General features: G+C 38.2%; 2 protein-coding genes and 1 non-coding gene across 3 annotated transcripts; all 3 read right to left on the reverse strand.

The window, feature by feature from the left end:
- Window positions 1–16,354: 16,354 nt before the first annotated feature.
- LOC104224617 (uncharacterized) lies at window positions 16,355–34,305 on the reverse strand. Its single transcript, XM_070170451.1, has 11 exons — window positions 34,281–34,305; window positions 34,002–34,193; window positions 30,631–30,906; window positions 21,166–21,276; window positions 20,131–20,204; window positions 19,727–19,829; window positions 18,631–18,681; window positions 17,856–18,006; window positions 17,572–17,710; window positions 16,770–16,875; window positions 16,355–16,677 (listed from the first exon to the last, which is right to left on the reverse strand). The coding sequence occupies exons 1-11, from the start codon at window positions 34,303–34,305 to the stop codon at window positions 16,517–16,519; spliced, it is 1,389 nt and encodes a 462-aa protein (XP_070026552.1). The 3' UTR covers window positions 16,355–16,516.
- On the reverse strand, window positions 23,380–23,486 carry LOC138888803 (small nucleolar RNA R71). Its single transcript, XR_011406382.1, has one exon. It is a non-coding gene; the product is annotated as a small nucleolar RNA R71 (small nucleolar RNA).
- Window positions 34,306–35,636: 1,331 nt separating the features above from the next.
- Window positions 35,637–38,600, reverse strand: LOC104237398 (vacuolar protein sorting-associated protein IST1). The gene is made up of 6 exons (XM_009791549.2): window positions 38,434–38,600; window positions 38,158–38,290; window positions 37,556–37,659; window positions 37,312–37,456; window positions 37,065–37,202; window positions 35,637–36,806 (listed from the first exon to the last, which is right to left on the reverse strand). Exons 1-6 carry the CDS (start codon window positions 38,472–38,474, stop codon window positions 35,886–35,888), a joined length of 1,482 nt encoding a protein of 493 aa, XP_009789851.1. The 5' UTR covers window positions 38,475–38,600; the 3' UTR covers window positions 35,637–35,885.
- Window positions 38,601–68,614: the final 30,014 nt, after the last annotated feature.

The raw sequence follows: 68,614 nt of genomic DNA on the forward strand, positions 1-68,614 counted from the left end.
TTGGACATTGATCGGGAGGTCTTTTGGGCGTTGATGTTGGTTTTGGTGTGGGGTTAAAGAAAGGCTATAAAAATGAAAATAATTTGATGGGTGATGTGCTACAACTTTTGGAATCAGACCTTTGTTGGAACTTAAAACATAACCTCTGCCCCAGTTTTCTTGCTTGGGGAATTTATTTTCCTACACTTACGTTGCGCTATGTGTGTTACGCACACTGTGCCTATTATGCACACTATGTACATTATGCATCCTATATTCATTATGATGCATACTATGACCGAGCCGTGAGGCGCCTACGTATCCTTTTTGAGGAATCAGGTCAAACGTAGTTCCCACGGTTTTGTATTTTATCTTCCCTTTTTTTCTTTTCCTTCTTTTCATTTTTTTTTATGTCTTTCCATTAGTGATTCTAAAAGAGGGGTATGAAAGAATAACTTAAGGCTCAAAGGGGGAAGCAAGGGTTAAAAGTGTTTGGATAGAAGAAAGAATTGTCTCCGTCATCTCATTATCCAATAAATGCCAAATACAAACAAATAAACCAAAAATTACCATAATTAAAGAAATTACGCATAATATCTCTTGACCGCATCTGAATTGATAGCCATGTCGACACATCTACCTTCGACATCTGTCAAACACAAAGCACCGTTGAACAATACTCTGGTTACGATATAAGGCCCTTGCCAATTTGGGGCGAATTTGCCTTTTGCCTCGACCTGATGTGGGAGGATCTTCTTCAATACCTGCTGCCCTACTTCAAACTTCCTGGGGCGCACCTTCTTATTATATGTTCTTGCCATTCTCTTCTGGTACAGCTGACCATGGCACACTGCTGCCAATCTTTTCTCATCTATCAGGCTCAACTGTTCCAATCGAGCTTTGACCCATTCATCATCATTAATCCCGGCTTCAGCGACAATTCGGAGGGATGGAATTTCGACCTCCGCCGGTATTACGGCTTCAGTTCCGTACACCAACAAATAAGGAGTTGTACCTATGGAAGTCCGGACAGTAGTGCGGTAACCCAACAAAGCAAAGGGTAATCTCTCGTGCCATTGTCTTAGATCCTTCCACCATCTTTCGCAGTATCTTTTTGATATTCTTATTGGCTGCTTCGACCGCTCCATTCGCCTTGGGACGATATGGGGTGGAGTTGCGGTGTGTAATCTTGAATTGTTGGCATACCTCTCTCATCAGGCTGCTATTAAGATTCGCACCGTTATCCGTGATGATCACTTTTGGGATCCCAAATCTGTAGATGATATGGGAATGGACAAAGTCCACCACTGCCTTTTTGGTTACTGATTTGAAGGTTTTAGCCTCAACCCATTTGGTGAAGTAATCAATGGTCACTAGAATGAACCTATGACCGTTGGATGCTGCCGGCTCGATGGGCCCAATGACATCCATGCCCCATGCCACAAACGGCCAGGGTGCTGACATCGTATGTAACTCTGTTGGCGGAGAATGAATCAAATCTCCATGTATCTGGCACTGATGGCATTTCCTCACGAAAGTGATACAGTCGTGTTCCATGGTGAGCCAATAACACCCTGTTCGAAGGATCTTTCTTGCCAATACATATCCGCTCATGTGTGGCCCACAAACTCCAGCATGTACCTCTGCCATAACCGTCGTTGCTTGACTGGCATCTATGCATCTCAACAATCCCAAATCCGGGGTTCTTTTGTACAATATTCCTCCGCTGAGGAAGAAACCATTCGACAAATGCCGAAGGGCTCTTTTTTGGTCTCCAGAGGCATGTTCTGGATATATCCCCATTCTAAGGTATTCCTTGATATCATGAAACCAAGGTTCGCCATCTGCTTCTTCTTCTACTGCATTGCAGTAGGCGTGCTGATCACGGACCTAGATGTGCAGAGGGTCAACATACATTTTGTCAGGGTGGTGCAGCATTGATGCTAAGGTGGCCAAGGCATCCGCAACCTCATTGTGAACTCTCGGGATGTGTTTGAATTTCACCGATCGAAATTGCTTGCTCAGATCATGCAAGCATTGTCGGTATGGTATGAGTTTTAGATCTCGTGTTTCCCATTCTCCCTGAATTTGATGTATCAAGAGGTCCGAGTCTCCCAAGACCAAGACGTCTTGGACATCCATGTCGGCAGCCAAGCGCAGTCCCAGAATGCAAGCCTCATACTCGGCCATATTGTTGGTGCAATAGAAGCGTAGTTGAGCCGTAACAGGATAATGCCGTCCTGTTTCAGAAATGAGTACTGCCCCTATTCCAACCCCTTTCGCGTTTGTAGCTCCATCGAAGAAAAGCTTCCAACCCGGCTCCTCAGGCAATTCCAACTCATTTGTATGCATTACCTCCTCGTCAGGAAAATACGTTCTTAAGGGCTCGTATTTTTCATCAACGGGATTCTCTGCCAAATGGTCTGCCAGCGCCTGGGCTTTCATGGTCGTCCTCGTTACATAGACGATATCAAACTCTGTGAGCAGAATTTGCCATTTTGCCAACCTTCCCGTGGGCATAGGTTTCTGAAAGATATACTTCAATGGGTCCAAACGGGATATGAGATAAGTAGTATACGAAGACAGGTAGTGCTTCAACTTCTGAGCTACCCAAGTTAAGGCACAACATGTTTTCTCGAGTTGAGTGTACTTGACCTCATGTACTGTGAATTTCTTGCTAAGATAGTAGATGGCCTGCTCCTTCCTTCCTGTGTCATCATGTTGCCCCAATACACAACCAAATGAATTTTCCAAGACCGTTAGGTAAAGAATTAAGGGCTTCCCAGGCTTCGGCGGGACCAATACGGGTGGATTAGACAGATACCCTTTGATTTGGTCGAAGGCCTCCTGACATTCTGCCGTCCAACCTACCGCAACATCCTTTCTCAACAACCAAAATATGGGCTCACAAGTTGCTGTGAGTTGGGCGATGAACCTGCTGATGTAATTGAGTCTACCCAGCAAACTCATTACCTCTGTTTTGTTCCTTGGCGGTGGCAAATCTCGGATGGATTCAATTTTGGATGGGTCTAACTCAATTCCCCGTCGACTGACGATGAATCCTAGCAGCTTTCCTGATGGAACCCCGAATGCGCATTTGGTCGGGTTGAGCTTGATATCATACCTTCGGAGTCTTTGGAAGAATCTCCTTAGGTCTGCTACATGGTCTTCCTGACGCCAAGATTTGATGATCACATCATCGACGTACACCTCGATTTCTTTATGTATCATGTCATGAAACACAACAGTCATTGCTCGCATGTACGTTGCCCCAGCGTTCTTTAAACCGAACGGCATTACCCGATAGCAGTAGGTTCCCCATGGCGTAATAAATGCTGTCTTCTCAGCATCCTCCTCATCCATTAGGATCTGATGATAACCCGCATAGCAATCCACAAAGGATCCGATCTCGCGCCCAGCGCAATTATCGATCAGGATATGAATGTTGGGTAACGGGAAATTGTCCTTGGGACTTGCTTTGTTGAGGTTGCGGTAGTCGACGCACACCCTGATTTTTCCATCCTTCTTTGGGACTGGTACCACATTGGCCAGCCACTCGGGATATCGAGTGACCCGAATGACCTTCGATTGCAACTGCTTGATCACTTCTTCTTTGATTTTTACACTCATTTCTGTTTTAAATTTCCTTAGTTTTTGCTTGACCGGAGGGTATGCCGGGTCAGTGGGTAGTTTGTGAACCACTAAATTGGTGCTCAATCCAGGCATATCATCATATGACCATGCAAAAACATCTTTGAATTCCCTGAGAGTTTCGATCAATTCTGCTTTGACATTCGGCTCAATGTGGATGCTAATTTTGGTCTCTTGGACGTTATCAACGTCTCCTAGATTCACAGCCTCAGTGTCATTTAGGTTAGGCTTGGGTTTCTCTTCAAATTGGCACAGTTCTCGGTTTATCTCTTCGAAGGCTTCACCTTCGTCACATTCAGATTCATCATCACAAACGACCTCTTGCATCATTGAGTCGGATTCAGATTGATTTATTAGACTAGGTCGAAGATCCGCTGTGCATGCCATGTCATTAGAACCAGTAAAAAGAGAACTGTTCAGAAAGAAAAAGAACAAAACAAAATTAAAATGGGACAAAAGAAAAGAACTTTATTAAACTTGCGGGATAAAAGGGTTCACACTTTTACAAAAACGAAAGTAAAATTTGGATTACACCCTTGAATAATCCGGACAAAACAAAACACACAAAACATAAATCAAAGCCTACTACCAAGACTCCCCTCGGACAGGAAGAGGAGTAACTGTCCAATTGTTGGTCTTGGCCTCAGGCCCCACAAACTGTATCTCTGCTCTGCTGGAACCTTCTCCAGCTTCCACCATACTGACATCCGCGAATAGCCTCTCAAAACTCTGATTCAGGTCTTCATTTATACCGATCAAAGGTCCTAGAATCTTTGGGACCGGTGACCCCTTGGCACTTGCTTTAACAAAAGACCTTGAGAGGCGTGGCACTGGTTTAGGCAGAAACCAGACCCTCTTCTTCATTTTTCGCGCTTGCTTACTATCTGCTGCGGTTGGTTTGAACCCCAATCCGAAAGTTTCCAGATTTTTCGGAAGGGAGACAGGTTGGACAATCCCTTGAAGCTCGACTCCTAGGCCTTTTCCCGGCACAAATCCATTACCCAGCATTTCTGAGACCATCATGACTGTTGCGGCAGCTACCCTAGGGTGCGGGATGATTTCTCCTTCAGGAATTTTGTTGGCCGACCCTGTATCGAAAATCTGGTAGACCCAAGGACCTTTGTCATCAGCGGTCTCTATGAAAGGTACAATGGTTCCGCCCATGGTGCACGTTGTATCCTCGCCGTGTAACACGACCTCTTGTCTTTCCCACTCGAACTTCACCATCTGATGTAGGGTGGAAGGCACCGCTTTGGCTGCATGAATCCAGGGTCGTCCCAACAGCAGGTTATAAGATACTGTGGCGTCCAACACCTGGAATTCCATGGTAAACAGGACTGGACCGATGGTCAGTTCAAGTACAACATCCCCCACAGTGGCTGTTCCGTTTCCGTCAAACCCTCGTACATAGATACTGTTCTTGTGGATCCTTCCGTGGTCGATCTTTAACTGGTTCAAGGTAGATAGTGGGCAAATATTGGCGCTTGAGCCATTATCCACCAATACTCGAGTTACCACCGAGTCTTCACATTTGACAGCTAGGTATAGAGCTTTGTTATGCTCCGTACCTTCCACCGGCAGGTCATCATCTGAGAATGTTACCCTGTTCACCTCGAAAATCTTGTTGGCAATGGTTTCCAGGTGGTTTACAGAAATCTCACTGGGTACATGAGCTTCGTTCAATATCTTCAACAGGGCCCGACGATGCTCCTCAGAATGGATCAGTAACGACAACAGTGAGATCTGGGCCGGTGTTTTCCTCAGCTGTTCGACCACAGAATAGTCTTGTACTTTCATCTTCCTCAGGAACTCTTCAGCCTCTTCTTCGGACACAGGTTTCTTGGTTGCAACTGGGTTGGCTCTTCTTAGCTCCGCCGGAGCAAAACATCGACCTGATCGAGTCAACCCTTGCGCTTCACAACTGACTTCTTCCACCTGTTTTCCCTTGTACATCACCACCGCCTTTTTATATTTCCAAGGCACAGCCCTGCTGTCAATCATCGGCAGTTGGACCACAGGTTTTATGGTCACCAGTTCTCTACATACCCCTTTTAACACGACTGTCGGTGTGGGCGGGATCCCTGATACTACCAACTTGCTTGGCTCGGGTTTGCTTGTTATGGCGGACGGGCTCTTTCCCAATATCACTACCGGCTTGACGCCTTCTCCCTGCGACTGTACACTCGTTCCTCCACTGGTTGAGACTTCTTTCGGGGCGGCTTGGATCATCATCACTGTTTGTGAGGGTTTTCTCAATTCTCCTCCCTCACACACCAACTCAATCATGTGAGTTTCGTGGTGCGCTGGCAGTGGGTTTTGGTTGATGTTAGGAGCTTCTGGTGTCTGGACCTCGATCTTATTGGTGTCGATAAGATCCTGTATGGCATGCCTTAACTTCCAACACTTCTCGGTGTCATGCCCGAGCATCCCTGAGCAGTATTCACAACTTATTGATCGATCCAAATTCTGAGGTGGGGGATTTGGTTCTCGAGTCTGGACAGGACTAACCAAACCCAATTGCCTCAGCTTGTGGAACAAAGCGGTGTAGGTTTCTCCCAGCTCCGTGAAGGTTCTCTGCTTTCGCAACCTGTCATTCCTAGCATCTGGATTTCCCCGAAAACCTGCCCCTGAGGGGTTTCTATACGCCCTTGGTGGAGGGTAGGTGTTTTGTGGTGGTGCATATATGTTCTGGGGAGCCGGTGCACGCCATTGTGGGCGAACCGGAGGCTGAGTGTATGCCTGGGCTTGGTGTACGGAACAATGTGGTTCTCGAGGTGGATAGAAATTTTGTGGTGGGTTGTATGGGTATTCTGACCTGTGAGGTCTGGGTTGGTTGTAGTGTGGCCTGCCAGCCCTGGACCAACTGCCTGCCTCGATCGTGGCAACCTCTTCTTTCTTTCTTCTCAACGCACCTCCCGTGCCGTTTTGAATAGCCTGGGTTGTGGCCTTGAGTGCCGAATAGTTCAAGATCTTGTCAGACCTCAAACCCTCTTCTATCATGACCCCTATCTTGACCACCTCGTTGAAAGATTTTCCAACCGTTGTCACCAAGTGACCAAAGTAGGTTGGATCCAATGTCTGCAAAAAATAGTCCACCATCTCTCCCTCTCTCATGGGAGGATCGACTCTAGCTGCTTGTTCTCTCCAGCGGAACCCGAACTCGCGAAAACTTTCCCCGGGTTTCTTCCCAGTTCTCAATAATGTGAGACGGTCAGGGACTATCTCGAGATTGTACTGGAAATGACCTGCAAAAGCCTGCGCCAGATCATCCCACGTGTACCACCTGCTGGAATCCTGCCTGGTATACCATTCTAGTGCAGATCCGCTCAGACTTTGGCCGAAATAAGCTATCAACAGCTCATCCTTGCCGCCTGCCCCTCTCATTTTGCTACAGAATCCCCGCAAATGTGCCATGGGATCACCGTGCCCTTCATATAAATCAAACTTAGGCATCTTGAACCCAGCCGGGAGTTGGACGTCTGGGAAAGGGGCACAGATCTTTGTATGCTACGCTGACTTGATTGCCCAATCCGTGCAAGTTCCTGAAGGACTGCTCCAGGCTTTTGAACTTTCTCAACACTTCATCCTGTTCAGGGGCCTTAACCGGCTTCTCAACCTCTGCCGGTACTTCCAAATGTGGATTGTAAGTCTGTGGTTCGGGGGCATGAAACGTAGGCTCGGGGGGATAGTATTGTGTATCGTGAGCCTGAAACAATGGCTCACTGGTCGTCCTTTGCAAAGGGGCCGATGTTGGTCCCACAAAAATGGGAATATTGGGTGTTGGGAGAGGTTGATGGGGTGGTGGAGCTTGGGAATCATGAGGGCTTCTTTCTTGATGATAAAGGGGATTTGGACGGCTTGTGGAAGGGCCAGAGTGAGGGTATTCCGGCATGTGTCCCAGTGTTTCAGGGCTCTTTTGTGTTTTGGCTAGGGCTAGCTGCATTGCATTCATCTCTAGTCCCATCCTTTCAATCTTTTCCATTGCTTCTTTTAGCAACTGGCTCATTGGCCTTTCTTCCTCATTACTATTCTCTGAAGTAGTCATGCTTGTTGCTACCGGTCCTTTGGATCTGGTTTGGTAGGAGTGTGTTGCCAGAGTTCTTTAACAACTAACTTGTCTGGATCAGACAACAACAAACTTTGTTAGCGTTAGATTTTAACAGATTTGATCGCAACACATAGAGGATGCAATGCACCTAGGCAGTTAACCGTTTCTACATGCTTTGCTTCAAACAACATGCATCATCCCGGTTTGCTCATTCGTCCCTTTAAAGTATTTTGGGAAACCCTGCGTTTTATTTTATTTGTATTTTCTTTTCTTTATTTTATTAAAAGCGGTCGAATCTTTATGGGGATTGCCTACGTATCACGTCCCCGCGTGAATCAGACCAGGCGTAGTTCTGCCATGAGGCTAACATTTATATAAAAAGATGAACAAACATTACATTTGAAAAACTTTGTAAAAACAATGTCTTGAAATACACACATTCAAATTGAAATAAACAGATACAATTCTTAACATCTCATAACGTGCCCCACTTTCCACTTGTGTTGTAAATTATTAGATCATTTGCTCAAGGCGGGGCTTGACCCGGATGACCTCCCAATGTTCGATACATCCTTTCCAACTCCACTGCTAGATGACGGGCAAAGGTGGGTGCATGCTCTGTAAACCTTTCATAATCCATTCCTTGGCAGTTTACATAACTTTGAGAGGTGTAGACCGCCAGGTCGTGGATCTGTGCCCTGAAATCTTGGAGATGTTGGCCTTGATTCTGCAACTGCTGCTGGCGAGTGGTGGCTATATCTCGGATACGGCCTTCACGATCTAGGGCTGACTCTAATAGAGCTCGGAGTCTGGCCTGCTCTAATCTCATCTGCGCTCTTTCTCTATCAGTGTCCGCTTGTTGATGCTCTCTGTACCTTCTTGCCTCTTCTAGTTGTGCACGAAGTTGGTCTTCTGATCGTATCCAATGGTCTTTTTCCTTCTTGAATTGTGCCCTGTCTTTCTCGGATTGCCTATCTTGGCGTTCCTTATCAGATCTGGCTTCTTCGTTTAATTGTTGGATCCTTTCTTTTGCTTTGCTCAACGCCGTTTCTTTTGCAGCAAGAACGGAATCATAATCTTGCATTCTTTCAAAAAGATTGGCGATGGTTTTTTGATCCTTCCAATTCCTCGCTGGCATTTCAGAAGCCTTTTTCATTCTCAGAAATCGAGCATGAAGACTTTCATTCTCGTAGGCTAGACTCTTCTTCTCGCCTTCAGCTTCTTGTGCTTGCAAATCCTTCTCCAGACTGAGGTTCCTTAGATTTTCCTTTAGGGCATGGATAGTTGCTTTGTACCCCTTCTCTTTTTCTCCCCAGATCAACCGCTCTTGGATTTTATCATTAAAGTTTTGAATATGGGGTCTTTTAGTTGGCCTTCTTAGCTCAGGTTCTGGTACATCATCCACGCGAGACCGTTTCTCGAACCACCTTGCATATCCAGGATTTATCTCACCCTTTGTAGTGTCTGGGACTTGAGTATCGCTTTTCAAGTATCGACATCCATTCCACATCTGCTGAAGTAACGCCTCAGGAATAGTGGCCTCTGGGTGTAATTCGATTTCTTGCGTACTCAAATCTTCATCATCAGGAACTACTTGATATCTTCCTAGTTGTCTTAGGACTCTCAATGGCGCATACGGCTGGATGCTTCTCAATCCCAATAGTAGCAGATAACTATTTGAGTTTGACATATGTATCACTTCCCTCATCGGGAGCCATCCCAGAGTCCATTCAATTTGATTTGCCGTTAGAGCCCTTAGCCGAGATACCCATGCTTCTATCCCTTCTGGAACCTGATAATTTTTCACTCTTTCCTCATAACCCTCGATGTAATTATCGTTGCTTGGCCCATACTGTATGATCTTGGGCTGTTGTTGGAGATGTTCAATCAGCCACATTTGCAACAAAATTTTGCATCCTTCGAAGACTTTCGCTCCTGCTTTACATAAAGTCAAAGCCCGATAAATGTCTGAGAGAATGATGGGGACAAGGGTGTGGTTTTCCTTGGTGGTGAGGATTTGCACAACTTTTGCGGTGCGAATATCGATTGTTCGCTCTTTGTTCGGGAAGACCATGATTCCTAGAAAAGCCACCATGAAGGCGAAGCGACGGTGAACCTGCCATGCGTCTTTGTCTTGTTTGTTAGTAAGGCCTTTCTCATGAATTTCGAACCCATCTGACTTTCCGAACCTTGAATACAAAAAGTTGAAAGAACAACATCCGTTGACGACATTGCTTTTCCTGATTTGACTGCTGATGTTCAGAAGACCGAAGAATCGATGTACCGAGGGAGCCTTTGTGAATATCAAGCTTTGATTCCTTAAACTTTCGTCAAAACCAGCATATCCAGCTACCTCCTCTAATGTAGGAGTGAGCTCGAAGTCAGAGAAACGAAAGACATTGTGAACAGGGTCCCAAAAAGTTACTAATGCCGCAATCAGATCATCACGGGGTTTAACTTTCATAATATCCGGGAGATTTCCCAAATGCTTGATGACCCACTTTTGACCATCTTCGCCTAATTCACACCACCACATTTGAAGCTGGAATAGAAACTCTTCTGTATTTGTGGATGAGGGGTTTTGTGTGGTGCTCATTTTGTATCTGAAATTTAATTTAATAAAGTCAAGACTCATTTTGAAAACATACTCTAATCATTTTCAGTCAAAACTATTTTCAAGATTTAAACTATTTTTGGGAATTTTCAAACAATTTTCAAGATTAAATACCTTTATTTCAAGATTTGAAAACTATATTTTACCTTTTTATTTTTAATTTTTATTATTTTTTCATTTTTTTATTATTTTTATTATATTTTTTTTATTTTTCATATTATTATTATTATTTTAAAAAACAACCCATTTTATTCCTCAGTTCTTACCATGATTTCATTTAAGCCGGTCAGCAAGCATGTTCGAGGCAACTGAATGCACATATAGCAAGTAGGATGCATCAGGATGGTCTTTTTATTTCGGGTTCACCTGTCCTAGACAGACCCAACCCCTGTGTTGAGTCCCCTAAGTCAAATGCACATGATGCAAATAAACGTTCCTACTAGGGATCCGGTACATGGCTGAGTTATTCTAAGTGTAAAACCTGAGGTTGATTGTTCTAAACCTGGCTTACCCAAACGGACAGTTTGAGCCGAAGCGGGGGCAACGTACCGGGAGCACGAAAGTCTGTCCGGCCTAGTTACTTGTCCCAACTCCGTCTTATTTGGTATGACTTTAACAGAAAGGTGGGTCACGCGCACGTGTACACCATAAATTCAGAAGACTCAGAAAGAAGGGGGTTTCGTAACAGTTGTATATATTCACAATTCAAATAATATTAAAGCGGTAAAAAGCAACATTTAGCATATTAGCATATAAACAGTTGAAAATCATATAGTAAATAAAGCCAATTAACACAGATATTTTAAGCTCGAATTCTTTAAACCCTGAACCAATGGTTCTGGGTGTAAATTTCAATCCCCAGCGGAGTCGCCAGAGCTGTCACACCTCCTTTTTCCGCACCCACGAGGGCGCAGGGGCAGTTTTTCCAATTAAAGGACAATCGAAACGGGATTGGTTTGTTTATTACAGAGTCGCCACTTGGGAGATTTAGGGTGTCCCAAGTCACCAATTTTAATCCCGAATCGAGGAAAAGAATGACTCCATATTACAGTCTGCGTATCAGAAATCCGGATAAGGAATTCTGTTAACCCGGGAGAAGGTGTTAGGCATTCCCGAGTTCCGTGGTTCTAGCACGGTCGCTCAACTGTTATATTCGGCTTATTTATCTGATTTTAAATACAATTATGAACCATGTGCAAATTTTATCTTTTAACCGCTTTTATCATTCACTGTAATTTTTATAGGACTTGCAACGTCGTGAAAACATATCTCGAACCACGTTACATCAATGCACCCGTGGTTATTGACATATCTCGACTCGGTTGAGATTTGGATTTGGGTCACATAAATGTGCACCCGAGTTTAAGGAGATAACATTATTAAGTACGCGCTTAAAGAGACTATCGCGTTATTATTCTGGGAGGGTCGTGAGATTTGCTAAACGACCCATCCTGGAAACTGAATGCTTCGATAATATACATTTAACGAGGGCCCTGCAGCTCGTGCGTTTTTATTTATTTTTGTCGAGGCTCACCTCGTTCTTATTTTAAAAAGATATCCTATAGCAACTACGTTTCTTGTCGCGTTTGTCTCTACTAATTGAAAACAGTAGATAGTCCTAATTAATTACGTGCTTGCAAGTTATCTATAACAACATTCAGAAATGCTTAAAAATCAGAAACGAGGCTGCGTGCACAGTCAGCCGAACAAATAATCACGGGCCCAAATCCAGCCCATGCGTGATGGGCCAGACCTGGGCCACTGCTTGTTCGATGCGGGCCTGCTTGGTCTGTTTTGACCTGGGCTCGACCTTCATGAGGTTGAGATTGCAAGTTTTGTGTTCTTTGTCTTAACAGGTGGTTTACTAGTTATATGAGACCATTAATCAGAAAAGGAAGAACTTAGCCAATGATGTACAGTTTTCATGCTTGGCATACATTACAGCATATATTACAAAGTAAACTAAGTCTGAGATGCAACCTATTTCATTGAGAATATTTTCACCTATCAGCATACATATGTAAGCTACCATTTAGCTAATCTATATTGATATACACTGGGCATACAGGCTGCTTCTATTGTCAACACAGGAATGAAAATTATCATACAGTACATGACATCTAATATAACAATCTATGTATGAAAATCAACTTCAGGTCTTTTCTTTTTGCATTCATGCTCAATGTTCCAATTACATTTGATAGTGCATTGGTTGTGTACCTGGTATAGAGGACAAAGAAGAAAGGACTGATCAGCTGGGCAGTATGCAGTAAACACAGCAACAGTAGATACACAGCAACAACACAGCAACAAACCAACAATCACAAGTGTTTTCCACAGTCCACAGACAACCAGCAACAATTCCCAGAACAAAGAAAACCAGCAGATGGTCGAGCACCAAACAAGTAATCCCAGAAAAGAGTAATGAAACAACAGAAGTAACAGAGTGTTCAATGCAGCAACACCAGCAGTTCAACAATCACAAGCAGCTCAATCAGTGCAAACAACAGAACTTGGCCAAGACAGCTTGGCCAATATGAACTCTTAGGTAGCTTTCAGACAGTGTTTGGTTACAGTGTTTACTGGAAATTTCCTTATGTTTTCAATTTTCTTTAAACTCACAAGACCTCTCTCAAGACTAAAAATTCCAGCCCTTTTTAAGTTCTGAAATGGCCTATTTATAAGCCAAACGACCAGTGCAGCTAAGCTGCCTGCATCCTCCCACTTGCAGACTGCCCATACCCTTTAAACTCATCCTCAAGCATCTTTTGATGCCAACCCTTTTTGTTCCCCACACCTGGTTTTTCTTTAATCAAGAGTTATGGGTTCATTTAAGTATTCATTTTTAAACCCCATACTCTTGTGTCTTGTTCCCCATTGGTATTAGTTTAATCCCAAATTTAGTACCCTACTTGTCAGCTTATTTAAACTAAGCCTTTTCTGTTCTTTTCAAACCCCAGACTACCCCTGTTAAACCCTGCTTATTACTGCCCTGCCCCTTGCAGCATCAGGGCATTCTGAACTCATGAAAGTTCAAATTCAGGACTGCCCTGGACTGAACCTTTTCAGTCATTTTTGCAATGCAAACAAACTCATTTCAGACAATGCTGGGGCATTCAGTCAGTGACAAGGTTCAATTAGTCACGTGAAATTATTAGCTCATTCGATCCATTAGTTATAGAAAACTAATCGACGACGTTTATCGAGTCGACTATACTAATTATAACAGGTAATAATCAGTCGTTCAAATAAACAAACACATACAGGGACCTAAAGGCATCAAACAACTTTTGTTCAATTATTGGGAACCTATATGAATTATTTATGCGACGACTAATCTAATCGAACATGTATATCACAGAATACGTTCAAAACATACACAGAAGACAATCGACCAAATAAAAGGTCTTTACAAGGACGGAAGAAATTAAGAAAAGTATCAGAAAATACCGAACAAACGCAACAGAACATGCTAACAGACTCATCCACACAAAAACAGAAAAGGAAAACTTACTAGAAAATGTTCAAAACAGGCCGACCCCAGTCCGAATTAGATTTGACCATTTGAGGCCAAACAAACTCTAACCAGGGTGTTCTCAACCGAGAACACCTTGGTTAAGGTCTATTAGACCTCAAACCCTCTATGAAGCAGGTCGGATTCCTCAGGCTCTTGTGTTCTAAGGTTCAGATTCTCAGATTTGATTTTTTAGAAGTTGTGGGTAGATTTGGACCAAACCAAGCTTGGTTTGGTCACGAGGAGGGTCAGGGGAGTGTCTGGTATGAAGTTGGGGTGGTTTGGCATAGATCGAGTTTTGTCTCGAATCTTCAAATCCAGATTCGAGACGATGGGAGGTGATTTGAGGCTAGGGAGTAACGGATCCATGTTCAGGAGAGCGAGGGGGTCTTAGGGTGTTCAGGAGGTGGTCACCGGCGTTCATGCCGTCGGGTTCTGGTGAAAGGGAACCTAGGGCGGCTGATAGGGTTTGGGGTTTCAGGGCTTGGGGAAGGAGACGAGTGAAGGGTGGGGTTCGGATAGGGGCGTGGGGTGTGAGGGAAAGCTTATATACGGAGTGGGGGATTGGACCTGAGCCGTTAGATCAGATGATCTCAACGGCTTGGATCTGATGGTGAGAAATGAGACGGGGTCGTTTGATATTTAAACGGGGTCGTTTGGTTTAAGTGAGGGGCTGGGCTGAACCGGTTATTGGGTCAGGTTATGTTAAATGGATCTGGGGTTGTAATCCTGGTCGTCGATCCACTCGAGATCAACGGCCCAGCTTAGACGGGACAGAACGACGCCGTTTGGACCGTGTCCGGGCAGCCTGTGTTTGGGCTGTTTTTGGGCATTAAAATTTTGAAACAAATAGGCCCAATCCGATTTTCTAAATAATTTGCACTATTTTTCTTTGTTTTCTAATTTTAAAATTCAACTAAATTAAAATGAGTTTAAAACACACGCTAATCAACACTTAACACAATCATCACACACGTATTACAAATTCTTTAAATGATTAAATCACAGCCTAAAATAAAAGACGCATATTTTGTGAATTTTCTTTTAATGACTGAATTATGGCTTAATTAACATGACATACATATTTTGTATTTTACTTGATAAGATAAAAATGAAAAATGGACAGAACCAACGAGCGACTGCCAGCATATATCACGTAAAATCAAAAATTGTACAATGAGGAATCAATGATTGTATTTTGGAGTGATTGTCCGTGGAGCAAAATCACGTGCTTACAACAAGCATAAGATAATCATACATTCTTACATTTCATTACTTACCATATGTAGTTTCTCTTTACATTTAACCATGTGATGATATGTATGGCTTCTAATTGTAATCTTTCCGGATGCAGGAAAATTTTTGTAGATATATATATACAATTGGTTAGAGACTCGTGCTGATAACGTGTTATGAAATATAACTCAAAGTAGCAATATGGAACAAGGAAATAAAAGCAATTTAGTAAAACATGAACAAGAAATGGAGATAGAGAGAAGGAAGAGATTTTCTTCTTCAAATTGTGTGTATTTTCCTATCTATTACAAAGCCTTTATATAGGCATGAAAAGTGAAGAAAATATGTCATTGAATATGTCATTAACCATTTGAGAGAAAGATCATGGAGGAAGAGTAGACATCCACCGTATTTTGATTTTTATCGTAACATAAACGAGTTTTTTGTTTAGATTATTACTTAAGGAAGGTTAGAACCTAGAACTCACTAAAACGGCTGTTGGAATAATATAATGGATTTTCAGCTCCAGTTGTTCAACAAACGTAGGAGCAACACTTTATCATTCGACAACATGCATTGGCACATATTTTCTTCTTTGGCTTCCCTCTTTCCTTTATTTATTTATTATTTATTTGTGTATTGGAGGTAGAGACAGACTAGGATGTTAACGGAACGGGAACAATCAATACTCTGCTCAACCAGTGCCATGCAAAGGTTTTTAGTATTTAAGGGTGTCAAGTTATTTAAATTAATCATTTTCAAGATATATATATACATATATATATATATATATATACAATATTTTTGCCAAAGTTTATCAAGGCCGGTGCCCTTCAATATTATACATAGGTCCGCCTCCGGGAAGAGGAAGCTTTCAGGACAAGTTTGGATAGGGAATGATTAATGAATCATGGTGCACTTAGTAAAAGCAGATATTTCAGCGTTAGCGTCAAGTTGTTTTATTTAGGCCTTTTATTTCTATAGTTGAAAACTTGGAATTAACTTCCCTTAAGCTTAGAGACTAACGACAACACCCCAAAAAGGAAAAAAGATGACTGGAAAACCTTTTTCCTAGCTTTTGCACTAGCTAAAGGTATAAAGTGGGTTCTCAAATGGAAACAACACCATTCAAAGATTCTAATATTGCATGTGACGCCTCTTCAGATGCCTAAATCGGTAATACTTTGCGAAAAGTCAGAACCACATTTCTGTAACCTCTACTATTCTTAGAGTTATTTATCACTGCAAATTGCTTGTTTGCTGCCTCTTTTTTTTTCCACATGAACAAACCACATGCACGTCTACGAATCTGTTTTGCAAAAGTAACAGTTGATGCTTATAGAGCATGAAGATGAATTTGAAGTTCATAGCAATGCAATCACAAGGCCTATTTAGTACTGACTTTTACTCTCAAAAACGAATCTTAAGGTAAGTCGCTGAAGATAAATGTTACCAATAAGTGTGTTTCCGAAATTCAGAAGAGTGCTCTATGATTTAACTTAATTTTCCAAATTTCAACGTCATTCCCTCTATTATAATCCCTCACGTAACATGGAATGCATCTCAAATCAATCTGCTCGCCAACAAAGAAGGGCTCGGATGCACTATCAAGCTGCTTACATCCTGCATCATCTGCTGCATAGTAGCATGTCATAAACGTATAGTCGTGACGAACTACCAATAAGAAGTGAAAAGAACCTTTTATCTAATTGCAGCTTCCTGCTTACCTTCCTCAGTGATCAGGTAACTGCGGAAGTGTGAATATCCATTTGCAACAACATCAAGATCATCAAGAGCGAAGTTGTAACGCTTTTCAAGAGCCAAGTATAGCACCTGAAATGAAGGGCAATACCAAAACCAATCAATCACTATGCTTTTATGATCTTTCACTCTTAAAGGTGCCAACAACATAATGCTTTAAAGCTTTTAGAGAATCAATACGAAAACAAAAAATGTGGCAATTTCTTAGGCAAGTGACTAGCTGGAAGTACCAAAAGCAACACAGGACCCAACATGCAGAACCAAAATGGCAAAATGGCAAGACAAAACATTTTGTTGCCTCAACGCCGCCACTAAGGATACTTTACGCTTTTCTTTATGCATATTCAACGCCTTACAATGTTTCAAAATTCCCGAACCATCAGAGAAATATGAACCGGTTCATTTCGTTTGATTTCATATAATGACCTACTAACCATATCTAAATATCATGCTATCAAGCTAACTTCATAAATTGATGTCCAACTTCTTGGTTGGTTTTCATCATCATTTGAAGCAACAAGGTGAGCTTTCATTTTACAGCACACTTTCTTATTGATTTAATTTCAATTTTCTGCCAAAGATCTTTATTTCTTGGTTATAATCTTAGGGCGCAAAATGAAGAAGAAAACATATCAAAATTTGTCGTGATGCTTGTGGGTTGTAGTAGGAACGCCCGATGGATTACTTGAGGCACGTGCAAGTTGGACCCAGTACCACTGTCATCAAAACAAAAGAAAGTACAGAGTACTCCAGCTTCATTCAAGGTACCTTCTCCGGGTTGTCTGACATTAATTTCTCTAAGATGCTGAAAAATGCATCAGTCAGGTCATCGCTGTAAATGACATCAGCAGCTAGAAGCAAAGAAGTTTTCTTGAGTTCTTCGATTTCTGATTGGGTCCAGCTGTACCTGGACAAATATGGCTAACCTGCTTTAGTACTTAATTCAAATGTTTATCACCGTTCAAACCAACCAAAAAAGGTCAGCAAAAGGTGGTTAAAGATTTGTCGAGATGCAATTCTAGCTGTCTCTTATAGTAAAGACCAATCATTACCTTCCTTTGGATGGTGAAGTTTTCGCCTCTTGAGGAGGCCATGAATCTTTCCAATCAAGTTCACGTACGTGAACAGAAGCCTTGCCAAGGAATATTTCAGCATTAAGATTCACATTTTTCTCACAGTTCTCGAGTACTTTGTCACCATGGTCTGACACATACAAATTAGGGCTTAAACAGATAATTTGATAAAAGCATGCCAACCTTAGTGCTCTAACTTAAGGATAGACGGTTCATAGCAACAGCCACAGCAACAAAGACAACACTAAAACTGATGGTGACTGGTTTAAACTCCAAAATGTGTTAAATGAAGCATTGATAATACTAAGCAGCTCGCCTAACATTAAGGGCCTACATTAACAAAATAACATTTCTAGGCATTGAGCTCTCACCACCTAAATATATGGCATGGGAAGTGCTGATTGGTAGATTAAGTGCAGTCTTACTTAAATACTTGCAGAAAAAGAAGTAATAATAAGCAGCCACCTAAAGCAGCATTAAGATCCACTTTCCACAGTTGTCAAGTACTTCATCACCATGGTCGACCGTATACAAGTTAGGCTTAAGCAAATAGACGTGACAAAAGCATGCCAAACTTGGATTTTAACTTAATGATAGACAACTGACATAATCACAGCAACAGCTTCAGAGACAAGGAAGGCAAAAGCATAACATTGATGGTGACTAATGCAAGACTTTAATATATGCCAAACAAAGCACTGGTAATACTAAGCAGGTGAAAAGGTTAGAACTTATGCATTTCAATCTTGTATACCTGTTATGAAGACGGTTTTAGCAACACGGGCAAGCAAAATACCAACTAACCCTGATAAAAACATTGAAAGAATATCTTGTCATATAGGAGATACTAATTCTTCAAATTTGAGCTCATTCTGCAAATTATTCAATTACAAGCAAAGAAAACCTTAAGACTCTGCATGGTTGAAATCTACAATTTCAATTATTCAGTGGTAGGGATGAAAGTGGGGCAGGTTTAACCAAATACCATATGACTCTAAATCCAAAAGGATACCTGAGCTGATCCAAATGCTTATGGACCCAATAGGATATCGCTATTTATCCTGATAGGGCTTCCTATAAGAGGTACCCGATAGGCTCTGGGCCCTTACATCTGGGTCCTGCAACTGAACCCACATAGGTATCCCTTTTTTTTTATAAAGACCCACATACGTACTTCTTATTTATAACATAATAAATAAACATTTAACCATGGATGTGTTGTTGATAATTGTTTAATAAACATGGTGACACACAATATGATTAGGTGTTCATTAATTAATAAATGCAAATATGACTAAGAAATGAAATGGGTCTACATGGAGCAAAATTGGATACTGAGATACATAATACCCACCTCAACTAGTTAGGATTGAGTGTGGTAGTTGTTATTGTTGTAAGGTTAAGAAAAAAGGGCTGCCTAGCCCAAGGCTTTGGTTCAGAAACAGAGGGAGTACAACACGTGTATAGTAGGTGCATGCAACGTAAGCAAAAGCGTCAAGCTAGGGATCATAGTGGAGAAAGGTAGAAGGCTAGGCCAATTTTCCTCAAGTTTCAAAGTTGAAATAGCAGAATTCTGGTCATCAAAATATAAGAAAAGCTATAGAAATAAAATATGACAAGAAAATTTCATTTTCTTTTTTCTCCTTGAGTTTAAAAGCAATATTGATAATTCATTTTTGTCTTTTTCATTTTAATTTTTAAATTACTTATTATCGTTTAAGGTAACCTTTATCAGGCAAGTACCCGATCTTGGAATCACCATTCGGTTAATGGGGAAATTTGCAACGATTAGAGGTACCAAAGCTGATACTACAAACAGAAGAGAGTAAATCAAAGCTGATGAAACTCACCTGTACCAGCCCCAAGCTCCAACGCAACAACTTCATCAAAATCAGATGACATAGACATCACATGCAACACAAAATCAGCAAGTACTAGTTCAGCTCTCCAGACCTGATCAGGAAAAAAACAACTAAATGAATAGCATAAAACACTCAAAACTTGAGATAGCCTAATGAGGACAATAGTGATTACTGACATTTACGCTAAAGGAAAAGAGAAGACGTGCTCATAGCCTCATACAGTTTTCAGTTAATTCCCTCATACAAATTGAGGAGAAAAGCCATCAACAGGAAATGCCATAGGCTCATAACGTACTCTCTTTAAATGGGGGAGAGAGAAGCTGAATGGAGAAATTATAGATGAAGACAAGACAAGATATAAGGACCAACTTAGGCGGAGATTTTTGGATTACCTGCAAACCAACTCTAGGAATCGATGAAGTGATATTGTGCTGGATGGTCAAAACAAGATGATGGCTAGGTGATTCTGCAAGTAAAAGGAAAATGACGCATTACGTCTACGGCTATTTAATTTGAAATGGTTGGTGGAGGGAGCGATGAGGAGCTTGGGTTCATAATCAGTGACTCCATCTAACTATTCAAGCCAAGTAAACGTGCATCTTTCTTAAAAGCATTCATCTGAAGGTTAATTTAGGAAACTCAACCAATATTCCCTATTTTATTATTATACCACAAAGAGAAATGCACTTCTTATCTAGGTAATCTTTGTGCTTTCTCGGAACTTTTTCTCCTGAATTAACTGAGCTAGGTTGACTACTGAGGAGATCAAGAGAAGAAAGTGTGTGCTGTGGTATTAGAGTTAGTTGGTGATATTTTGAAGTAAGGATGGAATACGTGAAAGCAGTGTAATGGCGCTCAATTAAATTGGAAGAGTAACATTAACACATCAAACTCTATCCAGATTGTACATTTTGAGATTGAGCAAAGAGGTCATTCTTTTTGAGATGGACTAAATTAAAGAGTAGGTATGCGATGGAGGGAGTATTTTCTCATGAAATTCCAATGTGATATGATTTTTGTTCTTGTTCGCTCTTCTCTGAAGAGGGGAAAATAGAAACAGGCTGAATCAGCTTAAGTTCACATTAAACACAAATTTTCATGTTTTTGTATACTTCCATTGGTATACCATCTCTAATTAGTAACACTAATTAGATCTCAAAAGCGGATGAAAGAACGTCAAAGTGTATGCACCTAGATGAAAAGCTCATAAACCAACACATGTTGACATTGAAAAAAACTGGTACTCCGTAAAATAGATGAAAGGACTGCCAAAAATTAAGGTGAAACCCAATTACTTAAAAAGTACAAAAGCAAATGAAAGTGCTGAAAAGAAGGATTCATTATATTATTGGGTATGGTGGACAAATATGCACACGCAAAGGAGAGTTCTTGATGAAAGCCTTAATTTTGAGGTGCAGATAACTTACTTTTGCGTCGTGTTAGAATAAGATCACCATCTTCATCCAAGTCAAACTTGGTAGATGTTGAAATTGATATATCTTCAACTGCATCAGTATGTCGTCTCGATGTGGAATTATCTACAAAGTTGAAAAGAACACTAACTCTTTGAATAATGTTTTCATGAGGAATCGAGATCCTACTTCATCCTGTCATGTGTTACAAAGAGAAGTCCCAATATGTACATCCACTAAAGCAAGTGATAATAGGTGAATTGGACTATAATTAGGCCCTAAAGAACCACCTTCTTGTATAGTTTTTATGGTAAAAAGTGATAACAAAATGCTCTGATTAGTGTTTTTCATGCTATGCAGGCTATATACAATAAAAGCAGTCTATGGAGTACTTTGGGATCAATTACGGAGAAAAAGAGGCCAATCTTACAATATCCGCTAAGTGCACCACGCGAAGGCAGCAAAACCAGAACTGGAGAAGGACTACCGCGGTCCCGGCGTAACCGCGGTCGGACCGCGGCAGAAGGCTGTTGCGGATTCTGAGAGGCTAGTTGGCCGCGGTCCTTGCGTAACCGCGGTAGGACAGCGATAGGAAGCGGAAAATTGAGGGACTGAAGTGCAAAACACGAGATTTTTAGCCCAAAACCCTATATTAAACAATAGAACTCGCCCAAGGGAGGCATGGAATGTTTTTAGAGTACTTTGGCAAGAAAAACAAGTGTGAGAGATCACCCAAAACATCATATTTTCTTCTTTTCTTTATTTTTCTGGCAATTTTGATCATGAATATTTTCATAGTTTATTTACCCATTGTCATGAGTAGCTAAATCCTTTGTCTGGGGTTTTGATGGAACCTATTGAAGGATGAACTTCTTGATTATGTTAATATAGTTTGCCAGTTTAATCTCTATTTGTTCAACTACGTGTTTGTTGTAGTTAATTGACAGGATCCTCAATTAGTTGTGCCTATTTAGTATGCATAACTCGGGAGAGAGTGCATATTTAGGTAATTGTTGAACAACATCACTCCCAAAGTATAAGAGGGATCTATAACTGCGGGTTTAAAGGCGGGATTAGGGATAACGAAGTCTTGGGTGCAATCTAAAGTGAACTGTAATAAACAAAGCCAGCTAGCGTATCTCGGGAGAGTGCGTCTAGTAAATTATCGTGATTACTCGGGAGAGATTCACGGTAAAAAGAGTGTTCATGGTTGATAGAGATGTGTTGGTAAATCTATATGAAACATAAACAGAAGGGATTCCATCAATAGGGGAAATCACTACCTTAGAACCTTCTCATTATTGTTCACAACTTAAGCATATTTAGTTTACAACTGTTTATTGACTTTCAATCTTAGTTATTAAATATACCATCAACTGTTATTCACAACGTTTGGGGAAGTTGATTCTAAAGAATTTAGTAAGTCCAACGAAAGTAATTGATAGGTTAATTCTCTGTGGATTCGACTCTGGGCATAAATACTCAGGTTATATTTGCAACGTCCGCATTGTCCTTTTATAAGGCATAGTTGCGCGTGATCAAATTTTTAGCGCCGTTGCCGGGGAATTAACGGTGTTATCAATTACAATTGAAAGAAGTACAAAAATTCTTATTGTAGTCATTTTTTCTCTATACCCAATTTTTACATTGAAATTTTAACGTTTGTTGACTTGGTTGCACAGGTGCATGCCTAGAAACTCATCGAGATCTGGTGAAGTATTTGAAGCATTATCAGATCCCGAGAAAGTTTTCAAGGCCTTGAATCGGGCTAATCGGAAAAACAACCAACAACCAACAACTGCACAATTCGAAACAGTCATGGGGGATCACGAGGAAAACCCAGCGGTACCAATAGTGCCAGAGGCTGCTCTCTATGACTGGGCACAACCCACAGCTGAAAATCTGTCCACAGCCATTGTAGTTCCGCAGATACAGGCTGAGTCATTCCAAATTACGAATAACATGTTGCACTTGTTGCAGAACAAGGGACTATTTTCGGGGTCGCAAGTCGAAGATCCTCAGCAGCACTTGAAGAACTTCCTCTCTATCTGCAAAACCCAAAGGCAACCCAACGTAACTCCTGAAGCAATCAAGCTGTTATTGTTTCCATTCTCAGTGACAGGAGCTGCCCAGACTTGGCTAAACTCACTTCCCATAAATTCTATAACAACTTGGGATGAGTTAGTCAGGCAATTCCATAACAAGTTCCACCCACCCAATAAGACTGCTCAACAAATTGATGAAATTTTGAGTTTTAAACAGAGACCAATGGAGACACTGCATGAAACATGGGAGCGCTTTAAAGGGATGCTGGTTATATGCCCGCACCATGGTATTCCAGATCTGATGTTGGGGCAGCGGTTTTACATGGGATTGTCAGATAGCGTGAAGAACATTGTTGATGCTTCAGCTGGTGGAGCATTTTTGAGCAAAACATGGAGAGAAGGCCAGAGTCTGCTTGACAAGATGGCACAAAATTCGGGATGGACAACCAGGAATGCACCTATCACTCCAGTGGTTCACTCAGTGCCCTTAGATCCATCCAACTCTATGGCTGAAAATATGGCCACCTTATTGACACAGATGAGTATACTCACCAAAAAGGTGGAAGAGTCATGGCAGAAGCAGCAGGTACACATCGTAGATACTACCAATGGGGGTTTGTGCGCATCTTGCATTAGTCAGCCAATCAGTAACCAATGGAATGCAAAACATAATCATCACCACTACCCTGAAGACATGAATTATGTGTCTAATTATGGAGGCCAGAGACAGGGTGGTCAGAATTGGGGCCAGCAATACAGGCCAGTCCATCCACAGTTCAACAATGGAAACATGGGAGGTATGAGACCCCCTAACAATATGGCACCTTACCCAAGGCCACAGGGATATAATAATCAGAATCAGCAGCAGGGGTATCACCCTCCTCAGCAGCAGCATGGTGGAAGGCAGGAAGATGGGTTTGCTAGACTTGAGGCAATGATGCAGCAGGTTATTGGGTCTAATGCAAATATTAATGAGAGAGTGGATGCACATGATGCAGCAATCAAGAATATTGAAGTGCAGGCGGGCCAAATTTCTATGTCTCTGAACAATCGTCCTCATGGGACACTACCTGCAGACACCCAGATAAATCCAAAAGATCAAGGCCCAAAGCACCTGATGGCGGTAAGTCTACGTAATGGCAGATATCTGGATGTAGAGCAAAAGAGGGCTCGAGAAACTAGACAAGCTGAGACACTTATACCAGTGCCCATTGAGCTGGATGAGTCAACGAAACTGACGGAGGTGCCAGTCCAGCCTGCCCGGGAAGAAAATAGCATTCAGAATGCGACCGAGAAAGAAGCTGAGACAGTCCAGGAACCAGTAGTTGATGTAGCAGCTGATAAGGATCAATATTAGTTGATTGGGAAGAAGAGACCTCCTGCACCTTTCCCTCAGAGGCTGGCTAAGTACCAAAAGGAGGAACAATACAAGAAGTTCTTCGAAATGCTGTAACAAATCCAGGTAAACATACCATTGATTGAAGCTTTGAAGGAGATGCCTGGGTATGCAAAAATGATGAAGGACTTGATGTCCCGAAAGTTTGATTTCCAAGACTTGGCCACAGTTACTCTTACTCAGACATGTAGTGCAGTGGTGACTAGACCAATTGCAGAAAAGCTGCCTGACCCAGGGAGCTTTACAATTCCATGCACTATTGGTAATTTTGCTTTTGCTAAAGCACTGTGTGATCTAGGGGCCAGCATCAATCTTATGCCCCTGGCGATTTACAAGAGGCTGGGCATTGGAAGAGCTAGACCCACCTCTATGTTGTTGCAGCTGGCTGACAGGACAGTGAAACGACCCTCTGGTATACTGGATGATGTGCTAATTCAGGTAGGAAAATTTGTGTTCCCTGCAGATTTTGTGATCTTAGACTGCAGAGTGGATGAAGAGATTCCCATAATTTTGGGAAGACCATTCTTGGCCACAGGGAGAGCTCTCATTGATTGTGAAACCGGGGAGCTCAAGATGAGATTGAACGATGAGGAGATAACATTCAATGTGCAGAAATCTATGAGGCGACCAAGTGAATTCGCCAATTGTTCTCTTATTAATGTCGTGGATGTAATCGTAGAGACTGATGATGAGGTGCTAACCATTGAGGACCCCCTTGCTGCATGTTTAATAAATTTGGATGAGGTGAATGGAGAGGAACTGGCGGAATGGGTGTTGGCATTAGAGGGTAGAGGGTTCTGGGATAGAACTCTAGAATTTGAGCCCTTGCACTTGGAAAATCGAGAGACTCCTCCAGCCAAGCCATCTATCGAAGAACCACCAAAGCTGGAGTTAAAGCCATTGCCCAACCATCTCAGGTATGAATTCCTTGGACCTAACTCCACATTACCTGTTATTATCTCATCTAGTTTGTTAGATGTGCAGGCGCAACAACTCTTGCAGGTACTTAAGGAGTGCAAGACTGCCATTGGGTGGACCATGACAGACATAAAGGGGATCAGCCCCGCCTACTGTATGCACAAAATTCTACTGGAAGAGGGACACAAACCTTCCAGGGAACACCAAAGAAGGCTGAACCCTAACATGAAGGAAGTGGTGAAGAAGGAAGTAATAAAGTGGTTAGACGCGAGAATTATCTTCCCAATCTCTGATAGCAGCTGGGTTAGCCCAGTTCAATGTGTACCTAAAAAGGGTGGCATGACGGTAGTTAAGAATGATAACAATGAATTGATCTCTACAAGAATAGTCACGGGCTGGAGAATTTGCATGGATTATAGAAAGCTAAATCTAGCCACCCGGAAAGACCACTTCCCACTTCCCTTCATTGATCAGATGTTAGATAGACTGGCAGGGAGGTCACACTTCTATTTTCTGGAAGGGTACTCAGGATACAACCAGATCTCCATTGCACCGGAGGACAGAGAGAAGACCTCTTTCACTTGCCCTTATGGCATTTATGCCTTTTGGAGGATACCCTTTGGCCTATGCAACGCACCCGCCACATTCCAACGGTGCATGATGACCATATTCACTGACATGGTAGAGGACATAATGGAGGTGTTCATGGATGACTTCTCAGTGGTGGGGAATTCATTTGATGAGTGCCTGATAAATCTGACACGTTTGCTGAAACGGTGTATCGAGACTAACTTGGTTCTGAACTGGGAGAAGTGCCACTTCATGGTACAAGAAGGCATAGCCTTGGGGCACCGGGTGTCAAGCAAAGGAATTGAGGTGGATCGTGCTAAAGTGGATGTAATAGCAAAGCTACCTCCTCCAACTTCAGTCAAAGCAATCAGAAGCTTCCTTGGGCATGCCGGTTTCTACCGGAGATTCATAAAAGACTTCTCAAAATTACCAACCCTCTCTGTAAGTTGTTAGAAAAAGATCACCCTTTCTTGTTTTCTGATGATTGCAGGGTAGCATTCGAGGAGCTGAAAAAGAGACTGGTCACAACACCTATCATTGTTGCCCCCAACTGGGAGCAACCATTCGAACTCATGTGTGATGCCAGTGACTACGCAGTGGGGGCAGTGCTGGGACAGCGGAAGGACAAGCTGATGCATCCAATCTACTATGCTAGTAGAACGCTGAGTGGAGCCCAGCTGAACTATACTGTGACTGAGAAGGAGATGTTGGCTGTGGTGTTTGCTTTCGACAAGTTCAGATCATATCTGATTGGTTCTAAGGTAATTGTATACACTGATCGTGCAGCTCTCAGGTACTTGATTGAGAAGAAGGAGTCTAAGCCGCGCCTGATTCGTTGGGTGTTGCTGCTGCAAGAATTCGACCTTGAAATTCGTGACCGTAAGGGCACAGAGAACCAAGTCGTTGATCATCTATCACGACTTGAGGGAGCTGAAAATGCAGTTGAGGTTGAAGATATTCTGGAAACCTTTCCAGACGAGCAGCTGCTCGCTACTAATCTTGAGGAAGCGCCATGGTATGCAGACTTTGCAAATTACCTGGCCTGCGGTATAGTTCCCTATGACCTTTTATCTGTACAAAAGAAAAAGTCTTATCGTGACTGCCGCATGTATTATTGGGATGAGCCTTACCTGTTTAGAATTTGTGTTGACAATATGATCCGGAGGTGTGTCCCCGAGATAGAACAATCTTCTGTTTTGCAGGCTTGTCACGCATCGGCTTATGGAGGACATTTTGGAGGGGTCAAGACAGCTGCGAAAGTGCTTGAGGCAGGGTTCTTTTGGCCAACAGTGTTTAAAGATGCGCACCAATGGGTGAAGGGCTGCAATGAATGTCAGCGGACCGGGAACATTTCCCGTCGCCATGAGATGCCCATGAACCCAATTCAAGAGGTGGAAGTGTTTGATGTCTGGGGGATTGACTTCATGGGTCCCTTCATCAGCTCCTATGGCAATAAGTACATACTTGTTGTTGTGGATTACATGTCCAAATGGGTAGAAGCTGCAGCGTTGCCCACTAATGATGCAAGAGTGGTGGTGGGTTTTTTGAAGAAGAACATATTCACCAGATTTGGGACACCAAGAGCGATTATCAGTGACGGAGGCACTCACTTCTGTAATAGAGCTTTCGAGAAGTTGCTTGCAAAGTATGATGTACGCCACAAGGTGGCTACCCCTTATCTCCCGCAAACTAGTGGGCGGGTTGAAGTGTCCAACAGAGAGATAAAGAGTGTGCTAACCAAGACTGTGAACGCCACAAGAACTGATTGGGCGAAAAAGTTAGATGATGCACTTTGGGCCTATAGAACTGCTTTTAAAACACCGATTGGTATGCCACCATATAAGTTGGTGTTCGGGAAGGCCTGCCATTTGCCAGTGGAACTTGAACATAGAGCGTGGTGGGCACTGAAACAGCTGAATCTAGACATCGAGGCTGCGGGCACAACGAGAATCACAGAATTGCATGAGCTCGACGAGTTCAGACATCTTGCTTTTGAGAGCACAAGGTTGTACAAGGAAAGAATGAAGAGGTTGCACGACAAGAACATTGTGGAGCGAAATTTCAATCCTGGAGATATGGTGTTGCTTTATAACTCACGATTAAGGCTATTTCCGGGTAAACTCAGGTCACGATGGTCTTGACCATTTAGAGTGGTCGAAGTTTTCCCTTCAATCTCTGCCCATTGACTCTAAATGTACGAGAGTCTTTCTCTGTGGCAATCTCGACAGCACCTGAAGGGAAAACTTCGACCACTCTAAAAGGTCCAGACCATCATGACCTGAGTTTACCCGGAAATAGCCTTAATCGTGAGTTATAAAGCAACACCATATCTCCAGGATTGAAATTTCGCTCCACAATGTTCTTGTCGTGCAACCTCTTCATTCTTTCCTTGTACAACCTTGTGCTCTCAAAAGCAAGATGTCTGAACTCGTCGAGCTCATGCAATTCTGTGATTCTCGTTGTGCCCGCAGCCTCGATGTCTAGATTCAGCTGTTTCAGTGCCCACCACGCTCTATGTTCAAGTTCCACTGGCAAATGGCAGGCCTTCCCGAACACCAACTTATATGGTGGCATACCAATCGGTGTTTTAAAAGCAGTTCTATAGGCCCAGAGTGCATCATCTAACTTTTTCGCCCAATCAGTTCTTGTGGCGTTCACAGTCTTGGTTAGCACACTCTTTATATCTCTGTTGGACACTTCAACCCGCCCACTAGTTTGCGGGTGATAAGGGGTAGCCACCTTGTGGCGTACATCATACTTTGCAAGCAACTTCTCGAAAGCTCTATTACAGAAGTGAGTGCCTCCGTCACTGATAATCGCTCTTGGTGTCCCAAATCTGGTGAATATGTTCTTCTTCAAAAATCCCACCACCACTCTTGCATCATTAATGGGCAACGCTGCAGCTTCTACCCATTTGGACATGTAATCCACAACAACAAGTATGTACTTATTGCCATAGGAGCTGATGAAGGGACCCATGAAGTCAATCCCCCAGACATCAAACACTTCCACCTCTTGAATTGGGTTCATGGGCATCTCATGGCGACAGGAAATGTTCCCGGTCCGCTGACATTCATTGCAGCCCTTCACCCATTGGTGCACATCTTTAAACACTGTTGGCCAAAAGAATCCGGCCTCAAGCACTTTCGCAGCTGTCCTGACCCCTCCAAAATGTCCTCCATAAGCCGATGCGTGACAAGCCTGCAAAATAGAAGATTGTTCTATCTCGTGGACACACCTCTGGATCATATTGTCAACACAAATTCTAAACAGGTAAGGCTCATCCCAATAATACATGCGGCAGTCACGATAAAACTTTTTCTTTTGTACAGATGAAAGGTCATAGGGAACTATACCGCAGGCCAGGTAATTTGCAAAGTCTGCATACCATGGCGCTTCCTCAAGATTACCGCCATCAGCTGCTTTGGGCCTTGATCTTTTGGATTTATCTGGGTGTCTGCAGGTAGTGTCCCATGAGGACGATTGTTCAGAGACATAGAAATTTGGCCCGCCTGCACTTCAATATTCTTGATTGCTGCATCATGTGCATCCACTCTCTCATTAATATTTGCATTAGACCCAATAACCTACTGCATCATTGCCTCAAGTCTAGCAAACCCATCTTCCTGCCTTCCACCATGCTGCTGCTGAGGAGGGTGATACCCCTGCTGCTGATTCTGATTATTATATCCCTGTGGCCTTGGGTAAGGTGTCATATTGTTAGGGGGTCTCATACCTCCCATGTTTCCATTGTTGAACTGTGGATGGACTGGCCTGTATTGTTGATTTTGCTGGCCCCAATTCTGACCACCTTGTCTCCGGCCTCCATAATTAGACACATAATTCATGTCTTCAGGGTAGTGGTGATGATCATGTTCTGCATTCCATTGGTTACCGATTGGCTGACTAATGCAAGATGCACACAAACCCCCATTGGTAGTATCTACGTGTGTACCTGCTGCTTCTGCCCTGACTCTTCCACCTTTTTGGTGAGTATACTCATCTGTATCAATAAGGTGGCCATATTTTCAGCCATAGAGTTGGATGGATCTAAGGGCACTTGAATCGTTTGGGGAAGTTGATTTTAAAGAATTTAGTAAGTCCAACGAAAGTAATTGATAGGTTAATTCTCTGTGGATTCGACTCTGGGCATAAATACTCAGGTTATATTTGCAACATCCGCATTGTCCTTTTATAAGGCATAGTTGGGCGTGATCAGCAAGCTTCTGTAAGCACTTCAGACATTTTAGGCGTATTCTAACAACAAACAAATAGTGTTTCAGTTCCTATAAGAGGCCAGCAGGCGAGTTAATTTCATCACTTGTTACTGTACTGCTTGTTAGGATCAGAAAATCCACCTAGCTGAAAAGTATCTTTAACTTGCAGCAGACACACAACATCTATGATATATTATATCAAATATTTATATTAAAAAAACTCAGCAGGTATTATATTATCGTAAAAACAAGTAGAAATAAATCAATTTCATAATTCTGCTAGAACATAGTATGAAATTTGAATTGAAGAAGTAAAAGAGGAAATTCGAATTACCGTCGTGAGGTGGTAACGAGATGGTAAAATGGGAGACATGGGGACCGGAGTGATTAGGAGGGCAGCCCAGGTGAACTTCGCTCATCACTTGCTCCTCCACCCAACAGCTGACTACCGGTGACGAGGATGGTGACGGTGGAAACGACGATGTACGCTGCTGCTGCCCACCTTCTTCGCGCTCCATTGAATCACACTGCAAAACTGATGTAAACGCCGCAGCCACTCTTTGTAGCTCCGTTAGTTCTCTCCGGCTACGCTGTTCCTCGTAAGTTAAAACTAAAACCCCAATGTAAGAAAAAGAGTTCAAATTTGTATTTGGAATAAAAATATTTACACAACTAGATCATTTAAAAAAGTAATAGTAGCAACTGTCTCAATTATATTCATGGATAATCTAGAATAACTAGTAAGAAAATTACATAATTAAATTATATTGATCGTAAAACAAATAATTATATTGCAGTATATATAAATAACTCTGCATTTCAAAAATAAGTTATTCATAACGACAAAATTATGCAAATTATTAATAGCTTATGATTTACATGAAATAGGGTGATTAAGCGGGCGTTTGGACATAAGAATTGTAAAATTTCAACAAAAAAAAAAAGTGAAAATGATATTTGAAAATTAGAGTTATGTTTGGACATGAATATAATTTTGGGTTGTTTTTGAAATTTTGTGAGTGATCTGAGTAAAAGTTTTGAAAAACAGTTTTTTTGTAATTTTTTAAATTTTCGAAAAAGTCCAAAATTTATCTACAAGTGAAAATTGAAAATTTTATGGTCAAATACTGATTTCGAAAAAAAGGTGAAAATATTTCGAAAAAAAAAAGTTAAAAAATTCTTATGTCCAAATGGGCTCTAAGTGTCTCATTTTAAAATACAAGGGGTACATTTGTAATTTACTAGTATTAAAGAGGTGTTACTCTGATTTATATTTGTAAATTTAACAATAACTTGTTTTTTTAAATCAGAAAACTTGTTATATAAAATTTCAGTTGCAAGTGCCATCCAAAGCAAATTTCCAAGAACATTGGCAAAATTTCAAAATACATTTATAATTATCCACACATTTTGTTTTTAGCAAACTTTTCCTTGAAAACGTTTCTCAGAAAAAAAAAACAGTTTCAAATCTTTAAAGCCACCAAGTTCCTCTCTGCACTTGGTATCCAAACCTTGTTGCGCATAACTTTAAACTTCCATATCTCTCCTCAATGCAGAAATTAGTTTGTGCAGTTTGCAAGTTTACTCCAATAACAGTTGTTCAAGATGTAGGTAAAACTAAGGGTGTCAAGGGGCGGGGCCGGGCTAAAGGAAAAGGAGACCGGACGGTCTCGGTATCGATTCGGTTACCGGTTTCAAAATACCGATTTTATCGGGTACAGACCTTGCCGATAGAAATTAAAGAGAAATTTTCAAAAATCACTATGTTTTAGTAATTATTAGCTTGTTATAGCTATCATTTACTAAATTACTTCTTATAGCTATGTTTTCAGTTGTTATAGACTGTATTGTATTCGATGTATTTTTGCTACTGTATTCATGAATACAATAGCAAAACTCCACGAAAAACAGGGGAGTCTAGCTAAGCAGAGAATGTATTCAACTGTATTCGCGAGCTGTATTCGTGAATACAGTAATGGAATTTGGAGAAAAAAAGTTCTTCATCTGTTTAAAAATGGTAAGTGAATCAATTAACACGATAGGCTTCTAATATAACTCAACAAACTCAATTATAACACAAAATTTGTATTTCTAGTTATAGAAAAAATTCTCAACCGAAAAACACCCCAAAAACAGATGAATCTTCGGAGATTCAATCCATCCTTTTTTTTAGTGGTATCTTTAATAAAATATTTTTTAGTTGTATCTTTACAAATAGATTTATATATTAAAATTATATAATTACATTGAATACTAATAAATAAAAATACATTGAATACATGAAGTATAGCATGTCATCTATAGTGAAAAAACATATGAATACATACTAGAGATACATTTAAATACATATATACATCCGAATAGATAAATTATATTAATTAAAAAAACATATGAATCCATTCATGGAATACAGTGAGACAGTGAATACAATGAAATACATGGATTGAAATACAATAAAAAAAAAGACAGTGAATACAATGAAAAACATGGAATACATCGAGATACATTGAAATACAATGAAAAAAAAGTAACAGACTCTTCAAGTTCCTCAGCCCCAAACTCCATCCCCGATCCACCGATATCTAGGCCGCCGCCATGTGGGGCCTCGCCGCTGGTGAAATGAAGACAGTTGTTGAAGAAGCACCAATTTAAAGGATCAAACGGAAACTAGAGATAGAACTTCTTCAGATCTCACACAAGGCAAACATGAACAATCAATTCAAAATCTAAGAAAAATTTAGAATGTGTAACACAATCGTGTGAAAGAAATCGCCGACCAGAGGAGGGGGTTAGGGGTGACACAACAAGGAAAGGGGAAATGGTTGCCGGCCGGATCTGTCGTTGGCTGAACACAGCCCTTGCTATGGTCTCTAAAAGCAGTGGAGGAAAAAATCGGGGGAAAAAGAGAAGAAAGAGGAAAGAGAAAGGAGGAGAGAGGGAAGAGAGAGGGAGAGAGAAAAATAATACACAGTGTATTTAATAGCTTAAAGATAGGAAGTGTCCATAAATACATATTTTGCTATAAAAATTAAAAGGCAGCTATAGGAGATATTTTTTAAAAGGGTATTTATTTATAATAAATAAGGTATCAACCTTTGTTATAGGAGGTAAAATTTTCAAAATTAAACCGAAACGGTTCCGGGCCTAATGGGCCGGCCCGGGCCTTTTTTGTGTGTGTATTTTGTATAACTATCGTAATTTATATTAAGATAAAGTAAAAATGTAAAACATAAAAATAATCTTATAAAAAGAATGTTTGAATAAATTTTAAAGGCTTTAAAAGCCTTATATTTGAAATTTTGAATAAAAACTTCAAAGGCTTTAAAAGTCTTATATTTGAATATTTCATTAAGAATTTAAGATAATACAATGAAGGTGGAAAAAAAATTAACTTATAATTTGTAATTTCTTTTTTTAATTCAAATTTACAAATTAAAGTTACATTTTACAACAGCTAAATTAAAGAAAAAAGAGTAAATTCAAATCTGATTTATTAAATATAATCTTCAAACTTCAAAGGTTTGGCATTGCCCTAATAAGTTCTTCATAATCAATATGAACTTTTTGGCCATCTTCTGGAGTGTTAAATTCAGATGGGTTACCATGTGTTAATATCTCCAAGTTCCTTGTCTTCTGGTTTATCAACATCTTCACGTCCTTGATTTTTTCATTCCGATCTAATCCAATCTTTGAAACATACTAAACCTTCCAAAGCATTGCTTCCTAATGAGTGACAGGTGTCTCCTAGTTGTTGTCTTGCTTGACTAAATGCGCTCTCTGATTCAACAGATGAAATTGACACATTTAGCACGTCCCAAGCCATTGCAGAAAGAACAGAAAATTGCTTTTCATTTTCATGCCACCATGCCAGTGGTGAAAATTCCTTTGTGCAAGGCTCTGTTTGCTTTTGCAAGTAGAATTAAAGTTCATCAATGTTCCTGCTACTAGTTTGAGCGGAAGGAAATGTAGACCAAATATTAAAACCATCAAGGCCTTCATCTCCATCCATAGCAGCAGATGTAGTAGAAGTACTTATAAAAAGAAAGAATTACAAGAAAATACACGTGACTTCACACCATAACAAAAAATGGCCCATATTTTTAAGTTTTACCCGACTTAGCCCATATTGTACATATTTTGAAAGCACTAGCAAATTCAAAACCTGTGTTCTTACAACCATTGCTTCTAAAAGCTATAGAGTTAAATCTGTGTTTTATAGGATGAGTAATTCTTAGATGTCTACTAAGCGTCCTAGTACCCCCAAAACTTCCTCCAATCTTATGTTTAAAATTATCTTTACAAAATTTGCATCTAACTCTATCAGTATTCTCTATTTCCTCAAAATATTTCCAAACTTTACTTCTCCTTCTCCGGTGACTAGTAGTCGGGGCCATAGGTGGTCTACTACTAGCGCCACGACCACCACCTCTGCTACCAACTCTAACACTACTACGTGTAGGTGGTGTCTCATCTTCAATTTTTAATTCATTATCTTATATACCGTAATCTTTCTGTAATTGTTCATAATCTATATTATTATCAGGTGATGTTTCAGAAACATGTGTAAAGTCATTTAAATTACTATCAGAAGTTGAAGTAGCACCTCTTTTTCTATTTTTCCGATTATCCCGATTAGCAACCTTATTATAAACCCGTTTTCAGCATTAAACATATTGAAAAATTAAATATGCAAATAAAATATTAAATAAGAGAAATAGTTGGAACGAGTGCACTGAATTCCGCAATAAATTGAATACTTAGATGATTTTTAAAGTCTTGAAATTGAATTTCGCAACTCCAGCATTACCACGAAGAAACTTCAATTGTTCAAAGTTCAAATAATACCATAAATAAAATTTCAAAAAAAAGAAAAACGAAAGCCAAATAGTTGATTGAAATTTAGGTGAACAATGAGAGAATTGACAATTGAGAATTTGGGTTTGAGAATGGAGAGATGAGTGAAGAAATAAAGAAGAGGGAGGGGTCTACTTATATTTTTTCAAAGGGCTAAATTAGTAAATAATAAAAGTGTTATTTTTGAAAAAAATGCCCCCAAAAAAGGCTATTCTTAAAAAGAAAATTGAACTAGCCGTTGAACCGGTCTGATTAAGTGGTTCACAAGTGACAAGACCTTACCGGGTTGGATCGGTCCAGTTACCCGGTATTCAAATTTTCCCCGGCACAAGCCGGTTCCCATCCCAACCCAGCCCTGCCCGGCCCTTTACCACCGGGCCAATCCGGTCCGGTCTAAAACCGGTCAAGGCCGGTCCAGAACAGGCTAACCCGGCCTGTATGACACCCTTAGGTAAAACCAAGCTCCAGATAATTAAAACAATGGGATTTGAATAATCAATAAGACTTCAATATATGGGATTTGAATAATCGATAAGACTTCAATATAAGGACAATACACACGTATACTTTATCCAGCTAGTGTATTTACAACAGAATGTGATGAGCTATTTCTATACTGCTTGCAGATAACAGTCCTATCATGTAAACAAAGAATATGATAAGATAACCAATCCAGTAACTAGTAATATGATGGACTACATACTGAAGGGATATATGTTCATCTAACTAAACGTTTTATTCTTTTGATTTCTCTCTGAGAGATGCTAGTCGAGCCACAAAGTCATCGTAATCTGGTAGCTTAGGATGGACATGTCTATTTGGACCCAACATATCAGGTTGAAATGAATTTGCTCGATTGTGCCCTTGACTTAGCTCCCTTGGACTTGTTTGTTCCAGTTCAACTGGAAGGGATGCTGCTCTATTCCCCATACGTCTCCTTCTCGACACTTCATTATCTCTGTCAACTCCAGCTTGATTAGTAGGTGCCTTAACTGATTCTGGTTTCTTGATGTCCTTTTGGAACCTTTTCCTGCTGAAGTGCATCAATAGCCTATCCATCAGTTTTTCCTCTTCATCTCCATTTTCCTTATCGTCACCAATTGTGACTTTTGTGCCACGCCTCGTCCTAGCTGATCTTGGTTTGTCCTTGGCTTTTTCAGCTGTATCACCCTTGCAATTTTCTTCTTCATTGGCCACTTCTCCAGTGGAACTAGTAGTAGAGGAATCCGAACTGTTTTTTGTTAAGCTCAGTCTTGATTTGATATAAGGAGGGATAATTGACCTATAATTGAATGGCTTCTTGTCATCAGGTTCTTCTTCAGGAACAATCTCAATCTCTGGTTTATTTTGTTGCTGCCTTTCAGTGCCTGTGCTATCCACTTCAATATCTTTGATTGGAGACGAGTTGTCTAATCTTCTGCTAAGACTATCTCTTTCACTTCTGTAACTCTCCCTTCTCATAGGCAACTTTTGTTCTTCATCAGGGACTACCTTTCTGCCATAAGATGAATTTTGCTCTAATTTATCCTTGGAAGTGGTAAGTTGCCTCGCGTTCTCGAGATTAAACCTAGCAGCTTCAGAATCTCTCTTCTGAGCTGATTCATCCATCTTATTCTGCATGTTGTGTTTCTGATCATTCTGACTCTTGGTCCAGTCCTGCAAAAGAATCAGACAATACAAATAGTGTGCTTATTAGGCAGGGAAAATATATGTAAAATGTGCATAGGCCAGACACAGAGAAAACAGAATGGTACACTTCTTACTACTGGAAACTCCAGACAGAAAGGATAACAGAATCTTAAAAAATAACAACTGCTATCAATTCGTTACACGCCAAGTTTACTTTTAAACAGAAATTCAAGTTGGCTTAAATGCAACAAAAGAGGAGATTATGAAGTCCTATCGAAGGCTTACTTGTTCTGATACAAGTGGATTATATAGCTTCTGCTCTAAAGCCTTTGAATTCCATTCAATACCAGATTCTGATGCTATATCTTTCATCAACTGAAGCTTCATCTCCTTTGTAGCTAATGACTTTAAGTTTTGAACAAACTGTCAAGAAAGAAAATTTTGTTATGTTTTTTAGAGCTAGAAGGAAAAAATAAAGTTGCATTTGTAAGTTTAAGCACAAATATTATGACAGTGAAAGATGAGCGAGTACCTCTTTACTGACATAACATTCAACGGAATTTTCATATCTCTCAGTAAATACACTTCTTAGTTGGCGTAATTCTGGCACGTCGGCGAATCTTGCTGCTGCAAAAATCAAAGATGATACAGCTTCTCTGCACTCCTCAGGGCATTCCCTATGAACAAAAATTACCCAGAAATTGAGGAAACTACTCGTGATGTTTTATGGCGCCTCACGACTATACATAGTATAAATAAATAAAAAAGAAGAATACCTCTGTTTATACATGGTTAAAAGATTATTTGAGATGTGTTCACAATATTGATCCAAGAGATCATAACAGCGGGAGCGATTGAGCTCAACCAGAAGGCCTTCAGCCTGTTGCAATCAACCGAAAGTCCAAATTAGAATAAATTGAGCTATGCACAGTTTAGGGAAGAGGGAGAAATTTAATAATTACTAGCCACTTAAATATTAACATAATATTATAGATTCCTATGGGAGTTCTCATTGCATTGCCGGATCTTTCAAAATCTAAAATCTCCATTGACAATTGAAATCAAGTTAATTATGTTACGAATGCATCATTTTTCACATTTGATGAGATATCAAAATCTAACTGCCTCTTCATGAAACCTTGAAATTGGCCAGCAAAATCGATTACACCAAAAGAATGAAAGCGAAAATGTTACGTCGATATTGGAACATTTTATAATCCATTTTATTATATAACATACCCGCAAATAAATCTCAAACAAAAAAAGACTAACAAAAAGGAACCGCAGATTTGGGATGATTTCTCATTGAAACAAGACGAAACTTTTTTAAATCCCAGAAATTCCAAAAAAAAAAAAAAAAGTAAGGAAAGAAAATTACCCTGCTGTAGGCGTTGACATCCAATCCAGTTTTAAGGAGATCCGCTATGTCATTCTTCAAATATTTCAGCATTGCATTCCTCTTCCTCTTTACCATCTCGATTCGAGTCTTTGTCAAGTTGATGTTAGCCTTGCTGTACCAGAAAGACCCACAAAAACATGAGCAGAGTTAATAGGCTTATAGCAAAAGAATTGAAATCCCCATTAAGAAAATTTACGGAAAAAGAAAAGAGATAAATAAGAAAAACAGAGAGCTCTGCAGAATTATCGTTATTACCATCTGGCGTAGAACTTGCTTTTCAGCCATGCGTCTAACATCTTGAATTTCTTGAAGTTAAAAACCAGGGATCACCAATTTAAACAAGCAGATATTGAAAAATGCGGTTGAAGTCACGACAGGAATCAACTTGACAAGAAAAAGTAAAGAAAAGAAGCAGCTGCTTTGTTTTGATACAGAGGAAAAGAAAACTTTATGATGGACACAATAACTGAAGCGAACCTTTCTAACAGAAGCTAACGCTTATCCAAAATCTAAAAGTTGGAATAGAAAGGAATTTAGCTATTAGCTTTAATACAAAGCGAACGAGAATCACATGAAGTTGATGGCTGGAATGTACACAAAAGAATGCCTCTATTTATGGGAGAGGAGAAATAATAGAGTTAGTAGCTGACTACTGAGAATCTCTTTGGTGCCACGTTGGACTCCCACTCACAGTAATTTTTGGGTCTGATAACTGTAAAAGCTGTAGTTTTACTGTCTCACCATATGTTTTAGGACGGGTAAATTAACGGGTTTGGCGCAAAAAAATAAGGGTAAAATGGGATGCGGGGAAACGTTGAGGCCATAACATACGCTTATCGATTACGAAGTTGGCGGGTCTATTATGGAATAATGGGAGTAAAAACCGCGACAGACAATGTCGAGGATCCAGCTCTTTATTTCTCACCTTTTTTTTTTAATAAGTAAAACACTTTTCTGGGGTTTTTTATTCGCAATTACAGTTTGATTATTGACTAATTCTCTAGGGTCAGCTAGTGCATTTTCAGCGTTCAAGGTTTAGTTTTTGTCTGTGACATGATTCGAACTTGTGTATGATGCTCTTTTACTACTAGACTAGAATTGTTGTGTTCCTACTAATAGACCAAAGTCCCACAGCCAATTAATAACATTGAAGTTGCAAATAAAAATAATAAAATTTATATCGTATTGTTATTTTAAATGCAGTGTTAGTTTTAATTGTTACTTAAATTTTATTGTATAGTATTGTTAAATCTGTTGTTATGTAATGATCAAAAGTGTCACGTTATGTAATGACTGATTTGGTGTGGTAGTGTCGTTACCTTATTTTTTTCCTCTCATTTTGCCCCTCCTTCTTATTAAATATATCATATTTTATCCTTTATCCTATATTTTTATATAATAATTTTACTTCGTACCCTACTTTTTCTTTGTAACATTACAGGTTTATTCTTCAAAATATTGGTACATGACATTATGAAACGATGTTAAACGGTACAATTCATCCAAATATTATATTTATCGAACAATACAATATAATACAAATACAATACATTATGAAATGATACGTAACAACCATCCAAACAAGCTATATTAGAGTAGGGGGAGGAATTACCGAAGAACTGGTGAAGTAAAATACGACGACTGTTTCGGGGTATGATGTCTATTGAGGAAAGAACTAGAGAAAGAAAGAGTCTTAGGTGCCTCAGATATGTAGGGGTTTTAATTTAGTTGTAAAAGATTGTCTATTCTTTTAGGAGAAAATAAAGATGTTCCTTGTTTTTGAGGTGCAAATTTGTGGAAGAAAGTGGTTTTTGCTGTCTAAGCTTTTGCTGGCTTAAGTCCTAAGCTTTATCACTAAATCAAGATGGCAATGTTTGTCCTCCTAAAACACCTAATGATGAGCTGGTTTGAAAATTGAAATATCTAGAATTATTTATCATCTCAATCAAAATAGCTAAGGTTGTTACCAAATGTAAGTTCACTACTATCATATTTGGTTATTTTAATCCTTTCAGAAAAAGATTTACTACTTTTCTTGAATTCTTGTTTCCATATTTTATCAACTTTTCAAACTGACTCTAATAAAAATTTATGAGTATATGAAATGTCATCGCATAATTTCAGAATCAATTATGGTATTAGAAGCAGAGAATAGAAAGCACCATAGACAGATGGACTAGACATTTAATAGTACAACTGAATCCGTCGTGATGTTTTATCTTCTAATCACGGAGCGTAAAATATATACTCCATGTATAAAGATAATAAAATATTACTGAATTTAATTACAGTACTATACTTTTGAAAATGTAATGAATTCAAACATAAAAAAAAACATTAGATTCATCAAATTGAATTCTGAAATTCTTTACATGATAAAAGTTTATCCGAACTGAATGTTTACATAAAATTATATTAACCGTTTGTGGTTAAGTTATTTAATAATGTGATAATATCTAATAATAATCATAATTTAGCGAAAAAAGTGTACTTACAAATACATATTATGCATATAGTATAAACACTCAGAATAAATTTTAACCTCAAATAGGCTGGGTTTTTGTGGGCGCTTAGAAAAAGCAACGAACAAAAGGCATCAGCGGCGGCAACAAATTAAACGCAGAATATGGATTATTTCCTTTACTTAGTCACTGACTAACTAATATTCAGCCAAATAGAAAGGTGCTGATTGCTTGTTAAAACACAGCTGTGATTCATTGAGTTGTCCCTAGACAGTTGTTTCCCGTGTTAGATTTCCTTCAACTTTACAAAACAAAAAGTGTGACCCTTTTTTCGCATTATAAAAAGGCACAAATAGAAATTGTTTTCCATCCATATCTATATCTATCTATTTATATTATTATAAAAGTACGAATAATTTATGTTAAATGTTGAACGACTAAAATATTCTTAAAATATTGATCAACTTTTATGCCCTTAAATATTTGTATAATTTAGGGATATAATTGTAAATCACCTACGACTAGAATTCTATTCCAATTTAAATTATACATACGTCGAGCAAAAAAAGGAAAACGTAGGAAGGTGAAATACTCCTATCCAAATTAATTTTGGATTCATCCTCCAGCACCAACCCGCTGATACCCCATCTCCAATATTTTTACAATAATAAAACAAACCAAAAGAAAACACAATAATATGATATACAAACTACACCAAGTTAGCAAAGAACTGGTTAAAAATCAATAATTAAGAATACGAAAAAATAGATGAGCGCCAAACGGCAATATCCACTTTACATAGTTTTTTACTTAGTCTTTTTTTTCTACGATAATTAAGTAAATAAAATTAATTGGTTAGAATTTTATGATAAAATATAATTCAAATAAAGAGAGATTTAGTCTTCAAAATTTTAGTTAATATCAAAGTTCTAAACATTTAATTCGTTAGACTTTTATGATTATACTAATTCAAATCGAGAGAGATTTAGTCTTTAAAGTTTTAATTAATGTCAAAGTTTTAAATATTACAAAAATAATTAAATGACTCAAATTTTGAAAGCGTAAATTTTTTTGAACTTTCGATGAACATGATTAAACAAAATTTAAAAACATAAGTATTGCATATGAAGGTAAAATTTTGGTATATGTTTTAAAACTCAAGATTTTGTATCCAATTTAATATTCACGTCATCTTTGATAGTTTGTCGTGCGTTTATCAATTTATTTCAATTCTTTTAAAATCTTTAATTATTGACCAATTGCATTTATTGTTATCGAGTTTATCTATTAGTTCAAATAATAAAATAATTTATATAAGATAAAATTCAATTGATTTTAAGGTCCTAAACATTAAGACTTCATATATTGTAGTTCAAATAAATAAAGATTTAGTAAGCAAAATTTTAGTTGATTTCAAATTCCTAAATTAAGTAAATAATTTAATTACTATTTTATCCAAAGTGAATTCAATTTTTAAAGCGTAAAAGTGGCGAACAAAATTTCGCTAAGGGACTTCGTGCTTTTAATATAATATAGATTTATAAAAAGGATTCATGTCTTTAGATCCAGTGAATAAAGGTAATACATATAAATCCTTTACTGGAAATTAATTTTATACTTTCTTAGTATTTCAAATTGCATTCATTAACTTTTGTTATATTTTGTCGGTCTTTTTTAAGATTATGTATTCCAAAAGTTTCATGTTGATAAATCACCGGAGTATCCGGTGACTACTTTTGCTTACCATTGAAACGACTCGAAGTGCCCCTATCTATATATATAACTTTTGGTTTGAGTTTTTTTTATTCTGAATGTTATTCAAATTGTATTTTAAATTTAATAGTGTAAATCCTTTTTACACTTTAATTTAATATTGTGTAGCAGGATATTGTATATTTTATGGGTTAAAAGCTTATTACTTGTGCTTGGCTTTTGAACGAACTAATATTGTCAAGAAAAGTCTCACTGTTTGTGTATTACTGTTAGACTCAAATATAACAGTATTTTCTTGTAAGTATAGCAGGTTCATATATTTAAGATTACCAGTTTAATTTAGATTACAGAAGAAGAATTAATCGCTATATGTATATGGTGGGTTTGAGAATAACATGATAGATTTTAAAAGGTAATTATTTTTAAAAAGATAATTATTTGTTAATAAAATTGTCATATTTAGAACTTTTCCTAATTTGAAAACTTTGAATTCAATTCATATTTTATATTTGAAAACTTTTGAGTAACTTTTAACTATGGGTAGATTATCGCATGGATTAAAAAGCAAAAGTGAAACTTTATTGGGTTTAAGAGTCTTTCCTTGTAATAAAGTCTGCGTTAAAAGTAATACATAAATATATTTTATCTGCTATATAAACTTTTGGCTAAAGAATCCTTACATGAAAGGGAAAGACGTCTCAGTTAGAAAAGGAATGACCTGCATTTTACCATAAATTTACAATAGTACAAAAAAAAAAAAAAATTACGTCCTACAATCATGATGGTTTTTTTGTTAATATTTCTTTTAAGTCATGTCGTAAGAAGATATTTGGACATATATAAAGAATTAAAATCCAAGTAACAAACATTCTCTCACTATCTATTAAGATTCAAGTTATGTTGGTTAATTGTTTTATCGTTCTCTTTTTAGTTATAAGGCCCCACGTGCGAGGCACGTGAAATAGAGACTAGTATCTATATTATACTAGTATTAGTACCCGCATGATGCGCGAATACAAATTATGTCAAATTGTAATCTAGGTTATTTGAATTATGTGCAAATAACCTTAAAATATCAACCTTTCATATAAAAATTATATAACATTAGATATTAATTTTGAAGCAAGATATGAAATTATTATTCAAATCTCATAGTAGACAACCTTTATTTTATTTGTAGCAACCTAATCCCTTGATTTTAGTACTTGTATTTCGTTTCAGTGTCAATATTAAAAAATACTAAATATGTCATGTTGTGATCGTGTTGTTTGAGCACATTATATCATATCATTTTAAGAAAATTCTTATTATCACTTTGTTTTTGACTGAAAGTCAAATATGTCTTATTCATCACATCATTTTATGCAAATTCTTTTTTATTTTTGTTCTTTTCTTATAGTTATTGTATTATTTATTATTTAATATTATTATACTTGTCATATAATTTTTTATTAGCTTAATAATTTAATTAATATCTTGCTTATTATCTTTTTAATAGTCTTTAATAAATATAAATATTTTATTCTTGAAATTTGGTATATTTTTATGCTTGTATCCTCTTATTCGAAATTTTTTAATCATTTAAATTTATCGGTAATATTTTAAATATAATTTAATTATTTAATTTATTTATTTTTCAATTAATTTAAATTATAAATCACACTACCTTTATTTTTTTATACATCTCTTCCCTTCTATATTTTAAGTCGTTTTTATATTAATATTTTACCTATAGCCAAAATAATATCATATTTTATTTTAAATTGTAACTTTGAATTAGTCTAAAATATTAATACATAAGTTATTTGATATTTACGTTCCAAATATATTGAGTTCTCTTATAATTATTTTTGTATTAGATGCAGTTAAATTTTCTTTTCTTTTTAGCTTTAAAATACAAATTTAATTTTTAATTTTCATTAGTACAATTACCTATATTAGAAATTAATTTATATTTTTAAAATTTTAATTTAATCATAGAAAAATATTTCTTAATTGTTTGAACACATTATATCTAAATATTGTAGTAATATTTTTACTGTTTTATTTCTTTACATGATATTTTCAAAAATAAAAAAATTCTCATCTTAAATTTAAATAATTCTTATAATTCTATGTTGTAAATTGGACCGCATTTTCAAAATATTATGCTATGCTTTCAAACTTAAACTAACTGCACTCAATTCAGATATTAATCATAGAAAAATATTTTTTTTAATTGTTTGAACACATTATATCTAAATGTTGTAGTAATATTTTCACTGTCATTTTATTTCTTTACGTAAATTTTTTTCTCTTTTAGTTTTAAGATTCAAATTTAATTTTTAATTTTCATTAGTACCTATATTATGTATTTTGAAATATGTATTTGTTTTTTTATTTTTCATAAATAAGACTTCAATTTCGTGGTATTCTCCATAGTTTGAGCATTCTCAACATAGTTTTAAGAACTTTCTAATCTCAAATTCAAATAATCTTTCCCTTTCTTTCTAATAGTAAATTTTTAATAATTTAATATAGTTTTGCTATTTTTAATTTAATATATAGTTTTACAATATTTTATGTGGCTTTTCATTAATTTGTAACTTTATTTAATATCATTATCAACTACTATTCTTATATAATATAGATAAATATATATAAATTTTTGTAATCATAAAATAAATATTATTTTGTTTTAAAAATATTTCTCAAAAATTTTAAAAAAATAAATTTTGATAATATTTTTAAGTATTGTATATTTACATTTATTTTATTTTCTAAACTTATGATTTACAAATTTCCTCACATTATCTCTAATTTATTTTTATTATTCAATATTTTAGTTTTTGATTTTATCTATTAGACTTGAGTTATGTGGACTTATCCATATTATGATTTTTCTTATCATAATATAAAAAACTTTCTCATTTCAAATTTAAATAAGTTTAAGTTTTAATAATATTTTTAAGTATTGTATATTTACATTTATTTTATTTTCTAAACTTATGATTTATAAATTTCCACACACACACACACACACACACATATATATATATAATTTGTAATCATAAAATAAATATTTATTTTGTTTTAAACAAAATTCTCGAAAATTTTAAATTTTTAAGTTTTAATAATATTTTTAAGTATTGTATATTTACATTTATTTTATTTTCTAAACTTATGATTTACAAATTTTCTCACATTATCTCTAATTTATTTTTATTATTCAATATTTTAGTTTTTGAATTTATCTATTAGACTTGAGTTATGTGGACTTATCCATATTATGATTTTTCTTATCATACTATAAAAAACTTTCTCATCTCAAATTTAAATAAATTTTACCCTTTTCTCTATGATAAAAAATTTGAATTTTTATTTTTCTCTATTTATTAATATATATAAATTTTTGTAATGATAAAATAAATATTTATTTTGTTTTTAAAATATTTCTCGAAATTTTTAATTTTTTTTTGTATTGTATATTTACATTTATTTTATTTTCTAAACTTATGATTTACAAATTTCCTCACATTATCTCTAATTTATTTTTATTATTCAATATTTTAGTTTTTGATTTTATATATTAGACTTGAGTTATGTGGACTTATCCACATTATGACTTTTCTTATCATAATATAAAAAAATTCTCATCTCAAATTTAAATAAGTTTTACTCTTTTCTCTATGATAAAAAATCTGAATTTTAAGTTTTTTCTCTATTTATTCTTTATTTTTAATATTATATTATTCAATAACTAATATTATTACATTGTCGTGTGAATTTTTATTAGTTTGTATGAATTTAATATCTATTTCTACCACACTCATTCTAATATAATATTGATAAAAATTTTAAAACTTTCTCATCTCAAATTCAAATAATTTTTATCATTCTATTTTCTAGTTTGGACCGCATTTTAAAAAATATGTTATGCTTTCAAATTTAAACTAACTGCACTCAATTCAAATATTAATCATAGAAAAATATTTTCTTAATTATATGTAAATATTGTAGTAATATTTACGTATAAAATATTCGTTTGCATGATTTATCGATATTAATATGACTTTGTTATTCTTGTTATTAAAATATTTTTTCTTGATTATTTAATTATTTTTACCTTATAAATAATTTGTATACTTTATGTAAGATCTTAATTTGCTGCTTGAATTTATTTAATTTTTAAACTCAATAAATTTTTAATATCGTAAGTAAATTTTAGTTTTATTTTATAGCTCAAAGCACAAATGGTCATAGCTTATCTCAATTTATGTCTTTCTATATTTTTTATTTTTTTATTCTAGTTTTTTAATTCATTTTTACCTCCATACTTCTAGCTAATATAGAAGAAAATCTATGAGTGAATCAATATATATATATATATATATATATATATATATATATATACACACACACACAAATATACATATAAATATAAATATAGATATAAAGATTGGATTTGTCTAAGATCTATTTGGATAATGTATAAGATTTATTAAACTACTTTCATTAATTATGTTTCCATTTATAATTTTTAATTATTAATATTGTCCTAAAATTGCCAAGTGGCTTCATTTTAGTTTGTCACTTGGCTTAACCACAATGCATAGTACTCTCTTTTTAATATAATATAGATTAAAAGGAGAGTAGTATGCATTGTGATTAAGCCAAGTGGCAAGCTAAAATGAAGCTACTTGACAATTATAAGTCAATATTAATTATTAGAAATTATAGACGGAATGTAATTAAGAGAAGTAGTTTAATGAATCTTATACATAATCTAAATATATCTTAGACAAATATAATCTCTCTCTCTCTCTCTCTTTATATATATATATATATATATATATATATATATATATATATATATATATATATATATATATATATTGATTCACTCATAGATTTTCTTCTAAATTAGCTAGAAATATGGAGGTAAAAATTAATTGAAAAACTATAATTGGAAAAAATAAAAAATATAGAAAAACGTAAATTGAGATAACATATGACTATTTATACTTTGAAGTAAGTTAAAATATAAAATAAAACTAAAATTTACTTATGATATTAAAGATTTATTGACTTCAAAAATTAAAATATTCAAGCAGTAAAATAAGATCTTACATAAAGTATACAATTATTTATAAGATAATAAAAAACAGTGACGACCCAAAGGGTCATCACCTGTTTTTAATTGCATTTTGTGCTTCCGAGGCCTTGAAAACCTTATTTAGAGTCGCCTCGATTTGCGTGTGTAGTCCGGGCGCGTAGCTGGAAAGCTTAAATATGAAATTTTGTGAAAAATGATGAAATTTGAGTTTAAAATAAATAAATTTGACTTTGGTCAATATTTTGGGTAAACGGACACGGACCCGTGATTTGACGGTCTCGGAGGGTCCGTAGGAAAATATGGGACTCGGGCGTATGCCCGGAATCGAATTCCGAGGTCCCAAGCCCGAGAAATAAATTTTTAAGTAAAATTGTTTTCTGAAAATGTTTAAGGAATTTTGAAATGAAATCTGATTAGAAAGCGATGGTATCGGGCCCGTATTTTGGTTCCAGTGCCCGGTACAAGTCTTATATATGTTTTAAGTCATTTCTGTAAAATTTGGTTGAAAACGGAGTCCGTTTGACGTGATTCGGACCTAAATTGCTAAAGTTGATGTTTTATGAAGTTTGAGAAAAGTCCTTTGATTTTGAGGTTTGATTCATTGTTTTTGAGGTTATTTTGGCAATTTGATCGCAACAATAAGTTCGTATGAAGTTTTTGAGTTAGTACGTGTGTTTGGTTAAGAGCCCCGAGGGCTCGGGTGTGATTCGGATGTGTTTCGGAGGGTTTCGGACTTAGAAAATGTTGCAGGTTTCTCATTTGTTGGGTTTTTGGTACTTCCTTCTTCGCGTTCGCGGGAGTACCCACGCGAACGCGATGGGTTAATTGTTGCTGAAGGAATTTCCTTCTACGCGAACGCGTAGCTCAGGTCGCGAACGCGAGGCTTTAGGGGGGGAGGGGGGTAACCCTTCACGAACGCGGTCCTGGCCACGCGAAGGCCAAATGGGCCTGGGCAGGGGGTGGGGTAGTTGTCTTACGCGAACGCGAACCCTTGGACGCGAACGCGGGGGCTCGAGAAGATTACTCTCCATAAACGCAAGCCCGTGTATGCGAATGCGAAGGCTCACCCAGCCTGACCATCACGAACGCGAAGGGTCAGCCGCGAATGCGAATGGCATTTTCGCCCACTGATTTTAAAAAGGCCAAAAACAAAACACTTTTGGGATTTTATAATAATTTCACAAACCTCTTCTTCTCCAAAGCTCTTAGGCGATTTTTGAAGCTTCTCTTCACAATAATCTCTTGGGTAAGTAATCTTTAACTTGTTTTCTTCATTTCCCATCAACACCCACTAGATTTTTAGGCCTAAAACATGTAATTAAGGGTAGAAATTAGGGATTTGGATAGAGTTAGGGTTTTTTGATTATTTGTGATTTAAACCTCATTTTGGGGTCGGATTTGAAAACAAATTATATATTCGGGTTTGTGGGCGAATGGGTGATCAGGTTTTAGTCCGAACCTCGTGTTTTGACCAAGCGGGTCCGGGGTCGATTTTTGGGATTTTGGGAAGAATGATTGGAAAGTTATAATTGAACACTGGAATTGGATTGTTTAGCACTTATTGATGATATTGAGTCAATTATATATATATTCGATTGGGTTGGAGCCGAATTTGAGAGGAAAAGCGGTGTTCGAGGCTTGAGTTGGCCGTGAAAGTTCGAGGTAAGTGTTCGGTCTAACCTCAGCTTGAGGGATTAGGAGTTGAGTCCTATTTGCTACTTGCTTCTTGTTGAGTGCAACGTATAGGCATGGTGACGAGTATCTATGCGTTGCTGTCGAGCATGACCGTGAGTCTTAAATTTGAATGTTGTTGTGCTCTTAGATGGCACTTCGGATGCTTTAATTAATGATCTCCTATATTGAGTAAAGATTGATTTTATCCTCGTAGATCTTAGTTATGATTGAGTATTGTCATTAATTGAGCTGAGTACAAAATGAATTAGGATTTGGTTATAGCTGATTCACCCTTGCCGGGATGACTGTTTCGATATGGTTGTTCCCTTGCCGGGAAGTTATTATATTATTTTTGTTCCCTTGCCGGGATTTTTTGTAATTTTGTGATGACTTATAAATGGGAGCGGGTGGTACGCCTACCACAAGATCGATGAAATGAGAGCGGGTGGTATTGCTACCACAAGATATGATGAAATGGGAGCGGGTGGTACGCCTACCACAAGATCGATGAAATGGGAGCGGGTGGTATGCCTACCATGAGATATAATGAAATGGGATCGGGTGGTATGCCTACCACGAGATATAATGAAAAGGGAGCGGGTGGTATGCCTACCACAAGATATTAGGAAATAGGAGCGGGTGGTATGCCTACCACAAGATATGAGAAATGGGATCGGGTTGCACGCCTGCAACAAGATGAAACTGAAAGTGAAAGTTGCCTTATTATTTTTATCAGTGTTAGAAGTTAAATTGTAGTTTCCTTATTATTCTTTGATATTCTGTTTTATCTGCTACCCTTGAAGCATGTTCCCCTTCCCCAGCTTTGATTTCTTATTATCTATTTACTTTTTTCGACATATATTATATAACTGCACATGTTTATCTGGAGTTTGGTCCTAGCCTCGTCACTACCTCGCTGGGGTTAGGCCAGACACTTACCAGCACATGGGGTCGGTTGTGCTAATGCTACACTCTGCACTCTGTGCAGATACCGGAGTAGCCTTTGGTCAGCAGCAGTAGCTCGGGAGCTAGCCTTCAGTCCACCGAGACACCGAGGTAGCCTTGCAGGCGTCCGCAGGCCCGACGTCTCCTCTATCTTATTTCATATTCTGTTATCTCATGTATTCGAGACAAACAATGCTATATTCCTTTCAAACGGTTGTATTTAGTACTCTTAGTAGTCCGTAGATGTTGTGACACCAGGTTCTGGTTAGAGGTAGTTGATGGTCTTTAACACATTTTCGTTTTCTATTTATTTAAGACTTCCGCTAAATTTCATATTCTGCTGTCATTTAACGGTTTATTTTCTTGTTATTATAACTGGTAAGAAGTTTTAAAATAAAGGAGTTAATGATTTCTAAGTTCATGGCTTGCCTAGCTTCTACAAGTAAGCACCATCACGACTCCCGAGGGTAGGAAATTCGGGTCATGACAAGTTGGTATCAGAGCTCTAGGTTACATAGGTCTAACAATTCACGGACAAGCTCAGTAGAGTCTGAGGGATCGGTACGGAGACGTTTGTATTTATCCCCCAAAAACTACAGAGTTAGGAAAATTTCACATTTGTTCTTTCCTGTTGTGCGGTTTTGTTTCTCAAAACTGATTGCCTTCCTACTCTGTTCTTTCATAGATGGCGAGAACGCGTGCTTCCTCATCAACCGTTCAGCAGCCCGAGCCCCCAGCAGCAGCTCCTACGAGGGGCAGAGGGCGAGTCCGAGACCGTGCTAGAGGCCGAGGTAGGGGCATAGCTCAACCCCGAGCAGCAGCACCAGTGGCGGAGCCTCAGGTTGATTTTGACGAGGAGGTTCCAACCACAGCGGTTCCGGTGGGCCCAGCTCAGGTCCCTAGAAGGGTTTATTGCTACCCCAGTTCTTCAGGATGCTCTGGTACGATTAGTGGGCCTCATGGAGAGTGTCACCCGAGCAGGTTTGCTTCCTGTAGCACCAACCGTCTCTCAGGCTGGAGGAGGGGCTTAAACTCCTGCTACTTGCACTCTAGAGTAGGTGGCTCCTCAGATTCAGACTCCAACGGTTCAGCCAGTTGGGGCAGTCCAGCCGGGTGTAGTAGCTCAGACCGGCAATGGAGCAGCCATGTCTGCCGATGCTTTGTGGAGGCTGGATAGGTTTACCAAGCTCTTCACTACTACTTTCAGCGGTGTTTCTTTGAGGATCCCCGGGATTTTCTATACAGTTGCCACGAGGTTCTCAGGAACATGGGTATTGTTGAGACCAATGTGGTCGATTTTGCTACATTTCGTTTGTCTGGATCCGCCAAGACTTGGTGGAGGGATTATTGCTTATCTAGACCAGCCAATTCGCCAGCCTTGACTTGGGAGCAGTTTTCAGTGTTGTTTCTGGAGAGGTTTCTCCCCATTACTCAGATAGAGGCCTATCAGAGGCAGTTTGAGAGCCTCTAACAGGGTTCTATGACTGTTACCCAGTATGAGACCAAGTTCATCGACTTAGCTCGCCATGTTCTTGTCATACTTCCTATCGAGATAGAGAGGGTGAAGAGGTTTATTGATGGTCTAATTCAGCCGAGTCGTCTTCAGATAGCTAGGGAGACTGGGAGTGAGATCACCTTTCAGGAGGCGACCAATGTGGCCCGTAGAGTTGAGATAGTTCTGTCACAGAGAGGTGGTCATGGGCCGGATAAGAGGCCCTGTCATTCAGGCAGATTCAGTGGTACCTCGTCTGGAGGTAGAGATTCGTATGGTAGAGGCCATCCTCTTAGGCCCTTTCAGTCAGCTCTTCAGGTTTCTTACAGTGCTTCAGGTAGCTGTGGTCCTCCAATGCAGTATTCTGATCAACAGTCCTTCAGTGTACCATCAGCACCTATCAGTGCACCACTGCCTTAGATTTTCCAGGGTTGTCAGCCCCAGTAGCCAAGGGCTTGTTTTACTTATGGCGACACGAGGCACATTTCTAGGTATTGCCCTCGATCTTTGAGCAGTTCTCCGCATCAGGGTTCTCGTGCTATAGTTCAGGCCCCAGGTGTTCCACAGGCCACCCAACCAGCTAGGGGTGGGGATAGAGGTGGAGGTAGAGGTCCTAGAGGTGGAGCTCAGGCCACCAGAGGTGGAGGCCAACCAGTAGCAGGCCGTCCTAGAGAGGTAGTTCAGGGTGGTGGGGCCCAGCCCCAATGTTATGCCCTTCCATCCAGGCCCGAGACTGAGGCTTCAGATGCAGTCATTACATGTATTATTATGGTTTATGATAGAGATGCTTCGGTGCTATTTGATCCAGGGTCTACGTACTCGTATGTGTCGTCTTATTTTGCACTATATCTGATCATGCCTAGTGATTCATTGAGTGATCATGTTTATGTATCTACACCGGTGGGTGATTCTATTGTGGTTGATCGAGTCCATCGTTCTTGTATTGTGGTGATCAGGGGTCTTGAGAATCATGTAGATTTGTTGCTTTTAGACATGGTTGATTTCGATGTTATATTGGGGATGGACTGGTTATCACCTTACCATGCTATCTTGGATTGCGACGCTAAGACTGTGACCTTAGCTTTACTGGGTATGCCTCATTTAGAGTGGAGAGGGACTCCCGGTCATCCTACCCGTAGTGTTATCTCGTATGTGAAGGCTCGGCGTATGGTCGAGAAGGGGTGTTTGGCCTATTTGGCGTATGTTCGCGATTCTAGTGCTGAGATTCCCTGTATTGATTCTGTGCCTGTTGTTCACGAGTTTCCTGAGGTATTCCCTTCAGACCTTCTGGGGATGCCACCCGACAGGGCTATTGACTTCTGCATTGATTAGGCTCCGGGCACTCAGCCCATTTTTATCCTGCCGTATCGCATGGCCCCGCCAGAGTTGAAAGAGTTGAAGGAGTAGTTGCAAGACATGCTTGAGAAGGGTTTCATTATACCCAGTGTTTCGCCGTGAGGTGCGCCGGTGTTGTTGGTTAAGAAAAAAGATGGGTCAATGAGAATGTGTATCGATTACCGGCAGTTGAACAAGGTTACAATCAAGAATAAGTATCCATTGCTGAGGATTGATGATTTATTCGATCAGCTTCAGGGTGCCAAGGTATTTTCAAAAATAGATTTGAGACCTGGCTACCTTCAGCTGAGGATTAGGGCCTCCGATGTCCCTAAGATAACTTTCCGCACTCGGTACGGGCATTATGAGTTCTTGGTTATGTCGTTCGGGTTGACAAATGCCCAGCAACCTTTATGGATTTGATGAACCGAGTGTTCACGCCTTATTTGGAATCGTTCGTGATCGTCTTCATTGATGATATTTTGATATATTCCTGTAGCCAGGAGGAGCACGAGCAGCATCTCAGAGTGATTTTTCAGACTCTGAAGGATAGTCAGTTATATGCTAAGTTCTCAAAGTGTTAGTTCTGGTTGAGTTCAGTTGCATTCCTATGTCATGTTGTGTCAGCAGAGGGTATTCAAGTTGATCCGAAGAAGATTGAGGCAGTCAAGAACTGGCCTACACCAGCATCAACTATAGAGATTCGGAGTTTCTTGGGATTGGCAGGCTACTATCGTCGGTTCGTGGAGGGTTTTTCATCTATTGCAGCCCCGATGACCAGGTTGACCCAGAAGGGTGCCCAGTTCAGATGGTCGGACGAGTGTGAGGCGAGCTTTCAAAAGCTCAAGACAGCTCTGACTACGACACTGATGTTGGTTTTGCCCACAGGTTCAGGGCCTTATACAGTTTATTGTGATGTATATCGTATTGGGCTTGGTGCAGTGTTGATGCAGGATGGCAATGTCATTGCCTATGCTTTGAGGCAGTTGAAGATTCATGAGAAGAACTATTTGGTTCATGATTTAGAGTTGGCAGCCATTGTTCACGCATTGAAGATTTGGAGGCAGTATTTGTATGGCGTGGCGTGTGAGGTGTTCACAGATCATAAGAGTCTTCAGTATTTGTTCAAGCAAAAGGAGTTGAATTTGAGGCAGAGGAGGTGGTTGGAGTTGTTGAAAGATTATGACATCACTATCTTATATCACCCGGGAAAGGCCAATGTGGTGGCTGATACCTTGAGTAGGAAGTCAGCCAGTATGGGCAGTCTTGCTTATATTCCGGTCGGTGAGAGACCGCTTGCCTTAGATGTTCAAGCTTTGGCCAATCGGTTTGTGAGGTTAGATATTTCTGAGCCTAGTCGTGTATTAGCTTGCACGGTCGCTCGTTTTTCTTTATTGGAGCGTATCCATGATCGACAGTATGATGATCCTCATTTGTGTGTCCTTAGAGACACAGTGCAACGTGGAGGTGCCAAGCAGGTTACCTTAGGTGATGATGGAGTTTTGAGATTGCAGGATCGAGTTTGTGTGCCTAATGTGGATGGGCTTCGAGAGTTGATTTTAGAGGAGGCCCATAGCTCCAGGTACTCTATTCATCCGGGCACCGCGAAGATGTATCAGGATTTGCGGCAACATTATTGGTTTCATAGAATGAAGAAGGATATTGTTGTATACGTGGCTCGATGTTTGAATTGCCAGCAGGTTAAGTATGAGCATCAGAGGCCTGGTGGATTGTTTCAGAGGATTGAGCTTCCCGAGTGGAAGTGGGAGTGGATCACTATGGATTTCGTGGTTGGGCTCCCGCAGACTCGGAGGAAGTTCGACACAGTATGGGTCATTATTGATAGGCTGACCAAGTCAGCGCATTTCATTCCTGTGGTAGTCTCCTATTCATCCGAGAGGTTAGCTGAGATATATATCTGGGAGATTATTCGTCTTCATGGTGTGCCCGTGTCTATCATTTTGGACCGAGGTATGCAGTTTACCTCGCGTTTTTGGAGAGCAGTTCAGCGAGATTCGGGTACTCGGGTTGAGTTGAGTAACAACATTTCATCCCCAGACGGACGGCCAGTCCGAGCGGACTATTCAGATTCTGGAGGATATGCTCCGAGCTTGTGTCATTGATTTTGAGGCTCGTGGGATCAGTTTTTGCCTTTAGCAAAGTTTGCCTACAACAACAGCTACCAGTCGAGCATCCAGATGGCTCCTTATGAGGCTTTGTATGGTAGGCAATGTCGATCTCCGGTTGGATGGTTTGAGCCGAGGGAAGCTCGGTTGTTGGGTACGGATCTGGTTTAGGAGGACTTGGACAAGGTCAAGATCATTCAGGATAGGCTTCGTATAGCTCAGTCCAGGCAAAAGAGTTATGTAGACCGCAAGGTTTGAGATGTGGCTTTCATGGTTGGTGATCAAGTATTGCTCCAAGTGTCGCCTATGAAGGGCGTGATAAGATTTCGGAAGAAGGGCAAGCTTAGCCCTAGATTCATTGGCCCGTTTAAGATTCTTGATCGAGTGGGAGCGGTAGCTTATAGACTTGCATTGCCACCGAGCCTATCAGCCGTGCATGCAGTGTTTCATGTGTCCATGCTTTGGAAGTATCACGGCGATCCATCCCATGTGTTAGATTTCAGCACTGTCTAGTTGGACAAGGACTTGTCTTATAAGGAGGAACTGGTGGCTATTCTAGACCGGCAGGTTCGTCAGTTGAGGCCGAAGAGTTTTCTTTCTGTTCGTGTTCAGTGGAGAGGTCAACCTCCTGAGGCATCGACTTGGGAGTCCGAGTCTGATATGCGGAGCCGTTATCCTCATCTTTTCCTCGACTCAGGTACTTCTTTCTTCTATCCGTTCGAGGATGAACAGTTATTTTAGATGTGGAGAATATGATGACCCAAAGGGTCATCACCTGTTTTTAATTGCATTATGTGCTTTCGAGGCCTTGAAAACCTCATTTATAGTGTCTTCGATTTGCGTGCGCAGTCCAGGCGCGTAGCTAGAAAGCTTAAATATGAAATTCTGTGAAAAATGATGAAATTTGAGTTTAAAATGAATAAATTTGACTTCGGTCAATATTTTGGGTAAATAAACCCGGACCCGTGATTTGACGGTCCTGGAGGGTCTGAAGGAAAATATGAGACTTGAGTGTATTCCCAGAATCGAATTCCGAGGTCCCAAGCCCAAGAAATAAATTTTTAAGTAAAATTATTTTCTGAAAATGTTTAAAGAATTTTGAAATGAAATCTGATTTGAAAGCGATGGTATCGGGCCCGTATTTTGGTTCCGGCGCCCGGTACAGCCCGTATTTTGTCGATTTGATCGCATGGATAAGTTTGTATGAAGTTGTTGAGTTAGTACGTGTGTTTGGTTAGGATCCTCGAGGGCTCGGGTATGATTCGGATGTGTTTCAGAGGGTTTCAGACTTAGAAAATGTTGCAGGTTTCTCAGTTGTTGGGTTTCTGGTACTTCCTTCTTCGCGTTCGCGGGAGTACCCACGCGAACGCGATGGGTTAATTGTTGCTGAAGGAATTTCCTTTTACGAGATTGCATAGCTCAGGTCGCGAACGCGAGGCTTTTGGGGGGGGGTAACCTTTCGCAAACGCGGTCCTGGCCACGCGAACGCGAAGGCCAAATGGGCCTGGCCAGGGGGTGGGGTAGTTGTCTTACGCGAACACGAGCCCGTGTATGCGAACGCGAAGGCTCACCCAGCCTGACCATTGCGAATGTGAAGGGTCAGTCGCGAACGCGAAGGGCATTTTCGCCAGTGATTTTAAAAAGGCCAAAAACAGAACACTTTCGGGATTTTATAAAAATTTCACAAACCTCTTCTTCTCCATAGCTCTTAGGTGATTTTTGAAGCTTCTCTTTACCATAATCTCTTGGGTAAGTAATCTTTAACTTGTTTTCTTCATTTCCCATCAACACCCACTAGATTTTTAAGCCTAAAACATATAATTAAGGGTAGAAATTTGGGATTTGGGTAGAGTTAGGGCTTTTTGATTATTTGTGATTTAGACCTCGTTTTGGGGCCGGATTTGAAAATAAATTATATATTTGGGCTCGTGGGCGAATGGGTGATCGAGTTTTGGTCCGAACCTCGTGTTTTGACCAAGCGGGCCCGGGGTCGATTTTTGGGATTTTGGGAAGAATGATTGGAAAGTTATAATTGAACATTGGAATTAGATTGTTTAGCACTTATTGATGATATTGAGTCAATTATGTATAGATTCGATTGGGTTGGAGCCGAATTTGAGAGGAAAGCGGTGTTCGAGGCTTGAGTTGGCCGTGAAAGTTCGAGGTAAGTGTTCGGTCTAACCTCAGCTTGAGAGATTAGGAGTTGAGTCCTATTTGCTACTTGCTTCTTGTTGAGTGCGATGTATAGGCATGGTGACGAGTATCTATACGTTGCTGTCAAGCATGACCATGAGCCTTAAATTTGAACGTTGTTGTGCTCTTAGATAACACTTCGGATGCTTTAATTAATGATCTCCTATATTGAGTAAAGATTGATTTTATCCTTGTAGATCTTAGTTATGATTGAGTATTGTCATTAATTGAGCTGAGTACAAAATGAGATAGGATTTGGTTATAGCTGATTCTCCCTTGCCGGGATGACTGTTTCGATATTGTTGTTCCCTTGCTGAGAAGTTATTATATTATTTTTGTTCCCTTGCCGGGATATCTTGTAATTTTGTGATGACTTGTAAATGGGAGCGGGTGGTACGCCTACCACAAGATCGATGAAATGGGAGCGGGTGGTAGCCTACCACAAGATCGTTGAAATGGGAGCGGGTGGTACGCCTACCACGAGATATAATGAAATGGGAGCAGGTGGTATGCCTACCACGAGATATAATGAAATGGGAGCGGGTGGTACGCCTACCACAAGATATTAGAAAATGGGAGCGGGTGGTACACCTACCACAAGATATAATGAAATGGGAGCGGGTGGTACGCCTACCACAAGATATGAGAAATGGGATTGGGTTGCACGCCTATACCAAGATGAAACTGAAAGTGAAAGTTGCCTTATTCTTTTTATCCGTGTTAGAAGTTAAATTGTAGTTTCCTTATTATTCTTTGATATTCTGTTTTATCTGCTACCCTTGAAGCATGTTCCCCTTCCCCAGCTTTGATTTCTTATTATCTATTTACTTTTTTCGACATATATTATATAACTGCACATGTTTATCTAGAGTTTGGTCCTAGCCTCGTCACTACCTCGCTGGGGTTAGGCCAGACACTTACCAGCACATGGGGTCGGTTGTGCTAATGCTACACTCTGCACTCTGTGCAGATACCGGAGTAGCCTTTGGTCAGCAGCAGTAGCTCGGGAGCTAGCCTTCAGTCCACCGAGACACCGAGGTAGCCTTGCAGGCGTCCGCAGGCCCGACGTCTCCTCTATCTTATTTCATATTCTGTTATCTCATGTATTCGAGACAAACAATGCTATATTCCTTTCAAACGGTTGTATTTAGTACTCTTAGTAGTCCGTAGATGTTGTGACACCAGGTTCTGGTTAGAGGTAGTTGATGGTCTTTAACACATTTTCGTTTTCTATTTATTTAAGACTTCCGCTAAATTTCATATTCCATTGTCATTTAACGGTTTATTTCCTTGTTATTATAACTGGTAAGAAGTTTTAAAATAAAGAAGTTAATGATTTCTTAGTTCATGACTTGCCTAGCTTCTACGAGTAGGTGCCATCACGACTCCCGAGGGTGGGAATTCGGGTCGTGATAAGAACTTAAATATTTATATCTTCTATATATATTATATTAAAAGGAAGGTAGTGAAGCATGACATTAAGCCAAGGTGCATATTCAGAAAATGTCACTTAGCATTTTTAAGATATAATCTAAATAGATTTTTAGACAAATTTATCTATATCTATATTATATTAAAAGGAGAGTAGTTTGCATTGTGGTTAAACTAAATGACATGCTAAAATGAAGTCACTTGGCAATTTTAGGACAACAATAATAATTAAAAAATATAAATAAAAATTAATTAATGGAAGTAGTTGAATGAAATAGATCTTCTACATAATCTAAATTGATCTTAGACAAATCTAATCTATATATCTATATTTATATTTATATGTATATCTATATTTATATATTGATCCACTTATAGTTTTCTTCTATATTAGCTAGAAATATGGAGGTAAGAAATTTAAAAATATAGAAAGACATTAAATTAAGATAACCTATGACTACTTATACTTTGGAGTAAGATGCAATACCAAAAAAACCTATAATTTGCTTAAGATATTAAATATTTAACGACTTTAAAAATAAAAAAAATTGGTAAAAAATATTTTAATAACAAGAATAATAAAATCATATTAGTATTGACAAATTGGGCAAACTACTATTTTATATGTAATAAATATTTTTTATATAATTTAAAATTTTAAACTTAATAAGAACAAATCTTACCATGGTAAAAACAGATATTAATTTCAGACAAGCTAATGTAAAGCCATATGACATTGTAATAAAATTATGTGTTGAATAATATAACAGCAAAACTAAGGAACAAATAGAGAAAAAAGTCAAAAAAATCATCATACAAAAAAGAAGGTTAAAACTTATTTAAATTTTGAGATGCGAAATTTTTGTTTAAGTATGATAAGAAATGGCATGCATGTGGATAAGATCACATAACTAAAGTCTAATAGACAAAAGAAAAATAAAAATTATTAAATAATAAAAATAAATTAAAAATAATATGAGGATATTTATACCAAGAATTACTTTAGAAAATAAAATAAATCAAGTATACAACACTTAAAAAATTATTGATAAATTTAAATAATTTTAAATTTTCAATCAATAGTTTAAAAATAAAATAAACATATAATTTAACATCAAATAGTTACATATCTATCTATATTATATTAAAAAATAGTAGTGGATAGGAATATTAAATAAAGTATAAAGTTAATAAAAAAATTACATGAAAACGTGATAATATTACATATTAGATAGGATTATAGCAAAAGTAAGGAAAATACTATTTGAACTTGAGATTATAAAGTTCTTAAAGTTATAATCAGAATGCTCAAAATATGGGCATGATCACATTGCTAGATAAAGAAAAATAAGAATTTGATATCAAATTAAAAATTTAATATATTAAATAAATATCTCATGTAGGTAATTTTACTAATGAAAATTAAAAGTTAAATTTTTATCTTGAAAATAAAAGAGAAAGAAAATTTAATTGCACGTAATACTGTAAGCACGTGATTTTGCCCAATATGAGAATTACTCCCAAAAATTCAAAAATAAAATGATTTTTCTTTGGTGTGCAATTTGGTGATATTTTGTGATATTTTGAATAATTATTTGTATTTGTCTGTGCGTGTTTATTTGTTAAATTAATAAAAAATACAAAAATATGTCGCATTTGCATGTAGAATTTAATTCTATAATTGTTACTAATTAAATTTGTTTACAAAAAATTAAAAATTACAAAAATAAGCATCGTTTGCATTTTTAGCATTTAATGTCCAAATATACAATTTTATGCTTAATTATTACTTAATTGTGCGTTAATTGTTATTGGGAGTTAATTTGCGCTTTTATAACTTAATTTAATTCTTAATAATAGTTTAAGTATTTTTATAATTTAGTTTTAGAGAAATAAAAGAAGAAAAAAGAGCGAAAATATAAAGAAAGTCGGAATTGGGCCTCTTCTTCAAATTTAAGCCACAAGCCTAAAAAATGGCCCAATCTTCCCTACGACCCAGTCCATTTCGAACTGGGTCGACCCAGTCCATAACCCAAAAGACCCAAACCCCCTTTTGTCTTTCATTTTTACAAAAACAAAAACAAAACAAAACAAAAGAAAAAAAAACAAAAACCCTAAAAAACCTAAAGAACACATCCGCCCCCCCCTCCCTTTGCTTCTTCTTCTCCAAGTTTTCCTCACACCCCATCCATGGCTGCCTCCCATAGCTTCGCCTGTCGTCCTCAGTTGCGACCATGCCGTCCCCAGCTCCACCATAACACCATCGTTGTTTTGGCTTCATCATCTTCGTCGAGCTCTAACCATCGTTGCCTTTGCTTCATCGTCTTCGTTATGGTGTAACCCACGTTGCCGCTGCTTCTTCCTCACTTCATGCTGCTGCGATATCTGCTTTCATCTTCCCCGTCGCCACTGCTTCATCATCGACCAAGAAGACCATGCTGCTGCTTCTCCGTCGCAGCTGCTGCCCGGACCCGCCATTGACGCAACCATTTTGCTCCCCGCTGCTTCTGCTTCAGCCTTCTTCTACTGCTGCTCGTCGAAGCTACTGCTGCTCGTTGAAGCTCCTGCTTCTCGTCGAAGCTCCAGCTGCCTCCGTTCATCACTGTTCATCGCCTTCTATCGCGTCTCCGTTGCTTCCATGGCCAAGTTCATCGTGGTCTGCTCATTTTATTCATCGTTGGTTCGAGCTTTGGTCGAGGCTCGTCAAGATTCATTGTTTGTTTGGTCGTTGTTTGTCGTTTCAATCCGGTTAGTAGTTTTTAAATTTTATTTCGTCTGTTATTTTGTTTTGATATTTTTCGAATCTAAAATCGGCGAATGTTTGCTTTGTTCATGTCTATGGTTAGATATTTGATTTTTTTGGTTTTGTTCATGTTCATGTTGTTTGTTAAATTAATTTTCAGATTTCAAAATAAAAGTTTAATTAGTTGTTTTCATGTTTATTTCATGTTTGTATTATTGTTTAAGTAAGTATTTGTTAGTTTGATGTTTGTTAGATTCAAATTGAAATTTAATCAACTATTTCTTCAATTTATTTCATGTGTTTATGTATTGTTAGAAATTGTTAATATTGTTAAGTTCAAGTTTAAGTTCATAATTGTTTCTTCGTCGATCTTGTTATTTGTTTAAAGAATTTAGTTGTATTAAAGGAATATATTGTTTTAATCGTTTAATCCGTCATGTTTTGTTGTCTTAAAATAGATTCATTCATGTTCATACTTTGTTTTGATGATCTTGAATCCGAATTTTTGTATAGTTTGATTTCTTGTTTACCATTTATGATTATTGCTTGAATTGTTCTCATAATCTTGTTTAAAGTTTAATATAAGAATTGTTTGTTGTAATGTTGTTAGAGTTGATTTTAAGTTCAATATGATTGAATTTAGAAATCTTCATACTTTGTTTGTTGTTGTTGAATCCGAAAATAGGATTGTTTGTTGCTAAAATATTGTTCAATCAAATTTTAGTTGTTCTTTGTTGTTCAATTTGTGTTCATGTGATTTGTTGTTGAAATGTTGTTAAAATCATGTTCATGTGATATTGTTGTTATGATGTTCATCCGTGTTCATATTGTTGTTTGAACATTGTTAGAAATTGATCATATTGTCTATATTTTGGTTAGGTTTGATTAATTGATGTGTTATAGCTGATGGGTAGTTTGGTAAATTTGTAATACGTTCAGGGGTAGTTTGGTAATTTCAGTAAGGTCGGAAGGGGTAGTTTAGGAATTGTACATTTTGAAATTGTTTATTTGAAGCATGGGGGACAAAATGAAATGGGGTGGGTTGTGATATGATTATTTAATATAAAGGGGGGACAAGATTTAAATTAAAGGGGAATCTTGCATTATTTTAAATAAAGCATGGGGGACAAAATATAATGGGGTGGTGTGATATATTTATTTAATGTAATGGGGATGAGTGGGAAGATAATGGGTTTGGTAGAGAAAGGGATTGATTTTAATTGATTTATGGGATGAGATATATATATGTGAAGTCTTGAACACAAGAAGAGGAGGGAGAAATACACAGACAGAAAAAAAAACGGGAGAGAGAAACAAATCTGAAAATAAGAGAGAGAAAATGGCTGAACATTTAAGAGATAGAAAATTCCGAAAAATATTTACATTTTCAAATAAAAAAAAAACTAAAAAAAAATTCTGTTTTCTTTTGTTGTTTGAAATCAGAATTGATTGTTGTTTCATAAAAGCTGAAGCTTTTTTTTTTTTTTTTGGATTACTACTCCACCGGTCTGTTACTGGGTTGTTACTGTTGCTGGGCTATTGTTGCTGTGTTGTACTGATTTTACTGCTGTTGCTGATTCTCATATTCATTTTCTTTTGCTTCCAATATCAGGTACACAACTGAAAAGCTGTTTATTGTAATCCGAAATATGAAGCGTGAATACATATGAAGAATGAAAATTTGAAGTTTTAATTTCGTTTTTTATTTCTTTGTTCCTTTTGTTGATTGTATTTAAGCTATTTCATGAATTACTAAATAATAACTGGAATAAGAAAATAATATCATAAGTTATTCTGTAATAAATCAGTTCGGCAAAATAGGTTAATTCACTAGTTATGAAGGCTTCAAGATTATAGGTTGATCATGAACAAGTAGCTAAATTTAGCTAAGACACGAATTTAAATTAAACATCGTAAATTAGGCATTAAGGCATGACTTGAGCTTAAGCAAGATTAAGAGAACGTTTAAGTCTAATAAACTTTCTAATAAGCTTTAGTAATTATGGTTAAATCTAGTTTCAAATGATTGTGAATAATTAATCTCAATAATTTTTTTTTAAAAAAAATAACAATGCTGAGTTTTAATCTAGCTATATTTGTTTATTTTGAATATTAGTTGTTGAATTTTTATTTTATTTATAATTTCGAAATTAAGAGTGAAATTCCTTTTTCATCAATATTTGTATTAATCAAGCAATTAGCATGTCATGTCTTCTTAAAATAATAAAAGCTAGTAATAAATTAGGATTTTCTTTCTTTATTTTAGAGACTCATTTTTATAGAAAAATGTAGTCGTTTTAAGATTTGTCCAAATAAATGAGATGAGCCTCGCTTAATGAAATGTATAGATTGCGGGGCCCTCAATAAATGTACATTTAATCGCTTAGAATTAGGGAGGAGCCGTTTTAGCAAATTTCACGGCCCTACCCAAAATAATGATACGCTAGACTCTTTAGGCACGATTTAATTAATTTTACTTTCTTAAACTCGGATGCGCATTTCATGCGACCCAAATTTAAATCCTAAAACATTGAATAAAAATGTGTTCCGGATTGCGGGTGCATTTCATGTGACGTAATCCAAAGACATGTTTTAAACGATGTTCACAATTTGTTTTTTTAAAAAATAATAATAATAATAAAGTGGTAAAGAGTTAAAATTGGCACATCGGTTCATAATTGTATTAAAATCAGATAAATAAGCCAAATATGACAATTGAGCGACCGTGCTAGAACCACGGAACTCGGGAATGCCTAACACCTTCTCCCGGGTTAACAGAATTCCTTATCCGGATTTCTGGTTCGCGGACTGTAATATGGAGTCATTCTTTTCCTCGATTCGGGATTAAACTGGTGACTTGGGACACCCTAAATCTCCCAAGTGGCGACTCTGAAATAAATAAACAAATCCCGTTTCGACTGTCCTTTAATTGGAAAAAACTCCTTCGCCCTTCGCGGGGTCGGAAAAAGGAGGTGTGACAGCTCTGGCGACTCCACTGGGGACTTAACCCAGAACCAGTGGTTCAGGGTTAGAAATTCGAGCTCATATAAATTGTTATATTTGGTTTTATCTGATTTTTACATGATTGAGCCTAATGTGCTAAATGTTGCTTTTACCGCTTTGATATTACGTGAACTGTGTATAAACTGTGCCGAAACCCATCTCCTCTCTCAGTCTTCTAAATCATGAAGAAGGGTGTACTTCGTACGACTTCTTTTCTGTATAGTGTCAAATCCCAATTTAGAACGAGGTTCGGACAAGTTGCTAAGCCGGTGAAGCTTCTGTATTCCCGGTACGCTACCCCCCTCGGCTCGAGCTGTCCGCTCGGGTAAGCCAGGTCTAGAACAAACACCCAGGTTCTGAACCTAGTATAACAAAGCCACATGCCGGATCCCTAGTAGGAACGTTTGTTTGCATCACGTGCATCTGACTTTGGAGGCTCAACACAGGGGTTGAGTCTGTCTAGGACAGGTGCACCAAAAATGAAAATGACCATCCTGATGCATCTTACTTGTTACTACTTGCGCATTAATTTGATTCGGACTTGTGTGTTGACTGACTTGTGAATATCAAGAATAATATTTTGAAATTGAAAAAAAAAAGAAATAACGGTTAGGGAATTGATTGTTTATTTTGAAAAGAAAACAAATGCCCAAAAACTGTCAAAACTCTGCCGAATTTTTGAGAAAATGAAAAAAAAATGTCTTATTAGTTTGTTTTATTAAAAGCTAAGAAAAGAAAAAAAGAGTCGTTGTTCTGTTTTGTTTTTCAAAAAAAAATAAAATAGAAAAAATATATAGTTTGTCTTGCCATGAAAATGAAAATGAAAAAGAGTCTTATTTTTAAAATGGTTTTTTTTTATTATTTATTTGATTATGAAAATGCAAAAAAATAAAAAAAATAAAAAAAAAAGTCTTTCATTATTTGTCGCAAATATATATATAAATCTGAAAAGTTTTTTTTTTATTTCCAAAATATATATATCTTTATTTGTTGCAAAGAATATTTTGTCTTGCCAAGAAAATTCAAAGTAAAATTCCAAAAAAATATGTCTTGCAAAAAATAATATAAATATCTTTATTTTCCATTGTTGATAAAACAAAAAATAATAAAAATGTTTTTTTTTAAAAAAAAAAATCCGAAAATATTTTGATACTTCTTTCAAAATTGAAAAGAAAACTCAAAATTCAAAAAATATTTTTTAGAAGCATTTCTTTTATCAAAAGTAAAATTCCAAAAATATTTTCTTTTTTTTCTTTAGAATAAGAAAAAAAACAAATGGAAATTCAAAAAAAAAAAAATTCCTTTTACTTTTGAAATTCTCAAAGTTCAAATCAAAAGGAAAGGAATTTTTACAAGTCTTTCTTTCAAAAAGAAATCAATCAAAAAATATATATATACTTCCTTTCTTCTTTTGAAGCAGTTCTTTCACAGTTCCAACTAAAAAAAATATATATATTAGTTCATCTACTTATTCGCGGGACCCGAACTATGCGGGTTTGATTCTCACCGGATGTGAGATACGTAGGCAACCCTCATCGGGTCCAACCCCACCTTTTGCTAAAAAGCCAAAAACAAATAAATAATAATAAAAGAATAATATGTCAAATTTTAATTTTGTCATAAAGAAGTCGGGTGACGTTGTTTTATCAAGACATAGCCGAATGTTCCCGAGAGGGACGCCGGAAGGCTGACTTTGCATAAACAGCCACCTTTGGGTCATATTTAAGATTTGGTCCAGTTGACCCACACAGCCTTAAAAATCTTCGTCCCCGAGACGTTGAAAGGCCGTGTTCGCAATATTGACTTTTCTAATTTTGAAAAACGATAAAAAGAGTTATAAATAAGTCAGGTGATGCTGTTTTGTCATAAATAACCTAATATTCCCGAAAGGGACGCCGGAAGGCTGACTTTGCATAAACAGCCACCTTTTGGGTCATGTTTAGGAGTTTGGTCCAGTTGACCCGCACAGCCTTAAAAATCTTCGTCCCCGAGGCGCTGAAGGGCCGTGTTTGCAACTCCACGTTTTCATTGTAATTTGAAAAAAAAAGAGTTAGCAGTTAGGTGAATACCGTTAGGATTTTTGGTCAAAATAAGCCGACCCAGCTTCGGCCGCGTCTTAAACCGTTCTTGCCGAAATAGCCTTAGAGTATCTTTCAGTTGTCGAAAGGTTATTTTCGTAAAAGAACGGACAAGTTTGTAAAAGTGTCATAAAATAATCCTCTTCGGCCTCGAATTCATGTGGAATTTGGAAGGGGCCACACGTTTGCAAAAATAACCGTTCGGTTGCATTTGTCAAACAGAGAAAGGGGGTCAGCCTTTTGTTTTTGAGTTTGTAAATCTTTTGATTAGAATATGCGATTTGTTTGATTTTTAAGTTTGCAGGTCATCTTCAAACCTTTGAAACCTAGTTTGTTTTAAAATTGAAAAATGTGTATTATTGTTTAGCTTTTATTGGTCCGAACTATGCAAGGTCTGATTCATGCGGGGTCATGATACGTAGGCAATCCCCATAAGATTCGACCGCTTTTAATAAAGAAAGAAAGAAAAAAGAAAATACAAAATAAAATAAAATACAGGGTTTCCCAAAGTGCTTTAAAAGGGGACAAATGAGCAAGCCGGGATGACGCATGTTGTTTGAAGCAAAGCATGTAGAAACGGTTAACTGCCTAGGAACATTACATCCTCTATGTGTTGTGATCAAATCTGTTAAAATCTAACGCTAACAAAGCTTGTTGTTGTCTGAAACCAGACAAGTTAGTTGTTAAAGAACTCTGGCAACACACTCCTATCAAACCAGATCCAAAGGACCGGTAGCAACAAGCATGACTACTTCAGAGAATAGTAATGAGGAAGAAAGGCCGATGAGCCAGTTGTTAAAAGAAGCGATGGAAAAGATTGAAAGGATGGGACTAGAGATGAATGCAATGCAGCTAGCCCTAGCCAAAACACAAAAGAGCCCTGAGACACTGGGGCACATGCCGGAATACCCTCACTCCGGCCCTTCAACAAGCCATCCGAATCCCCGTTATCATCAAGAAAGAAGCCCTCATGATTCCCAAGCTCACCGCCCCATCAACCTCTCCCAATACCAAATGTTCCGACTTATATGGGACCCACATCAGCCACCCTGCAAAGATCAAACAGCGAGCCATTACTTCAGGCTCCCGATACGCAATACTATCCCCCTGAGCCTACATTCCATGCCCCCGAACCACATGCCTACAATCCACATTTGGAGGCATCGACCGAAATTGAAAAGCCGGTTAAAGCCCCAGAACAAGATGAGGTATTGAGGAAATTCAAAAGCCTGGAGCAGTCCTTCAGGAACCTGCATGGATTGGGCAACCAGGTCAGCATGGCCTACAAAGATCTATGCCCTTTCCCGGATGTCCAACTCCCGGCTGGGTTCAAGATGCCTAAGTTTGATTTATATGAAGGGCACGGTGATCCCATGGCACATTTGCGGGGATTCTGTAGTAAAATGAGAGGGGCAGGCGGTAAAGATGAACGGTTGATAGCCTATTTTGGCCAAAGTCTGAGCGGATCGACACTAGAATGGTATACCAGGCAAGATTCCAGCAAATGGTACACCTGGGATGATCTGGCACAGGCTTTCGCGGGTCATTTTCAATACAATCTCGAGATAGTCCCTGACCGTCTCACATTGTTGAGGACCGGGAAGAAGCCCGGGGAAAGTTTTCGCGAGTTCGGGTTCCGTTGGAGAGAGCAAGCAGCCAGAGTCGATCCTCCTATGAGAGAGGGAGAGATGGTGGACTACTTCTTACAAACCTTGGAGCCAACTTACTTTGGTCATCTAGTGACGACAGTTGGTAAATCTTTCAATGAAGTAGTTAAAATGGGCGGTATGATCGAAGAGGGACTCAGGTCCAACAAAATTCTGAGCTATTCGGCAATCAAAGCAACCACTCAGGCCATCCAGAGTGGCACTGAGGGTGTACTGGGGAAGGAGAAGAAAGAAGATGTCACGACCGTTGAGTCTGGAGCCTGGTTCGGATCTAGAGGCCCGTCACCCTACTATGGCAACCCACGACCCTACCACCAAAATTACCCTCGCACTCCATATAGCCCTCCACGACAGTATTACTCACTGCCAGATCCCCATTTTTCCGTTCATCATGCACAAACCTATACCCACTCTCCAGCACACGCACAATGGCGTGCACTGGCTCCCCAAAATACATACCCACCTCCACCAAACATATA

This window comes from Nicotiana sylvestris, chromosome 3 (assembly GCF_000393655.2).
Source record: "Nicotiana sylvestris chromosome 3, ASM39365v2, whole genome shotgun sequence".
NCBI lineage: Eukaryota > Viridiplantae > Streptophyta > Magnoliopsida > Solanales > Solanaceae > Nicotiana > Nicotiana sylvestris.

Excerpts from the sequence above, each read along its gene's own strand:
- LOC104224617 (XM_070170451.1), bottom strand. The coding sequence starts at position 34,305 with ATGGATGGAGATGAAGGCCTTGATG. Across the intron at positions 34,194-34,280 it reads TGGAGATGAAGGCCTTGATG|AGCCTTGCACAAAGGAATTT; the intron begins GTTTTAATATTT and ends AAAAGCAAACAG. Across the intron at positions 30,907-34,001 it reads AGGAAGCAATGCTTTGGAAG|TTTTAACTTACGAGGAACAG; the intron begins GTTTAGTATGTT and ends TTGGGGTTTTAG.
- LOC104237398 (XM_009791549.2), bottom strand. The coding sequence starts at position 38,474 with ATGTTAGACGCATGGCTGAAAAGCAAGTTCTACGCCAGATG. Across the intron at positions 37,660-38,157 it reads ATGTCAACGCCTACAGCAGG|GCTGAAGGCCTTCTGGTTGA; the intron begins GTAATTTTCTTT and ends TGATTGCAACAG. Across the intron at positions 37,457-37,555 it reads TTAACCATGTATAAACAGAG|GGAATGCCCTGAGGAGTGCA; the intron begins GTATTCTTCTTT and ends TTTTGTTCATAG.